This window comes from Neoarius graeffei, chromosome 8 (genome assembly GCF_027579695.1).
Source record: "Neoarius graeffei isolate fNeoGra1 chromosome 8, fNeoGra1.pri, whole genome shotgun sequence".
Lineage (NCBI taxonomy): Eukaryota > Metazoa > Chordata > Actinopteri > Siluriformes > Ariidae > Neoarius > Neoarius graeffei.
The window spans coordinates 84,708,238-84,780,326 of record NC_083576.1 but is presented as its reverse complement, the minus strand read 5'-3'; the positions used below and the strand labels follow the sequence as shown (position 1 = coordinate 84,780,326).

The window sequence follows — 72,089 nt, the reverse complement described above, 5'->3', positions numbered from 1 at the left end:
TTTACACCCCCATTACTCAACACTATGGAGGACACTGGCCTCGGACCGAAAATGACTACGGCACATGAACTGCTGTACTTTCTATTCATCTGTCACTTTGTTTGCTTTTATATGCTTTCTTTCTTTCTTTCTTTCTTTCTTTCTTTCTTTCTTTCTTTCTTTCTTTATTATTATTATTATTATTATTATTATTATTATTATTATTATTATTATTAAGCAATGCAGTGTTAGCATTGGTGCTAAACAGTTTGACTGCGACAGAAATTGGCATCCTGTCCGCATCCTTGTTAGTGTGAAATTACCAAAATATACAGAGGTTAAATATACAGTTGGGTCTGGAATTCTGAATCCGTGAACAAGGACTGTTTTTATTTCATCAGTCATTAAAAAAAAAGAATATAAAATTCCATTCAGTTCGAAGTAACAGAAAGCAAATGTCCTTTAGAAGAAGCTTCTCATTTTGTATAGGTTTTAGACAGTTTTTAACGGTTTTACAAAGTAAAGGGAAAAAAAGGAAACCAAAGAGCCACCAGAGCATTGAGTTAACAGTTAATTAATTACTATATCGGTAGCTCAGTGTATACATTGGATACATATTGCATATATACTATACGCACTGAGTTTATCATATCAGGGTCTACACATCCGTTAGCTGATAATATCCACTCACCGGCCACTTTAATAGGAACTTATTCTTGATTCTAAGATCCCTGTTCTTGGCTGCAGGAGTGGAACCCAACGTATTCTTCTGTTTTCTGTTGCATGCTGAGATGCTTTTCTGCTCACCACGGTTATAAAGAGTGATTATATGAGTTACTATATCCTTCCAATCTGGCCATTTTCCTCTGACCCTCTCTCATCAACAAGGCGTTTGTTTCCATCCGCAGAACTGTCGCTCGTCCACTCACTTGATGTTTTTATCCCCCGCTGGCCGAAAGGCCCAAATGGGGATTATGTTGTGGCGATGTCCATCTGTCCGTCCCGGGAAGAGTACTCACCTTCTGAAACCAACTCCTCTCACAATTTTTGGAGGAATTTCACAAAACTTGGCAGGATTCTTTGTTATATGTTGGTAATACGCAAATTGCAGTTTCATTCAATTCAGTCGCATTTTACCAGAGTTATGGCATAGTTGCCAGCGGGGGATATTGCACTCTCAGAGGACTCTTGTTATTATCCCCCGCTGGCCGAAAGGCCCGAAGAGGGATTATGTCATGGTGATGTCCATCCGTCCATTTGTCCGTCCATCTCGGGAAGGGTACTCACCTTCTGAAATCAACTCCTCTCACAGTTTTTGGAGGAATTTCACAAAACTTGACAGGATTCTTTGTTATATGTCGGTAATACGCATATTGCAATTTCGTTCAATTCGGTCGCATTTGCGGGATATTGCGCTCTCAGAGCACTCTTGTTTGTTTTTCGCATCATTCTGTGTAAACTCTAGAGACTATGTGTGAAAACCCCAGGAGATTAGTAGTTTCTGAAATACTCAAATCAGCAGTCCATCTGGCTCAAACCAACACCCATGCCACAGTGAAATGAAAGTCACACTTTGAGATCACAATTTTTTTCCCATTCTGATGTTTGAACATTGTGAACATTAACTGAAGCTCTTGGTTTGTATCTGTGTGATCTGATGCATTGTGCTGCTGTCGAAGGATCGGCTGATTAGAGAACCGCATCAAACAGGTGCTGGTGGACGTGTGGGTGTTCCTAATAAAGTGGCCGGGGAGTATATTTAAAAAAAAAAAATTTTAAATAAGTGGAAATTGATATGCATGATTATCAGTACCTGCTATGTGACTAGATTTAACCCTTCTACAGCAATTTGGCAACAATTCCAAAGTTTATTCAATAAAGAACCACATTTTTATCCATTTAGAGTTGTGGAGCAGCTAGAAACAGTTGCTCTCCACCTCAATTGTTATTATGTTCTTTATAAGTTCTTAATAAGGCAAAGAAAGTAGACCAGAGGTCTTTAATCTTATCTGCTAAGGCTCCAAGTTGCTGCAGGCTTTCATTACTGCCACATTGGAAGCACACTTGGTAGTTGCTTCCAAGATCAAATCCAAGATGAACTGAGTAAACAAGTGGAATCAGATGTGACTCCTGCTTGGTTGGAATGAAAGCCTGTGGCCTCACCGGCTCTTTGTGGGTCAGACTGAAGACCCCTGAAGTCAACAGTCCTGTCTCAGACACAGTGCTGACACTGGAGACGCCTTCATAAATGTTAAATATTAAAGCAACATCTCCGTACAGAAAATTATACCACACCACTCCATTAAACATTTAACAGTTATTCCACGAAATCGAGTCGTACATGAGCTGATAGCTGACGAGGCGCGTAGCACTGAGTTGTCTATAAACGAGATTGAGCGGAATAACTGTTTTATTCTATCCACGTTGACTGGATTTTGAGAAATGGAGCATTTTTATTTTTTGCAAAGTCAATAAATAAAAACTTTACACAAAACGTCCGAAAAAATCATTTCCGCTTAACAAACCGGCAAAATGACAGGAGCAATTTGTGAAAAATACGATAATAATAATAATAATAATAATAATAATAATTCTTGAAAAATAAAAAAGATACGTGCCCTGCCTCTCGCCCACAGTCAGATGGGATAGGCTCCAGCTTGCCTGTGAACAGGATAAGCGGAGAGATAATGGATGGATGGATGGACGGATGGACAGATGGATGGACGTTCTTACCATCAAATACTTTTATTCCATATTTTGTTGCTTTTTTTGTATTTTAATTAAGACAACTTTTGTTATACATTTAATAATAAAAGCTAGCGATATCATAAACTGACATTTCAACGTCACGGACATCATCATCAGAGTAAAATAAAGTGTTTAAGGTGATTAAGAGTCAGTTCAAGTTTTTATAAAGTCCCAAGAGAGTGAGTGCATCAAGTAAAAACCTTGGCACATACAGAATCTGATTGAATATTTAATTTTGGCTTTTTTGTTTGGATGAGCGACATTTTGGTAAACACCTTAAGACTGAGTATGGCCTCCTTGACGTTCCTGATTTGAGCCATCAATTTATTATTCGATGAAAATGCACTGGGAATCTGGACTATTTGATTTATGCGATGTTGCTCATCCAAGCAAAAAAGCCAAAGTTAAACATTCAATCGGATTCTGTACGTGCCAAGGTTTTTACTTGATGCACTCTCTTGGGACTTTATAAAAACTCGAACTAACTCTTAATCACCTTAAACACTTTATTTAACTCTGATGATGATGTCAAAATGTCAGGTTTTTTGTATTTTTGCGGGGTTTCGTTTTCGAGTCGAATTTTTATTTCGTTCTCGGTTCCTTCAGCAAAATGCTCCACCATCTTGTTTTTCTCTTCTCATGGTATATGAGCTGATAGCCTAGTAGTAGTGTAACCAATCAGAGCACGCGATTGCTCATATCCAGTGAACGTGGATAGAATAAACAGTATTGTATGTTGTTCTTTCTGAAATAAAAACACATTTTTCAATTCGATTTAGTTTTCGTCTCTGATTATGTACAGTGTCTGCCATACAAATCCCTGTAAATGAGCTGTTACTACAGAAACCATAATGTATTACAACACTTTCTGACCATTGAGAATCACTGAGCATTCATCAGCGCTTCAGTATAAATATTTAATAACTGGTGAAATAAAGACAGACTTTTGGACCTGACTGTGTGTCTAATGAATGCCATAGAGATATGTTGTTGTTGTTGTTGTTGATGTTGTTGTTTTCTCTTCTTCTCAGGCATTTAAAATATTGACTGGATTTTGATTTTCAGCGTGTGTTAGTTTTTGGTATTGATCTAAAATGTCTAAATCAATACAAAGTTACAGAACGATATGCTTAAAGGTTGTTGTGTTGAATAAGTTTCATTCTTTCTGTTCTACAAAGTCGTCGAACCGCCTCAATAAGAGATGATCGTTTACAAAGAAAATAAAAACATGGGATAAATAAATTAATAAATAAAGTCAGCGAAATTGGCTGAAGTCAACGAGTTCCCATCTACTGAGGCCAAATAATCTAATGTAAATAGTTAATCAAAAATAATCTTCATATCGTACTTTTACCTCAAAAAACAATATCTTTTTTATAGATAATAGCTTTATTTCTATAGCACTTCATGCATTTTTAATTCAGCGTTCTCATCTTGGTGCTCTCGATGCACCATCAGGAAAACAAAAAGGTTGAATTTGTAATATACACAATAGCAGTGTAAAGCGTATGTTCGTTTAGTAATGTCGGGTTCAGCAATTCTTTTGTAGAAATCTATTTGAAAAAAAAAGCAAGCAGATGCCTTTTTTTTTAGATGCTGGTGTCACTGCTGCTGTACCCAGAATGCATTGCTGATGCCCTGGATAGCAGTCTCATAGTAGTCTCTCGGGATCATGGATTTCATGATGTATGTGATTTAATGTGCGTATGTTTTAAATAAAGTTGATAGACATCTGCTTTTCGATGTTTAGTTGCTCCACCACATCTACAATGAAAAACTTCACGTTGCATGATGTCCCATGTGTGATGTACTTCTGTTTATAGGTATAACTCACAAATCAGCTCTTTAAAATGTATTTCTGAAAAGGCATCAATGTTCTAGGCAGACGTTGATGTTTTTGATCTACGTCAGTGTTTCTTCATCCTGCTCCTGGAGAACCCCAGTCTTGGCCATTTTCATAGTTTCCCTTCCACTAAGTCACTTGATTCAACTCATCAGCTAAGTTGAACTGCGAGTTAACGTTTAAGAGTGCCACTTGTTGGACTGTATGAGAGGATCTGAATAAAATCTCAGCTGAATTCGATACAAGACTGTGTGATAATGTGTTCTTCATTTTAGACTATAATAATGACAATCATCTAACAATAGAGCTGTAATTAAAGAAAATTACTGTGTGCTGTTTACCTAATTGATCTGGAAATTAGCTCTTGCGGAAGGTGAGCTTGAGGTAATTAGGCTTTTTTCTGACCATTAGCATGTTTCATTTAAGGTGGGGTTTACATTAGACCGTATCAGCGGATCATCAGATTAACGTTTTTAAAACGATTAGCGTGCACACAGCAACGCCAATACACGATTCGCGTGCACACAGCAACGCCAATACACGGATACGCTCGGCTCCGCAGGCATCCTGCGCTCCAAATCACTCCGCCCTGAACAGCGAGTGCCCTCTGGAGGGTGCGCACTCCGGCCCTGCGCAGCTCACAGAGCGCGCGAGTGAAGCGCACAAGCAGTGATTGGGGACTGAGCCGCTGTGTGTGTGATCCCAGCGCATATCACTTACCACTTGCAAGTGGAAGGATGGCAAGCCTAAAGACAATCATAACTACACAATGGGCAGTATTTGCATCAGTATTTGCAGTATTTTCATACTTTTATACTCTTTAATGAAAGGTGATACAAGGCGGAAGTCCACGCCGTTTTTCAGCAGTCGCGTCACATGACCAACGCCAGCGAATCAGGAAGGTGGATGTCACAGTGACGTTGTCCAATGACGACGCCAGCTAGAGCTCAGCACAGCGTATCCGCGTATCCGCGTATTCTCAATGTTTACACAGCACCGGACCAGACACGATCTGGATTGAATACGTGGACCCTGGCGGATTCCCGTTTCCCGGCGTTTCCAGGCGTTTTAATGTAAACGGACAGTGCATCCACGAAGAAAACGAGACAGATACGGTCTAATGTAAACTTGGCCTAAGTTACGCCATTGTGAATAGTACCTGTGGCTGTAGAATAAAATAGGCGCCATCCTATCAATGGATTTTAGACGAGGATCCTAGCAACGCTTACACTCAGAGATTTTAAATGCTGCTGATGAGTGTTACAGCATTCATTCACCCAAACGTTCAGGGTTTTGATCCTCCAGGACCAGGATTGAGAAACGCTTCTCTACATGACTGGATATCGCCTGGCGGGGAACCTCAAAACACAGACGCTTCAACTACCTCAAGGAAATTGAATCAAATGCACCTGGACTTGGTTTTAAGTCTTTGAAGCTGTTTCACCTCTCATCCAAGAGACTTCATCAGTTCACTTCATCAACTTGTCTGACTAGACTGGGCTAGTCTGATCAGCTGGTTTGAGTACCCAGTTAATTAACCTCTATGGAGTCGTTACCAAGGCTACTGATGTCATTGTTTCTCTAGTGCTCCAGGGTGTGATAAAATCTTTGGCATCAACTTCATTAGTCCTCCATTCTGTTGTAACAACAATTGTTTGGGGTCGTTAGAGTTGCTGGAGTTATATGAGGCCATTTCTGAACGAACGTTGTTCTTGAAGGCTAAGGTGTGAAATCTTCTGGGTATGGATGAAAGGACAGCATTGTAAGTGGGAGATAGATGGTGTCACAGACCTCCTCTGTTGAGGGATGGTTTTTCCAATTTCACATATGTCCCTTTTCCACCAAAGCAGTTCCAGGGCTGGTTCGGGGCCAGTGCTTAGTTTGGAACCGGGTTTTCTGTTTCCACTGACAAAGAACTGGCTCTGGGGCCAGAAAAAACGGTTCCAGGCTAGCACCAACTCTCTGCTGGGCTAGAGGAAAGAACCGCTTACGTCAGCAGGGGGGCGGAGTTGTTAAGACCGACAACAACAACAAGACCACGAAAGATCGCCATTTTTAAGCGACGAGAAGCAGCAGCTGTACAAACATGAAGTCATCCATTATTATTATTGTTGTTGTTGTTGTTGCTGCTGCTTCTTCCGCGTTGTTTTTGCTTCGATATTTGCGCCAAGGTTTATGCAAACATAGCGACATAACTGACGTATACAGCGACGTAATGACATGTCTTCTCTTAGCACCGCGAGCGATGGAAAAGCAAGCTGGTTCTCAGCTGGCTCGCAAGTTGAACGAGTTGTGAACCAGCACCAGCACTGGCCCCGAACTGGCCTGGAACTGATTTGGTGGAAAAGGGGTAATAGATGGCTTCCTTTATGTCTGTGAAGGTTCTCAGTCATCCAGGCCATTGTAAACTGTAGGCGCTAAAGAAGGCAACTGGACTTGCTTGAAATTCTTGAAGATGTCTTGAAGAGACTCTGCTGTCTATTTACACGTAAAGGAGAAGGCACACTCCTTTGAGGACAGCATTGTACACTTTTTGGACAGGGAAGACAGATGGTTTGAAAGAGGAGTAAAGGAAGCCATCATAGTTGCTAAATAAGGCAACTGGACTTGCTTGAAATTCTTGAAGACATTTCACCTCTCATCCGAAAGGCTTCTTCAGTTATGTCTGTCTAGTAGGGAGTTCCAGGTATTTGTCCTCTAGTGGACCAAAAGCAACCCTAAGGGGAGTCATTGAGGTCACATGGGTCATTGACAAACTGAGGCCCTGTCCACACGGCAATGGATTCAGGTGACTCCGATACAATTGCTTATCGTTTAGGCCTGGCGTCCACACGGCACCGGCGTTTTGGGTGCCCAAAACCCAATCTTTTTGAGAACGGGTTCCAGAGTGGAAAGATCTGGCAACGTTGCCGTTGTGAAGTCATCTGGATGAGTAGAATGGATTTGTTTATGATGACGTCACAACCACATGACTGTGAGTGCTTCACGCCGGGTAGAAGTGTAATGAACTTGATGCGAGTTGTCAACAAATCCTATAACTTGGTTCATGAAACGCGCTTACAAAATATTTTCACTGTGAATATTTATTGTGTAATGGTGCAAAGTGAGAGAGAGAGAGAGAGAGAGAGAGAGAGAGAGAGAGAGAGGCTCTGACCTTAGGGCAGAGTCAATCCCGCCAGCAAAAATAGGGAAAAAAAGGAGCGATCTCACCTCTTCAGATGTTGGTTTAAGTCCTACAATACATTCCTCAAAAAGGGCGTAGAAGAGCAAATTAATCCATCAACGTGTAGCATTCAATTTATTCCAGACCATTAAAGACACCGCCTTCCGCGTAGAATCATACGTCATCCTCACCGCCATATTGGATAGGTCAAAGCGGAGAATAAAGATTCATGTGCTGCGTTTAACTATACCAACAGGTTTACCGTCCAAATGAGATCACATGGGATTACCTTTCACAGGTGAGAAACAACAAATTAATCCATCAACGTGTAGCATTCAGGCAGCACGGTGGTGTAGTGGTTAGTGCTGTCGCCTCACAGCAAGAAGGTCCTGGGTTCAAGCCCCGTGGCCGGCGAGGGCCTTTCTGTGTGGAGTTTGCATGTTCTCCCCGTGTCCGCGTGGGTTTCCTCCGGGTGCTCCGTTTTCCCCCACAGTCCAAAGACATGCAGGTTAGGTTAACTGGTGACTCTAAATTGACCGTAGGTGTGAATGTGAGTGTGAATGGTTGTCTGTGTCTATGTGTCAGCCCTGTGATGACCTGGCGACTTGTCCAGGGTGTACCCCGCCTTTCACCCGTAGTCAGTTGGGATGGGCTCCAGCTTGCCTGCGACCCTGTAGAAGGATAAAGCAGCTAGAGATAATGAGATGAGATGAGACGTGTAGCATTCAATTTATTCATTAAAGACGCCGCCTTCTGCGTAGAATCATACGTCATCCCCATATTGGATAGGTCAAAGCGGATAGGTCAAAGCGGAGAATAAAGATTAGCTGCGTTTAACTGTACCAACAGGTTTGCCGTCCAAACGAGATCACATGGGATTACCTTTCACAGGTGAGACTGGAAAAATACTTTTCATTGTATTTGGTCATTATAATGTAATTTTACGAACAGATTTTCCTGACTTTGTGGCTAATATGAAGTCTCGCGCATAATAGTTTATGCGCATGCATCCTTACTTCTTCTATTGTTCTGGTGTCTCCGAAGGGACTGTCTTATAGCGCCCCTAGAGGTGTGGCATGTGTATTGCATCGTTTTCAGCAAGCGTTGCGTTGCCATATGGACCTGATATTTTACTGATCGTTGTCCATTTGGACGCGATATATTTTTAAATAACATCTCATTGCCATTGTCGTGTGGATGTAGCCTCAGTCATCCTGTAGGTGTTAGGGTCCCTGGAGGCTGGGTGTGAATGGTGTTAACAGCCTAGAGGGTCATTAAGGTGATCTGTCATCCACATCAAGATTCAGCTGACTTCAGTGACTCACACAATGGCAGAGAGAGCCAACAACCCACAGATCACCCTAACAACCTTCTAGGCTGCTAACACTGTTCACATCCAGCCTCTTCAGAAATCTCCTTTGTTCGTGCCATGATACACTTCCACAAACATGTGTTGTGAAGATCAGACTTTGATAGATCCCTGTTCTTTAAATAAAACAGGGTGCCCACTCACACCTGATTGTCATCCCATTGATTGAAAACACCTGACTCTATTTTCACCTTCAAATTAACTGATAATCCTAGAGGTTCACATACTTTTGCCACTCACAGATATGTAATATTGGATCATTTTCCTCAATAAATAAATTACCAAGTATAATATTTTTGTCTCTTTTATTAATTTGCTTTTATTTTTGCACTATATTGCCTTACTTTGTATTACTCCTTCTGCCTATTTATTTATTTGTAATTGGCATTCATGGTGGACAGCAAATTAAGAATTTCATTGTGCAAGTGGACATGTCCTTACTTTGCATGTTATGACAACAAACACTTTGAACTTGAACTTGAAAAAGTGTTGTTGATGCTCATCATGCTGGAAAAGGTTACAAAACCATCTCTAAAGAGTTTGGACTCCACCAATCCACAGTCAGACAGGTTGTGTACAAATGGAGGAAATTCAAGACCATTGTTACCCTCCCCAGGAGTGGTCGACCAACAAAGATCACTCCAAGAGCAAGGCGTGTAATAGTTGGCGAGGTCACAAAGGACCCCAGGGTAACTTCTAAGCAACTGAAGGCCTCTCTCACATTGGCTAATGTTAATGTTCATGAGTCCACCATCAGAACACTGAACAACAATGGTGTGCATGGCAGGGTTGCAAGGAGAAAGCCGCTGCTCTCCAAAAAGAACATTGCTGCTCATCTGCAGTTTGCTAAAGATCATGTGGACAAGCCATAAGACTACTGGAAAAATGTTTTGTGGACGGATGAGACCAAAATAGAACTTTTTGGTTTAAATGAGAAATGTTATGCTTAGAGAAAGGTAGACACTACATTCCAGCATAAGAACCTTATCCCATCTGTGAAACGCGGTGGTGGTAGTATCATGGTTTGGGCCTGTTTTGTTGCATCTGGGCCAGGATGGCTTGCCATCATTGATGGAACAATTAATTCTGAATTATACCAGCGAATTCTAAAGGAAAATGTCAGGACATCTGTCCATGAAATAAATCTCAAGAGAAGGTGGGTCATGCAGCAAGACAATGACCCTAAGCACACAAGTCGTTCGAACAGTCGTTCGTTGCTTAACCTGACTGCTGGATTGATTACACTTAATTAGCGACAATTAACTGGTGACTTACATCAATTATCTAATACAGTATTAAAATGCTAAAGCTAGGTTAAGTAGCATTGCTATTTCACAGCTCCAGAGGTTTGATTATTGCCTAGGCTCAAATTATTACCTGTGTGGAGTTTCATACATTTTCTCCGTGTATATTTGGGGTTCATCCGGGATTGCTGGTTTCCTCCTACCTCCCAAAAACATGCAGGTAGCAGGTAGGTGCACTAACTATGCTGTCACCCCTGTGTGTGCATGGTGCACTAGACAGGCTGTATTCCCATCCTACCATATACAGAGTGGCTTGTCTGAATATAGATTGCTTGCACAGGAAATTTGTGATGATTTTCAAATGGGCCAATCAGATTGACTGGTTTCTTTAGATCTGTTGCATGCAATAGACGTAATCCTGGCAGCTTCAAATTCCAACGTGCTCTGCATTGAGGTGGACCACTGAGTATAGAACACTTACACATATAATGCATCAAGATGGTTCAGGCTTGGGATGGGCTAGAGCAAATCCACACTGGACTGATGATAATATGTGCGACATTGTGCACCAACATTAGGTGCTTTCAGACCAAACAGTTCCAAGGACTTATGGAGAGGAACTGAAAGCTCCCCTGAGAACAACACACCAGTAGGAAGTGATCTGAAATGAGCTGGCTTGCTAACGTGATGTTAGCAGGAAATGCTTGTGAAAATTTCTATATTTCACTGAGATGCATTAAAATGGTGCTATATTTAGTCTGTCGCATATACACCATCAGGGCCTTCTAGGCCTTCAGAGAAGGCCCAACATATCAGCATTTCAAATGTTATATTTAATTTCTTTCTTTCTTTAATTGCTTTCATAATTTCATTATAATTATTCTCTTGTAATTCTAATTCAGCCTCATTTTCTATCAAATTTGCTTCAGAAATGAAATGGTTACTATCCTGAAAACATTAAAATCGAGTTATCCAATGAGATTTGTTTGTTTGTTTGTTTGTTTGTTGTCTCTAGGCTGAGAAGAGTTTAGAGCTGCTCACTCATTGGTTAGAACTTCATTGCTGGGAAAGAAGGTCATAGCAGTGTATGTTTATGTAGGAAGTGACAGATGAATTAACCAATCAGATTTTGATTTATAGTGGGCGGGACCAAAAATGTATCACCTTAGCCCTTCTCGAACCCCAACGTGAGCTTAACCGTGAGTCGGCGCCATCAGCATAACAGTGAAGTCATCTTCCAGCCGGTGTAGCGTCCATCTGTAGTGTTAGCGAATGCTAATAAAGCGGTCAAGCCAATGCTATCTATCAAGAGCAAGTAGCACAGGCTAACGACCGAGAACATAAGATTTCTGTCTCCAGACTCTTCTTCCACGCTGCTAGCTTGCTACAGTATTTTTCACTCAGACTTAAGTATTCATTTCCCTGTGGAATTTACTGAGTTACTTTTAAAATCAACATCGACCGCTACACACAACAGAGCGACCTGGCAGCCTGGCGCTAATCCCTTACAAAATCCTTTACTCTGTTGCTTTTTTGGTGTCTGGCTCAGTTTGGGTTGAGCTCAAGTCCCAGCTCTAATAGTAACGCTCAATAAATCCTGGACCTCTCTGTCAGTCCATTTGTCTTTGTTTTTTCTATTTTTTAATGCTAACATTAAGAGCCGTTGTTTACATGGCTAACATTGTACACCTATCCTTCTTGACCTTGAGAAACAATGTCCTTCCCAAATAGTTCATCAATTCAATAGGTTTATATGGACTACAGGCTCAAACGGCATGAGTAGAACATGCAGTGTGTACTAATGTGTCTTTCACTTCCTCTGTGGTGTTTAAAAATAGTTCCTAAATCGCCCATCTTGTGGTTCCTAGTTTAACCATAAATGCCATCTTCTTCCTTTTGGTTTCCTTCCCAGGTAAAGTAGTTCAGCACTAGCTTTCTTCACATTATCTGGTTTTAAATGTTCTTTTGTTATATAAACAATTTGCATGTTTAAATCCACTCATCCCTGTGTGTGTATGTGTTCACAGAGGGCTGGTGGGTGCTTTCCTGCCTCATGTATTGTGGAATTTACCACAGAATGGGGAAAATAGTGTGTGTGTGTGTGTGTGTGTGTGTGTGTGTGTGTGAGTGAGAGAGAATCAGAGTCAAATCAGGGGAAGATGACATGTGCTCCAAATCTACATGTAAAAATTTGGCAGAATGTAATTATTAATTTAAAAATATTGTATAATGTCAGTGGTATATAATGTGACGAGATTTTATCATCATGCTGTGAGAAGAAAACAATCAACAACAGATTGTGATGAAGCAGAGTTATTGTTAACACCTGGATGTTTCTCATTTTCCCATCACAACATGTCCTGATGTGTTTTACTCCTCTTACACCACAGCAGGTTGCCAAAAATTTGAAAATGGTTTTATTAAAGGACGTCACTTTTTTTATCCATTTATAGTTTCATTTAATGTTTTGGAATGTCCATTACTGAAGTAGGTTTCTGTTCTCGCTTACATCATAGCAACTATAAAGATCCGTTCGCTGAGCAGTCTCTCTTTTCTCTCTTGCAAAAAAAAAAAAAAAATGCACTTGTCATAAAAAAAAGTCGAAACTATTTGGTTGTAAAAATGATGGAAAACGTTAAGCTACAGCTTTACCTTGGAGTGTTAAAGTTTCTGACACTGGAGAGTCTTTCTGTAAAAGTTAAATAATAAACATCTCCTTCGAGAAAATTTTAACATTTCAGTGATCACACACATTTTGTAATGTGTTTATGTTACATGGAATGTTATTACCATGACTAAGTGAATTGTCACTCAATAGTTTTCCAGTTAAAAGGGAAAAAATTATCTGGCTGCTACTAAAAAATCATGTGGGAAAGTTTTGTAATCTCCAGCATCACACACTGGAGCAGCGTTTGGGTTTGGAGCCAACATTTTGAGTCTAACAATTGCGTTAAACTGGAGTTATCTTGGATACGAACACACCTACTGGGTTTAACAAAGAGAGAGAGAGAGATTCAATTTGCGTTCTATTTTTTCCCAAAAGCACAAGAGTGAAAATCGTCTGTCTTTATTAGAGAGTAATTCGACTCAGTCTACTGTTTTTATGACAGTGTTTGCAGGCCGCAAAACCAAATAAAAGTCTGTGCAGAGCCCAGGATAAATTTAATTTAAAAAGGCTTCAAATTTCGCGCAGATTAAAAAATTAAATCCACTATTTAATGGACTGCAAGCTGGCCTAGTGGTTAGAGTGTCCGCCTCTTGGCTGGGAGATCATGAGTTCTACTCACAGTTGGGTCATACCAAAGACCAATGTAAAAATGGTACCTCTTGCCATCTGGCAAGGCATGCTGCAATACAGATGTGAGTATGGAGTCAAACTCTCATGGTTACCAGGTAACCCTAACTGTATAATTGGGCCCCAGGGGGTCCCAAATGTGGAATTTCTGAGTTCTGCCACATTGTGGTTATCTCCTGTACCTACGTGCCAAGTTTAGTGAAGATCTGTCAAGAGTTTGTGTTGAAAAATGTAATGTGAAAGGCATTGAGGGAGGGGGTGAGTGGATGTTGTGCCCCCCAGGGACCTCCCTGGGGCCCGTACATGAATTTTGCTTATATCTGCAAAATTTTGGGTCATCCCCAGACCTACTTGCCAAATTTGGTGAACATCCGTCGAGAAATGGCGACGTTAGCTCAAGACAAACAAACAAACAAACAAACAAACTTTGCTGCTTATTATATTATATTATATTATATTATATTATATTATATTATATTATATTATATTATATTATATTATATTATATTATATTATATTATAATTGTAGGTCGGTGTGTGCATGAGTAAGGAGCCAAACTCACGCTTTCTTAAATTAATTATTAACTATACCATATATAATCTGAGGGCGACATGGCGGTGTAGTGGTTAGCGCTGTCACCTCACAGCAAGAAGGTTCTGGGTTCAAGCCCAGTGGGCGATGGGGGCCTTTCTGTGCGGAGTTTGCATGTTCTCCCCGTGTCCGCGTGGGTTTCCTCCGGGTGCTCCGGTTTCCCCCACAGTCCAAAGACATGCAGGTTAGGTTAACTGGTGACTCTAAATTGACCGTAGGTGTGAATGTGAGTGTGAATGGTTGTCTGTGTCTATGTGTCAGCCCTGTGATGACCTGGCGACTTGTCCAGGGTGTACCCCGCCTTTCGCCCATAGTCAGCTGGGATAGGCTCCAGCTTGCCTGCGACCCTGTAGGACAGGATAAGTGGCTACAGGTAATGGATGGATATATAATCTGCTCCACTACACGTTTTTAATTTCCAAGTACTTTGTGACTTGAACGTGCAGTCGATATTGATTAGCTATGTACAGAATGCTAACTGACAACCCCACGGTACAGTTGTGGTCAGAAGTTTACATACAGTGACATGAATGTCATGGCAATATTTGGGCTTTCAGTCATTTCTTTGAACTGTTCTTTTTCTGTGGCAGAATGATTGTACAGCTTTAATTAAAAACACACTAGAATTTTGTGCACAAGTTTTAATTTTCTTTGGGTTTTCTGAAATTGACACAGGGTCAAAATTATACATACAGCACACCTAATATTTGGGTAAAATGTCTCTTTGCAAGATTCACCTTGACCAAACATTTTTGTTTACCATGAAGAAGCTTCTGGCAGAATTCTGGTTGGATATTTCATGACTCTTCATGGTAGAATTGGTAGAGTTCAATTAAATTTTTTTCTTGGCATGGACTCAACTTCTAAGCACGGTCCATATATCTTCCACAGGGTTGAAGTCAGGACTTGTTTTCAGCTTAATGTTCGCCTGCTTTATCCTCCACAACCAGCTCTGATGCATGTTTGGGTTCATTGTCCTGTTGTAACTTCCAAGTCCCAAGTTGTGTTCAAGTTTCTGATGGTTTATGCTGAAGAATTCTGAGGTCGTCCTCCTTCTTCATTATTCCATCCACTTTGTGCAATGAACCAGTTCCACTGGCAGCAAAACAGCTCCAGAGCATGATGATCCTACCACCACCACCAGTTGCTACAGTGTCCCTCTGTACATGGTGGTCATTGTGCCCAAACAACTCAATCTTTGTCTCATCTGACCATACAGCTTTCCTCCAGAAGGCTTTTTCTTTGTCCGTGTGGTCAGCTTCAAACTTTAGTTAAGATTAAAGTTGTCAGTTTTGGAGCAGGGGGTTATTTCTTGGATAGCAGCCTCTTAGTCTACGGTGATCTGAACTGTAGACAGTGATCCATCAGCTTCCAGTTCATGGCAGAGCTGTCTATGTGTTATTGTCCCAGATGTTTACTTTGAAATCAGTCTTGATGTTGGGAAGATGTGTAATGTTTTATGTTATGGCCGGGTTCTTGCCCGAACTGATAATCGTGTCGTCAGTTTTGCTTTGGCTAATCAGACATAAAGTACACCACCACTCTTATAGGAGCAGTTGGGATTTAGGTGCCTTGCTCAAGGCCACTTTAGCCAGTCCTGCTGGTCCAGGGAATCGAACCAATGACCTTTTGGTCCCCAAGCTGTTTTTCTAACCATTTGGCCAAGGCTTCCCCAAGATGTGCAATAATACAAAATTTAAAAAAAGGACAATTCCCCTCAAATGCATTAAAACTAAAGTCATGAGCCTGATTTGAAAATATAAGGAGTTGAAAGGACAGATATTTGTGTTAAACTGTAAGGAGTAAAATAAAAAGTTGTCAGAAAAATAAATACTCAGACAAAGGATAGATACCTGAAACTATCAAAGTATTTGCACTTTGTGACTTCCCACCTCTGGAATAGTTTACTAAATTTACAGAAGTATTTTACTACTAAGTGTATGTCAGTATCAGTACCTCAGAAGTTTTTGTCTGAATTTTAGCAATGGCCTCATAAGAAATCCTCTCACGTAAAGTACATTTAAAGCTTTTTAAGGTGACGCAAAGTTTTTTTTTCCCCCTTCTTATACCACAGCAATTGTCCAGTATTGCAGTATATTATTGAATAAAGAATGACATCTCATACTTTTTACCCTCTTAGGGTTAGAGCTCATGTTGTGGAATGTCCATGAAACAACTTCCTGTTCCACTTACATTATAGAAGCTATAAACACCTCACCAGCATCTCTTATTTGTCCCCTTGAAGAAAAAAGAAACAATGTAGCTTGTCATGTTAACAAGAAAACACAAAAAAAAGCGTAAGTCTTGAAGATATCAGAAAATGCAAAGTTTTACATTTACTTCTTTACTTCTGACGTTTAGAAAGCACTGACACTGGAGAATCCATCTATAAATATCTCCTGACAGAAAACATCACCGCATTAACAATTACACACGTTTTTTTATCTGTTTATTTTGGAGCGTCTGCCATTCACATGCCTACGACTGAGCTGTTATTATAGAAATGATAATGTATTTAAGAATGAGCACATTAATGTATATAAAACTGTGATTAATGACTGCACTACTGTCAGAGCTGCGGTTAGAGAAAATTAATAACTAATCTTCTGATCAGAAATAGCAATATAACAATGTCCAAAAAGACTGGCAGTGTACACACACACACACACACACACACGCACACAAGTTTATCAAGTATACCAATCAATATAACTAATAGACTGGCAACTGAGTGTTAATGTTTCCTTAAATTGAATCAGGTTAATTTTTCAAACAGTAAATCAGTGCTCGATGCTAATTTTCCAGAAGGTGCTTTTGGATCATGGATGACATTTTTAAAGGGTGGATTTTTTTTTTAAATTTCGCTGTTGCTGTTTCTTCCACAGAAACAACCGAAACCGCTTGGGGAAAAAACTCTAAACCCCTTTGCTATTCTACACGTCTGCTTTTGTCTCAGCTTGCACTACTAAAAGAGGATCTGAGACTAATGGGGTGTTTCTTTTACCAAAATAAATGTTCAGTCGAAAAAAAAAAGTCATGATGGTGAATCATACACCTTTTACTAATGACATATATCATAAACCTTATATATTGATTAATGTTATATAAATATAATCAAATATCTGCAGTCTTTTTTCAGTAATAAATACACTATATAGCTAAAGGGATAAGATAAGATAAGATAAGATAAGATAAGATAAGATAAGATAAGATAAGATAAGATAAGATAAGATAAGATAAGAGAGCCTTTTATTATCCCACAAGGGGAAAATTACACTCTTACAGCAGCAAAATATATAAAGAGAAAAAGATCAGGCAGTGAAGGAGTAGTGCAAAAGTACTAAGTATACAAAAAATGATATATATAAAAAAGAAATAAACTACAAATTTAGAGATTAAAAAAATGAACAAATTTGCATAAATTAACAGATTTGCAGATATATATAGTTAACATAAGTGTATTACAAAGGTGGTATTGCATGTGTAAGTATTGCACAGGTATTATTACCAGTATTACCCAGGTAGTATTGCATAAGTAAGTCGGTATATTGCACAAGAGCCATTTTAACCATGTGTAGCTAGCTGTATGTGGACATTGTGGGCATTAATGTGGACTTATACCTCATTTGCTCTTATAATAATTATGCTCCACTCTTCTGGGAAGGAGTTCTACTAGATTTTGGAGTGTGGCTGTGGGGATTTGTGTTCGTTCGGCTACAAGAGCATTAGTGAGGTCGGGCGGTTAGTGTTCCACTTCATCCAAAAGGTGTTCAATGGGGTTGAAGTCAGGACTCTGTGCAGGACACTCAAGTTCTTCTACTACAACTTTGGATTGAAAAGCTAGGTTTTTATGGCACTTGCTTTCCACACAGAACATGTTTGAGATGCTTCCAAGTTGGTGGCAGGAGTTCAGGGAAGAAACACATCCACATAGTAGAAAAATAAACCAATTTGTTCTTGCCAGAAAGTTGAATTTTAACCTGATGTAAGTATTGAGGCTTTTGTTGTTGTTGTTTTACAATTTTACTCTCAATGTATTGGAGAGAACTGTTATAATACCACAATCACCAATAATAATAATAATAATAATAATAATAAGAAGAAGAAGAAGAATACATTTCCAGTTTATAAAGCCATATTTTATATGCATCACTGAACGAGAGAAAATCATTGAGCATGGTATGATTAAATTAGTGAAATCATTGAATAAGTGAATGACTAAGAAAACAGCAGGTGACTAGCAGATGAAATGCTAATATATGGTTTTGCTTTCAGTAGCTGGTATGTGAGGATAGAGTGTACAGTCATTATATTACCATAATTTCAAAAACCAGATAAATGACTCTAATGGGCGTTATTTTTCGCCTCAGTACATGCTGTAGACTGAAGCTGGAGAAACTCAGGATCAGAGTAACTTCAGCAATGTTTGTCATAATGTTTTCTGACGAAAGCTTAATTTTTTCATTTGTGCATCATGTCAGATGACTAACACATAGATTATCATGCCTATGATAAATAGGTAGAGTGCAAGATTTTTTAAAAATATTATACACTTATGTACACTCAGGGGTGTAGTATAGTGGTGCTTGAAAGTTTGTGAACCCTTTAGAATTTTCTCTATTTCTGCATAAATATGACCAAAAACATCATCAGATTTTCACACAAGTCCTAAAAGTAGATAAAGAGAACCCAGTTAAACAAATGAGACAAAAATATTATACTTGGTCATTTATTTATTGAGGAAAATGATCCAATATTACATATCTGTGAGTGGCAAAAGTATGTGAACCTCTAGGATTAGCAGTTAATTTGAAGGTGAAATTAGAGTCAGGTGTTTTCAATCAATGGGATGACAATCAGGTGTGAGTGGGCACCCTGTTTTATTTAAAGAACAGGGATCTATCAAAGTCTGATCTTCACAGCACATGTTTGTGGAAGTGTATCATGGCACGAACAAAGGAGATTTCTGAAGAACTCAGAAAAAGCGTTGTTGATGCTCATCAGGCTGGAAAAGGTTACAAAACCATCTCTAAAGAGTTTGGACTCCACCAATCCACAGTCAGACAGATTGTGTACAAATGGAGGAAATTCAAGACCATTGTTACCCTCCCCAGGAGTGGCCAACCAACAAAGATCACTCCAAAAGCAAGGCGTGTAATAGTCGGCAAGGTCACAAAGGACCCCAGAGTAACTTCTAAGCAACTGAAGGCCTCTCTCACATTGGCTAATATTAATGTTCATGAGTCCACCATCAGGAGAACACTGAACAACAATGGTGTGCATGACAGGGTTGCAAGGAGAAAGCCACTACTCTCCAAAAAGAACATTGCTGCTCATCTGCAGTTTGCTAAAGATCACATGGACAAGCCAGAAGGCTATTGGCAAAATGTTTTGTGAACAGATGAGACCAAAATAGAACTTTTTGGTTTAAATGAGAAACGTTATGTTTGGAGAAAGGAAAACACTGCATTCCAGCATAAGAACCTTATCCCATCTGTGAAACATGGTGATGGTATTATTATGGTTTGGGCCTGTTTTGCTGCATCTGAGCCAGGACGGCTTGCCATCATTGATGGAACAATGAATTCTGAATTATACCAGCAAATTCTCAAGGAAAATGTCAGGACATCTGTCCATGAACTGATTCTCAAGAGAAGATGGGTCACGCAGCAAGACAATGACCCTAAGCACACAAGTCGTTCTACCAAAGAATGGTTAAAGAAGAATAAAGTTAATGTTTTGGAATGGCCAAGTCAAAGTCCTGACCTTAATCCAATGGAAATGTTGTGGAAGGACCTTAAGCGAGCAGTTCATGTGAGGAAACCCACCAACATCCCAGAGTTGAAGCTGTTCCGCACGGAGGAATGGGCTAAAATTCCTCCAAGCCGGTGTGCAGGACTGATCAACAGTTACCGCAAATGTTTAGTTGCAGTTATTGCTACACAACGAGGTCACACCAGATACTGAAAGCAAAGGTTCACATACTTTTGCCACTCACAGATATGTAATATTGGATCATTTTCCTCAATAAATAAATGACCAAGTATAATATTTTTGTCTCATTTGTTTAACTGGGTTCTCTTTATCTACTTTTAGGACTTGTGTGAAAATCTGATGATGTTTTAAGTCATATTTATGCAGAAATATAGAAAATTCTAAAGGGTTCACAAACTTTCAAGCACCACTGTATATGGTCAAAGGTATGTGGTTCTTCCCCAAACTGCCACAAAGGTGGAAGCACAGAATTGTCTATAAAGTCTTTGTTTGTTGTTGTATTAAGATTTCCCTTCACTGGAACTATAGGGTCTATCCCAAACATGACAACGCACCTGCGCACAAAGCAAAGTTTATAAAGTTGTGAACTTAAAAATGCTTTGAATTGAATGGTTGATTATATATATATATATATTTTTTTTTCTGTCATTATCATGTGAAATGTTCAAATGCCAAGCAATGCAATAAAAACAATCGTATGTTTGTGAAAGAGAGCATTACAGTCAGAACCAGAATCATGTGTGTTTATGAGAAAGAGAAATAGAATCAGAACCAGAAGGAAGATATAGCAAAAAAAAAATGATTTTGACCTCTTTGGTGACCTTGTCCTTGACCAGATGACCCTCAAAATGTTGGAGGTTCTATTTGAGACCAGTGCCCATCTATCCTGAAAATTTAATGAAGATTGGTCCAACTGTTTTACCGTAATGTTACTAACAAAAAACAAACAAACAAACAAACAAACAAACAAACCCTACCGATAACAATACCTCACCCCCCTGGTGGACTCCATCCTGGGCGAAGTAATAACTGACTGAACATAAAATATCAAAATAAGTATTGTATTGAACATGAGATTCAAGCAATGTGAGACTGAAACATAGAACCCTGTGAACATAGAGCCCAAGATACCAAGGACTGTTTTGTTTTGTTTTTTTAATGTGATGGGTAAACAGAAGACCCTGCAAAAATGATCATCCTCAAAGCATAGCACCAGAAGCATAGGTCTCTGAAAACACAGCACCAAAGAAATATAGGGCCCAAGAAACATACAGTAGGTCACGGGAAATATAGCACCATAGTAACTGTGACAACGGTGCACAACACAGCAAGTGCTCCTCACCCCGCTTCCGCAGTGGTGCTGAAGGAACAGCGCCCCACTTCCCTGATATTGGCAGTGCTGAAGAGACATCACTGCCACGGCACCACTGTTTATCAACTACACACACACGGCCGAGGTGATATATACACAACATAGAACCCGAGAACCACTGTTCCCTGAAACATCAGACCCTAGATTTTATAGGATTGTTTTCTAAAGCTATAAAGAGAAAACATCTACATTACAAATATAACACCATAGAAACAGAGTTCTGGGAGCAGGGAATTGGATGTTTCAATTGAAAATCTCAAGGACACTGAGAAAATTAGGCCCTGTGATAAAGAAACTGAGAAAACACTGGACCCTGAAGATCTGGTTGAACTTATGATACATAATGAAGTAACACACACACACTTTTACACACAATATTTTTATCTTTTCTACAAATAATTTTCCACTATCTTTTTCATTTTTGATTGTACTTCCACTTTCCCTTTTTCCCCATTTTAATTTTTTTTCAGAGAATGCCAAAGACAGGAAGTTTTTTCCCCTCTCATGCAAAGACTGCAATCGGAGGCCATCCACATCAGATCTGCCTTAATATAAGCAGACCGTCGATTAAGGTACGTAAATCCATTCATCATGGCACACATTAAGCTTGTTCAGTGCGCTGAGTGCAGAATGTTTAGTCATTCTTCCTCCATCAGTTTTATCATTCTTCCTCCATCACCAATATCAAACCTCCCCTTTATCTTCAAGATCCTAGAAAAAGCTGTGGCACAGCATGTATATGCTCATATCTACACAGGAATAACATCCATGAAATGTATCAGTCAGGATTTAGACCTTATCATAGCACAGAGACAGCACTGGTTAAAGTAGTAAATGACTTACTGTTGGCATTTGATCAGGGCTGTGTCTCCCTGCTTGTGTTGCTTGACCTTAGTGCAGCCTTTGACACCACTGATTATTCTATTCTCCTGGATAGACTAAAAAATATTGTGGAAGTTAAGAGAACAGCCCTGTCTTGGCTCAGCTCTTATTTAACTGATCCCTATCAATTTGTTGATGTAAATGGTGATTTTTTTAAAATGCATAGTAAGGTAAAGTTTGGTGTTCCATAAGGTTCTGTCTTAGGCCCATTGCTTTTTTTCCCTTTATATATATGTTACCTCTGGGTGATATTCTTAAGCATGTTATGAGTTTTCAGTTATGCTGATGACATACAACTGTATATTTCTGCAAAGCCAGATGAGAGACACCAGCTTAAAAGAACTGAGGAATATGTAAAGGATATTAGACACGGGATGCTTATTAACTTCCTTCTGCTTAACTCCGACAAGACAGAAGTACTTGGACTAGGACCACATGCAGCTAGAAGTAAGTTTTCCTTATTACACAGTAACTCTGGATGGCCTTTCTGTTTCTTCACGTGCAGCAGTAAAAGACCTCGGTGTAATCATTGACTCCAGTCTTTCATTTGAAACTCATATTGATAACATTACCCGAATAGCTTTTTCATCTCAGAAATATTGCTAAGATAAATAATTTGATGTCACTACATGATGCAGAAAACTAGTTCATGCTTTTGTCACTGCTAGATTGGTGTATTGTAATGCTTTACTGTCTGGATGTTCCAATAAGTGCATAAACAAGCTCCAGGTAGTTCAAAATGCAGTAACAAGAGTCCTTACTAGAACTAGAAAATATGACCTCATCACCCCTGTCTTATCCACACTGCATTGGCTCTCAATCAAATTTCACACTGATTATAAAATATGACTATTGACCTTTAAAGCACTGAATGGTCTTGCACCACAGTACCTGAGTGAACTTCTGGCCTTTTCTGATCCGCCACGCCTGCTTGGATCAAAAGGTGCAGGCTATCTGTTGGTAATTCATATAGTGAAGGCTACATCAGGGGGCAGAGCCTTTTCGTACAAAGCCCCAGAGTTATGGAACAGCCTTCCAAGTAGTGTTTGAGACTCAGACACAGTCTCAGTGTTTAAAGCTAGGCTGAAAACATATCTGTTTAGTCAAGCCTTTTGTTAATAGTTTTTTATTAGGTCAAGGAGTAGATCTGGAGGATCCTCAGGCATAGAGTTTTCTGGTAAACAGGGATGTATGGATGCTGTCTCACACACACACACACACACACACACACTCTCACATGTTCACTTGGGTTTGTTGATGGTGTAGTGGCTGGCTGCTTTATGTCTCGGGGTTCCTTCATGACTGTGTTACCTTCTGGCTCACCCTTTTAATTATGCTGTCATAGTTAGTCTTGCGGGCGGCACGGTGGTGTAGTGGTTAGCGCTGTCGCCTCACAGCAAGAAGGTCCTGGGTTCGAGCCCCGGGGCCGGCGAGGGCCTTTCTGTGCGGAGTTTGCATGTTCTCCCCGTGTCCGCGTGGGTTTCCTCCGGGTGCTCCGGTTTCCCCCACAGTCCAAAGTCCCCCACATGCAGATTAGGTTAACTGGTGACTCTAAATTGACCGTAGGTGTGAATGTGAGTGTGAATGGTTGTCTGTGTCTATGTGTTAGCCCTGTGATGACCTGGCGACTTGTCCAGGGTGTACCCCGCCTTTCGCCCGTAGTCAGCTGGGATAAGCTCCAGCTTGCCTGCGACCCTGTAGAAGGATAAAGCGGCTAGAGATAATGAGATGAGTTAGTCTTGCCAGAGTCCCTGCTTGTACTCAGTGCAGAATGTATACCGTTTGTACTCATTACATGTCGATCCTGAGACACCAGTAAGATCCTGATTCTTCTGCTCCTCAGACCCACCTGATCCATCCTGATGCCCTACATCTGGCTGGAGTCTCATCACATTGCTCCTGTGGAAGACGGCCCCATACGAACAGTCGAAAGTCGCTCTGGACACTTACAGATTTGCACTTATTCCTGAGGACTATAATCACCATGATAACTTTAGGACGGCAGTTGTCATGAACAGGTTTGCACTCAGGTCTCCATCAATGAACAGTTTATAACTTCAACAAAACAGACTTCATGTTAAAACTAGAATTAATTTCTTGGTTACACAGTTGAACTTTGTGACTAACAGTTATAGAAGCAAATTATGTCTCATCATGCTATCTGTTATCACCCAGATGAGGATGGGTTCCCTTCTGAGTCTGGTTCCTCTCAAGGTTTCTTCCTCATGTCACCTGAGGGAGTTTTTCCTTGACACCATCACCTCAGGCTTGCTCATTGGGGATAAATTAGGGATAAAATTTAGTCATGTTTAAAGCATTTAATTTTCTGTAAAGTCGCTTTGCGACAATGTCTGTGGTTAAAAGTCCTATACAAATAATGTGACTAGGGTATACATGCCTTATTGTCATGATGTTATGACTTGCTATTGTTCCTCTTTATTTGTGATTGAATCTTGATAATTATTCACCTCCTATGACAGTTCTGCGGCTCAAACGCAAACATTTCCAGCGACTGGCTAGCACATTGTATGACTAATACCTGCCACCCAGGCTCAAACACCCCCCCCCCCCCCCCCCGCCACTTTATAGATCTACCCTGTTCTTTAGCTATGATAGTTAATTGAATGTATTTGCTTAAAACCAATATAATAATGATCAAAAAATAATATTAAAGACTTGGTATTTTGGAACCACGTGTCGTGTGACTTTCCCTGCCTCCACCTCCGTTCACTGTTTTTTTTTTTTTTTTAGAGTCACAACATGTTGACTCTGGCAAAAAAAGAGAAGTAAAAAAAAACTCCGTTCATAGTAGATGTCATCCAGTGGGGGAATAAGCCTGTAAACATTTTTCAGCACTTCCTTTGCCTGGGGCTTTCCCTTGAAGGTCTGATGTGTATAAAAGGACATCAGACTCTCTAATGGACCACAAGGCAGTGAGATCTCAGGTGTTCATCTTCTTTAATCCTTTGGGTTTGATTCAGCCGAAGAGCTCGAGCAAGAAAGCAAGATGTCGGCCTGCCGTTTGATCCTCCTGTCCGCCGTGGTGGTGGTGCTACTGAGTGCAATCACACTCACTGAAGGTGAACTATTTGACTTTATTACACCAGGGTTTAAATATGAGTCGGTGTGTTATATAAGCCTGGCACATCGACAGTCAGTAGAATTAATTATTAGCAATTAACTTTGTGTAGAATTGTGTGAAGTGTTTGGGCTCAACTGTGGTATTGTGTGGTATTTCACAGGGCTACGTTACAACCCTACGGCAACAGCCTGCTGCTACTCCTACAACCAACGTCCACTGAAAGCTAAAATGGTGGTTAGCTACAGCCTGACCAGCCCGCAGTGCACTAAACAGGCCGTGCTGTAAGTGTGATTATTATTATTATTATTATTATTATTATTGACATTTTCTGTGATAGAAAAAGAAAGATAAAGAGTGATAGAGAGATAGACAAAGAAAAAGAGAGACAGAGAGAGGCAGACAGAGATGAGAAAGAGACTGTGAGTGATGGGCCGAGAGAGAGAGAGAGAGAGAGAGAGAGAGAGAGAGAGCAACAGAAAATTGAATTATGGGGAAAATAATGCAATCTCAGATTTGTTGGTTTATTTTGTTTGGTTTTGTTGTTTTTTTTTTTTTTTTTGGGGGGGGGGGGGGGGGTTTGTTTTGTTTTTTTATTGTGAGAAGAAATGGCCGGTCGTGTGTACATTCTGACTGAAAGAAGATGCTGAATGTGTAAAAAGTGCAAAATAGCCTCACAGAGTTATACAGAGAACTCAGACTCCCCCTGCCATGTGATATTAGTTAAAACATATAAAATCCATTATTAATATTAATTTCATGATTTATTTTACAGTAATCATTGGTGAATTAATATGGCATATGAGAAATAAAACACTTTGGGTTACAATGTGATGTTATAGCAGTAACTCCGTAATCAATCACGCCACCCTATAGTTGATTATTTTCCTCTAACTGCACAAGACAGAGTGCTTTATTACTTACAACAGTGCCACTTTATTGCATTTCCTTTTCCTGATCCATCAGCACACCTCTAGTTTGGTGTTGATTCGTTTAGAAAACCCTAATTAAGTTTGGACTTATGTTTTAGCAGGTTATTACAGTATGTCTTTAACTGGTTCATTACTATCCGGAATTGTCACTTTACTCGTCACACAGAGCTCGACATAAATCTTTGATCACATGCTTGAGAGAGTTTGGCATATAATTATCAGTTTTGTTGATAATGATGTTTTTTTCACTACAGGTTCAAAACCAAGAAGGGAAAGGATGTGTGTGCCAAGCCCACTGACCAGTGGGTGAAGACGCTCATCAAGATCCTGGACAACAAGTCAGGAAGCCAGGGACCCATCTAATCATGTTGACCTTCATTGTCATTGTCATCATTGTCATCTTCATGATGACTGAATTCTGTGATGGGTTTCGAGCAGATTTGCACAAAGTTTAATGATGTCCAAGTCTCTGAAAGGCCACTAACCATTCACCACATTAAAGCTACCTATTATGCACTGAATGTTTTCTTTATGAATGTGATACTTTTTGTTTCCTATTTTTGGGTTTGATCTTTATTCTATTTGTCAAATTAATGTTCAGTTTATTATATATTAACATGCATTTGTGAATAAAGTAAAATGGCTAAAAAAATAAAATGAAGCTATTCGAAAATTATTTTGTCTTTGTCATTGGTTTATGTGAAATAGTTTTTAAACTATTTAAGTTGGAATAATCTTGTTTTTATATTTGCATAATTCCACTGAAAGTGACGAGATGTGCCATGGGCAGGGTTCATTGTAACAGACAAATAACTGATGCAGTGAGTAGCTTCTCATTTCTTAAACAGCCATCTCGGAAGATGTATTCCATGGCCACAGAAAAGATGCTACTGTGTTTCAGAAGATCAAATTATTGGCCTGGATCAAGCAAAGAAAACAACTAAGGAGATTTCTGAAATAATTGGAATTGGGTTAAGAACTGTCCACCGCATTATTAAAACCTGGAAAGATAGTGATGCACCATCAACTTTGCAGAAGAAATGCGATTTGGAAAAAAATTCCTGACAGACCGTGATCAGAAATCACTAAAACACTTGGTGAAGTCGAGTCATAAAAAAACTCGACAGTAGAACTCATGGCTATGTTTAATAGTGAAATTAAGAGCATTTCCACACTCACACTGTGATGAACTCACAGGATTGGGACTAAACAGCTGTGTGTTCATAAGAAAACCATTTGTTAGTGAGGATAAATGGAAGAAAAGGCTAGGCAGAATAAAGATTGGACTCTGGAGCAATGGAACAATGTCATGTGGTCTGATGAGTCCAGATTGACCCTAATCCTGACTGATGGGCGTGTCAGGGTAAGAAGGGAAGCTCATGAAGTGATGCGCTTTTCATGCATAGAGTCCACTGTACAAGCCTGTGGAGGCGGTGTGAAGATCTGGGGTTGATTCAGTCGGTCAGTTTGAGGCTCTGCAATGTTATGGGGCAATAAAATGAAGTCAGCTGATGACCTGAATGTGCTGAATGACCAGGTTATTATCACATCAATGGATTTTTTCTCTCCCAATGGCACAGGCTCAAATAGTGAAAGAGTGGTTCAGGGAGCATGAGGAATCATTTTCACTCACCACAGAGTCCTGACCTTAACCCCGGTCTTTGAAAGTCTTTGGGAAGTTGGAGACGACTTTATGGAGTGGTTCGAATACAAGAGCTCGTTATTACGTTCACTTGTATTTAGTGGGTGGAAAGTTCAGGTATTAAAAAAAAAAAACCCTCCATGAGTCCAATAAGTAGCCTGTAATATTGTACACCGTTACAAAATAAATATCATATTTACTTAGTTAGATTGTGTTCCAAGAATAAATAAATATTCTGAGGAGGTTTGTGGAATGTATACAGTGAAAGAAAGAAAGAAAGAAAGAAAGAAAGAAAGAAAGAAAGAAAGAAAGAAAGAAGAGGAGGAGGAGTTTGAGAAGTCCTGATTGATTCACTTAATGTAATTTTATTGTGCCATTAATTGAAAAGAAACACAAGGTGGGGGTGTTACATAAAGGCTGAGAGCTGAGCACAAATCACAGGAATCTATGTTGCTGATTGTATGAGTCCATAATTACAAAGGGCTTCTTTAAAAAATAAATAATTTTAATTTAAGAAATTTAAATAGTAATACAGGTGGCACGGTGGTTTAGTGGTTAGCACTGTCGCCTCACAGCAAGAAGGTCCTGGGTTCGAGCCCAGCGGCTGACGAGGGCCTTTCTGTGTGGAGTTTGCATGTTGTCGGCGTGGGTTTCTTCCGGGTGCTCCAGTTCCTCCCAAAGGCATGCAGGTTAGGCTAATTGGTGGCTCTAAATTGACTGTAGGTGTGAATAGTTGTCTATGTGTCAGCCCTGTGATGACCTGGCGACTTGTCCAGGGTGTACCCTGCCACTCTTCCATAGTCAGCTGGGATAGGCTCCAGCTTGCCTGCGACCCTGTAGAACAGGATAAAGCGGCTACAGATAATGGATGGATAAATAATAATACACAATTTTGACAATGTATTAAAGGTGCTGACTGCAAAGTCATTTGAATTTTTTTTTTAATTGTGCATGGCATTTTCCTCTGTCTCACAAGAACAATATCATTAGGACAAGATGTGATGTGATTATTTTGATGCCCTGAGGGTCACGTTTCTCCATTTTGGGACCATTTTCCTCCCTCCTGAGATAAACAGTACAACCCTATGGAAACAGGAAACAGCCGAACATGAGGGAAGAGCTTTAACTAATTAGCATAACTATGGAACTGCGTCACACCAAGATGGGGACGTGCGGAAAACATTGTGACTCTGCATCGACCTCAGAGAGTTTTGAGTCACAGGAATGTAATTTGTGGTCGACATTCGCGAGTAGATCTGTGAAACAAAAGACAAATATTTATATCTTTTCTTGGTTGCTGCTTTTGTTCTATCGTTTGTTTCTCTGTAAGATCAAAACATTCGGTGTGTAACTCCACACTTGCTAACGTGGAGTCCAGCCCATACATTCTAAGCACGGGCGATTGCTCTAAGACAACGAGGGAGGCTCAGCCTCCTCTAAAAATTCTGGATCTGAAATAGCAATGTTATAAGTTATAACATTGCTATTTCAGATCCAGAATCATAGAAATATATGTGCTCAACCCAACTACAGTGCGAAATCATTCCGTTATAACTTTCCCCAGTTCGCCTAATGTGTGCGTGAGTTTTTCCCCCTCGTGACAGCGCGATGCAGCCCAGCCTCAGTGCACTTCAATGGCATTTGGGAGCTATGCGCTTTCAATATCAAAATGCAAGACGATTATTGGACAAATACTGTGAAACCGCCCGCCCACGGAGTCTCACGGACTCCCAGCCTCAGTGGACTTCAATGGCATTTGGGAGCTCTGCGCTTTTCAATCTCAAAATGCAAGACGGTTATTGGACAAATACTGCGAAAATGCCCACCCACGGACTCCGAGCCTCACAGTGGGAGGGACATGGCAGTTTCCGCGAGGAGACTGGTGATTGGTGAAAGCGGCCGGATATTTTCTTTGATTGACAGCTCATTTCAACTATAGACAGGCAGCGGTGAATCTCAGTTCAGTCCCATGCGGATTCGCAAGTGCTGTGGTGTATTGTAAGAGATCAGCTTACATTTCGATTTCATTCATTACATACGGTTTCTACCAGCTTTTTTAGTTTGTATATATTTTCATTGTAAATAAAATGTAAATATAGTGTTGTCAAGTTTGCTATCTTAGTTCCAGAAATGTCGTTTATTTGAGTGACTGAACTTGAACTTGAGGGGGCTAGTCAGCTAGCAAGAAAGCTGCGCACGGATGCCAAGCATTGCTGATTTAATTTTGGGGAAGCCATTTGCCAGTCTTCCTTTCAAGGAAAAAAATTAAAATTAAAGAGCAGGGTAGACCAACGCCTCAAATTGACTTGCTGAAAAAGGTAAGGAATAATACTCGTTCCTTTCAGCTCTCCTGGTACGAGAAAGTGAATTGGCTAACAGCAAGTGACCCACATCAACAACAGTAAATAGGCTACTTTAGTAATATGTCATGGATGGACCAAAAATATAGAATCTATTTAAAATGTTTATGCTGAGTATATTATATTGGAATATATATTTTTCTGGATATGAATTAAACACAGCTACAATTTGGAAAACATTTTTAAACAAAAACACAGCCGAGAACATTTCACACTACAGACCTGGATTAAAAGTGAAGGGTTATCAAAATTGTCAATAAAACATTTCTCAGTCAAAATAAATAAAATATAGGGAAAGTGTCATTGAATGAAATGTGTGGCACCCAGCTCTATGTTTGGCTCCCCAAGGTCAGTGCTTGTGCCTATTCCAGAACACTCTGCTGTTACTACTGAGGTTCCTGACAAAGAGCTGCTTTCAATAATGATCAATTTTTAAACAACATGCCACAATTTTAAAATATAAAATGTTAAAATATACCCCCCCAACATCACCATCATGTATATTGGACAGTAGGCTAATGGGCCAAAAGAACCTGTTATTTCACAGTTTGTGACCCTGCCAACAATCAGCCAGATCAGAGGCAAGAGTATGGGCAAAATTGATGTTTTTTCTTTTTTCTTTTAAAATCTGGAAATATCGTAACCAACCAGCCTCCCCTGTTTGAAAGACTACCAGCCGCCACTGATTCTAAGGCTACGATAGCTAAGCGCTAGCTAGAATGATTTGGTTATCTGTCCAGAAAAATGACACATCACAGCAATAACCTCGCCCTATCTTGCAATCGCACTCACTAAGCAGGTTTTCCTTTTCTTTTCCGCTGGCAGGAGACCTGAGTATGCCATGTTTGCCCACGCCAACTAGTTTTGGTTAAAAGTAAGGTCAAACACGACCCATGGTGGTCACATTTTTTGTATATTGTTGCTCGCTTACTTCAGTAATCTCCGGAATTGTAAACCATGGGATGCTTTTTATCTCAACAAAACATTCACACACAGGATACACGTTGTGGATTAATCCCAGAGAATCAAAAAGCAAAATTTAAAAAGTATATAAATCTGTTTCCTACATGGTCAAATCAATAAAACATTTATAACATAACCTTAATGGTTTTCTCTGTAATAATGTCTTCAATAAAATTCTTGCAGGCTGCTTGAGTCAATTCATCAAAATTTGAATAATTTGGTTCCCAATCAAATTTCACACTGATTAAAAAATATGACTATTGACCTTTAAAGCACTGACTGGTCTTGCACCACAGTACCTTAGCGAACTTCTGGCCTTTTCTGACCCGCCACGCCTACTTGAATCAAAAGGTGCAGGCTATCTGTTGGTACCTCGTATAGTGAAGGCTACATCGGGGGCAGAGCCTTTTCGTACAAAGCCCCAGAGTTATGGAACAGCCTTCCAAGTAGTGTTCGAGACTCAGACACAGTCTCAGCATTTAAAGCTAGGCTGAAAACATATCTGTTTAGTCAAGCCTTTTGTTAATAGTTTTTTTTTATTAGGTCAAGGAGTAGATCTGGAGGATCCTTAGGCATACAGTTTTCTGGTAAACTGGGATGTATGGATGCTGTCCGCCTACACACACACACACACACACACACACACACTCACATGTTCACTTGGGTTTGTTGACGGTGTAGTGGCTGGCTGCTTTATGTCTCGGGGTTCCTTCATGACTTTAATTATGCTGTCATAGTTAGTCTTGCCAGAGTCCCTGCTTGTACTCAGTGCAGAATGTATACCGTTCTTACTCATTAGTTGACACCAGGCGTATCTAATAATCTGCCCCCCTCTCCCATCTCCTCCCTCTGTCTGTCCCTCTCTGGTGAGTTACATGTCGATCCTGAGACACCAGTAAGATGCTGATTCTTCTGCTCCTTGGACCCACCTGATCCATCCTGATGCCCTACATCTGGCTGGAGTCTCATCATATTGCTCCTGTGGAGGACGGCCCCATACGGACAGTCGAAAGTCACACTTGGAAGATAGCTCTGGACATTTACAGATTTGCTATTATGGCTGAGGACTATAATCACCATGACAACTTTAGGACTGCAGTTGCCATGAACAGTTTTACACTCAAGTCAAATCAAGTTTATTTCTATAGCGCTTTTAACAATAAGCATTGTCGCAAAGCAGGTTTCCAGAATTTGAACGACTTAAAACATGAGCTAATTTTATCCCTAATCTATCCCCAATGAGCAAGCCTGTCTCCATCAATGAACAGTTTATAACTTCAACAAAACAGACTTCATGTTAAAACTAGAATAAATTTCTTGGTTACACCGTTGAACTTTGTGACTATATAGGACACAGTTATAGAAGCAAATTATTTCTCATCATGCTATCTGTTATCACCCAGATGAGGATGGATTCCCTTCTGAGTCTGGTTCCTCTCAAGGTTTCTTCCTCATGTCACCTGAGGGAGTTTTTCCTTGCCACCATCGCCTCAGGCTTGCTCATTGGGGATAAATTAGGGATAAAATTTGGTCATGTTTAAAGCCTTTAATTTTCTGTAAAGTCGCTTTGCGACAATGTCTGTGGTTAAAAGTCCTATATAAATAATGTGACTAGGGTATACATGCCTTATTGTCATGAAGTTATGACTTGCTATTGTTCCTCTTTATTGGTGATTGAACCTTGATAATTATTCACCTCCTATGACGGTTCTGCGGCTCAAACGCAAACATTTCCAGCGACTGGCTAGCACATTGTACCTGCCACCCAGGCTCAACCCCCCCCCCCCCCCCCCCCCCGCCACTTTATAGATCTACCCTGTTCTTTAGCTATGATAGTTAATTGAATGTATTTGCTTAAAACCAATATAATAATGATCAAAAAATAATATTAAAGACTTGGTATTTTGGAACCACGTGTCGTGTGACTTTCCCTGCTTCCGCCTCCGTTCACTGTTTTTTTTTTTTAGAGTCACAACATGTTGACTCTGGCAAAAAAAGAGAAGTAAAAAAACCTCCGTTCATAGTTGATGTCATCCAGTGGGTGAACACCAAAAAGCCTTCCTTTGCCTGGGGCTTTCCCTTGAAGGTCTGATGTGTATAAAAGGACATCAGACTCTCTAATGGCCCACAAGGCAGTGAGATCTCAGGTGTTCATCTTCTTTAATCCTTTGGGTTTGATTCAGCCGAAGAGCTCGAGCAAGAAAGCAAGATGTCGGCCTGCCGTTTGATCCTCCTGTCCGCCGTGGTGGTGGTGCTACTGAGTGCAATCACACTCACTGAAGGTGAACTATTTGACTTTATTACACCAGGGTTTAAATATGAGTCGGTGTGTTATATAAGCCTGGCACATCGACAGTCAGTAGAATTAATTATTAGAAATTAACTTTGTGTAGAATTGTGTGAAGTGTTTGGGCTCAACTGTGGTATTGTGTGGTATTTCACAGGGCTACGTTACAACCCTACGGCAACAGCCTGCTGCTACTCCTACAACCAACGTCCACTGAAAGCTAAAATGGTGGTTAGCTACAGCCTGACCAGCCCGCAGTGCACTAAACAGGCCGTGCTGTAAGTGTGATTATTATTATTATTATTACTATTATTATTACTATTATTATTATTATTATTATTGACATTTTCTGTGATAGAAAAAGAAAGATACAGAGTGATAGAGAGACAGACAAAGAAAAAGAGAGACAGAGAGAGGCAGACAGAGATGAGAAAGAGACTGTGAGAGATGGGTTGAGAGAGAGAGAGAGAGAGAGAGAGAGAGAGAGAGCAACAGAAAATTGAATTATGGGAAAAATAATGCAATCTCAGAGTTGTTGGTTTATTTTGTTTGGTTTTGTTGTTTTTTTTTTTGGGGGGGGGGTTGTTTTGTTTTTTTATTGTGAGAAGAAATGGCCGGTCGTGTGTACATTCCGACTGAAAGAAGATGCGGAATGTGTAAAAAGTACAAAATAACCTCACAGAGTTATACAGAGAACTCAGACTCCCCCTGCCATGTGATATTAGTTAAAACATGTAAAATCCATTATTAATATTAATTTCATGATTTATTTTACAGTAATCATTGGTGAATTAATATGGCATAAGAGAAATAAAACACTTTGGGTTACAACGTGATGTTATAACAGTAACTCCGTAATCAATCACGCCACCCTATAGTTGATTATTTTCCTCTAACTGCACAAGACAGAGTGCTTTATTACTTCCAACAGTGCCACTTTATTGCATTTCCTTTTCCTGATCCATCAGCACACCTCTAGTTTGGTGTTGATACCTTTAGAAAGCCCTAATTAAGTTTGGATTTATGTTTTAGCAGGTTATTGCAGTATGTCTTTAACTGGTTCATGACGATCCGGAATTGTCACTTTACTCGTCACACAGAGCTCGACATAAATCTTTGATCACATGCTTGAGAGAGTTTGGCGTATAATTATCAGTTTTGTTGATACTGATTTTTTTTTTTTTGACTACAGGTTCAAAACCAAGAAGGGAAAGAATGTGTGTGCCAAGCCCACTGACCAGTGGGTGAAGACGCTCATCAAGATCCTGGACAACAAGTCAGGAAGCCAGGGACCCATCTAATCATGTTGACCTTCATTGTCATTGTCATCATTGTCATCTTCATGATGACTGAATTCTGTGATGGGTTTCGAGCAGATTTGCACAAAGTTTAATGATGTCCAAGTCTCTGAAAGGCCACTAACCATTCACCACATTAAAGCTACCTATTATGCACTGAATGTTTTCTTTATGAATGTGATACTTTTTGTTTTCTATTTTTGGGTTTGATCTTTATTCTATTTGTGAAATTAATGTTCGGTTTATTATATATTAACATGTATTTGTGAATGAAGTAAAATGGCTAAAAAATAAAATGAAGCTATTCGAAAATTATTTTGTCTTTGTCATTGGTTTCTGTGAAATAGTTTTTAAACTATTTAAATTGGAATAATCTTGTTTTTATATTTGCATAATTCCACTGAAAGTGACGAGATGGGCCATGGGCAGGCTTCATTGTAACAGACAAATAACTGATGCAGTGAGTAGCTTCTCATTTCTTAAACAGCCATCTCGGAAGATGTATTCCATGGACACAGAAAAGATGCTACTGTGTTTCAGAAGATCAAATTATTGGCCTGGATCAAGCAAAGAAAACAACTAAGGAGATTTCTGAAATAATTGGAATTGGGTTAAGAACTGTCCACCGCATTATTAAAACCTGGAAAGATAGTGATGCACCATCAACTTTGCACACTGTAAAAAAAGAATAGTCGAGAATACTTGAAATTTCAAGGCAACAGTCTGCATTAATAATTTTATGTTTTGCCAACGATGTATGCCGATGATAATCCAAACTATGATAACACTGTTATCTTTATTAAGAATTCTTAATTAAGTCAATTTTCAATTCCTCATTCTGCCAACATAGATTTCTCTTTTTGCTGAACAGTGGCATTCACAGTAGTACAAAAAGGCAATTGAGGTTCTCACAATTTTTGGGGGGGCTTTTTTTTTTACCTTTATTTGGATAGGACAGTGTAGAGACAGGAAATGAGCGGGAGAGAGAGACATCAGGAAATGACCTCAGGTCGGAATCGAACCCGGGTCCCTGGACTTATGGTATGGCGCCTTATCCACCTGAGCCACGACAACATGGTCTTCAACTGGAGAGAGAATCACATTGCCCAGCCCTTGCATTTGGGAGAGGAAACCCCGTGTCTTGGTCATTAAGAGCATGTGCTGATTAAACACCTGTGGCAATTATGTATTTTCAATTCAGATTATTCACTATTGCATATTTACACATCATTGAGGTGCACCCTATCAGTTTGATGTGGATTTTTCTGTTCGTTAATAATTATTCATATTTTCTTGTCCATTCAATTGTGAATATGGAATTACTTGAACAAAGGATAATTCTATTTTTTAGAATTATCCACATCAAGAAAAATCCACATCAAACTGATAGGGTGCACCTCAATGATGTGTAAATATACAATAGTGAATAATCTGAATTGAAAATACATAATTGTCACAGGTGTTTATTCAGCGCATGCTCTGAATGACCAAGACACGTGGTTTCCTCTCCCAAATGCAAGGGCTGGGCAATGTGGTTCTCTCTCCGGTTGAAGCTCATGTTGTCGTGGCTCAGGTGGATAAGGTGCCATACCATAAATCCGGGGGCCTGGGTTTGATTCTGACCTGAGGTCATTTCCTGATCTCTCTCCTGCTCATTTCCTGTCTCTACACTGTCCTATCCAAATAAAGGTGAAAAAAGCCCCCCAAAAAATTGTGATAACCTCAATTGCCTTTTTGTACTACTGTGAATGCCACTGTTCAGCAAAAAGAGAAATCTATGTTGGCAGAATGAGGAATTGAAAATTGACTTAATTAAGAATTCTTAATAAAGATAACAGTGTTATCATAGTTTGGATTATCATGGGCACATCGTTGGCAAAACATAAAATTATTAATGCAGACTGTTGCCTTGAAATTTCAAGTATTCTCAACTATTCTTTTTTACAGTGCAGAAGAAATGTCTCGTCTCGTCTCGTCTTCTTCCGCTTATCCGGGACCGGGTCGCAGAGGCAGCAGTCTAATCATGGAAGCCCAAACTTCCCTTTCCCCAGAGACCTCAGCCAGCACCTCAGGAAGAACACCGAGAACCCCTCCTAGAACTGCCACCTTATTGTGGTGGAGGGGATTGTGTTCTTGAATGATCCTAGGAGCTATGTTGTCAGGGGCATTATGCCCCTGTCAGGGTTTCCCAAGGCAGACAGGTCCTAGGTGACAGGCCAGACCAAGAGCAGTTCACCAAAAACCCCTATGGAGAAAAAATCAAGGACTGTGGCATCGCCCAGTATGACGCAGCCGGGGCCCCACCCTGGAGCCAGGCCCGGGGTTGGGGCTCGTATGCGAGCGCTTGGTGGCCAGGCCTTTACCCATGGGGCCCGGCCGGGCTTAGCCCGAAGAGGTGACGTGGGCCCGACCTCCTGTGGGTTCACCACCCACAGAAGTAGCAGTAGGGGATTGGTGCAGTGTGGATTGGGTGGCAGTCGAAGGCAGGGGCCTCGATGACCTGATCCCCGGACACAGCGGCTGGCTGTTGGGACATGGAATGTCAGAAGAAATGTGATTTGGAAAAAAAATCCTGACTGACCGTGATCAGAAATCACTAAAACACTTGGTGAAGTCGAGTCATAAAAAAAACTCGACAGTAGAACTCATGGCTATGTTTAATAGTGAAATTAAGAGCATTTCCACACTCACAATGTGGTGAACTCACAGGATTGGGACTAAACAGCTGTGTGTTCATAAGAAAACCATTTGTTAGTGAGGATAAATGGAAGAAAAGGTTAGGCAGAATAAAGATTGGACTCTGGAGCAATGGAACAATGTCATGTGGTCTGATGAGTCCAGATTGACCCTAATCCTGACCGATGGGCGTGTCAGGGTAAGAAGGGAAGCTCATGAAGTGATGCGCTTTTCATGCATAGAGTCCACTGTACAAGCCTGTGGAGGCGGTGTGAAGATCTGGGGTTGAATCAGTCGGTCAGTTTGAGGCTCTGCAATGTTATGGGGCAATAAAATGAAGTCAGCTGATGACCTGAATGTGCTGAATGACCAGGTTATTATCACATCAATGGATTTTTTCTCTCCCAATGGCACAGGCTCAAATAGTGAAAGAGTGGTTCAGGGAGCATGAGGAATCATTTTCACTCACCACAGAGTCCTGACCTTAACCCCGGTCTTTGAAAGTCTTTGGGACGTTGGAGACGACTTTATGGAGTGGTTCGAATACAAGAGCTCATTATTACCTTCACTTGTATTTAGTGGGTGGAAAGTTCAGGTATTAAAAAAAAAAAAACTCCATGAGTCCAATAAGTAGCCTGTAATATTGTACACCGTTACAAAATAAATATCATATTTACTTAGTTAGATTGTGTTCCAAGAATAAATAAATGTGCTGAGGAGGTTTGTGGAATGTATACAGTGAAAGAAAGAAAGAAAGAAAGAAAGAAAGAAAGAAAGAAAGAAAGAAGAGGAGGAGTTTGAGAAGTCCTGATTGATTCACTTAATGTAATTTTATTGTGCCATTAATTGAAAAGAAACACAAGGTGGGGGTGTTACATAAAGGCTGAGAGCTGAGCACAAATCACAGGAATCTATGTTGCTGATTGTATGAGTCCATAATTACAAAGGGCTTCTTTAAAAAATAAATAATTTTAATTTAAGAAATTTAAATAGTAATAAAGGTGGCATGGTGGTTTAGTGGTTAGCACTGTCGCCTCACAGCAAGAAGGTCCTGGGTTCGAGCCCAGCGGCTGACGAGGGCCTTTCTGTGTGGAGTTTGCATGTTGTTGGCGTGGGTTTCTTCCGGGTGCTCCGGTTCCTCCCAAAGGCATGCAGGTTAGGCTAATTGGTGGCTCTAAATTGACTGTAGGTGTGAATAGTTGTCTATGTGTTAGCCCTGTGATGACCTGGCGACTTGTCCAGGGTGTACCCTGCCACTCTCCCATAGTCAACTGGGATAGGCTCCAGCTTGCCTGCGACCCTGTAGGACAGGATAAAGCGGCTACAGATAATGGATGGATAAATAATAATACACACTTGACACTGTATTAAAGGTGCTGACTGCAAAGTCATTTGAATTTTTTTTTTAATTGTGCATGGCATTTTCCTCTGTCTCACAAGAACAATATCATTAGGACAAGATGTGATGTGATGATTTTGATGCCCTGAGGGTCACGTTTCTCCATTTTGGGACCGTTTTCCTCCCTCCTGAGATAAACAGTACAACCCTATGGAAACAGGAAACAGCCGAACATGAGGGAAGAGCTTTAACTAATTAGCATAACTATGGAACTGCGTCACACCAAGATGGGGACGTGCGGAAAACATTGTGACTCTGCATCGACCTCAGAGAGTTTTGAGTCACAGGAATGTAATTTGTGGTTGACATTCGCGAGTAGATCTGTGAAACAAAAGACAAATATTTATATCTTTTCTTGGTTGCTGCTTTTGTTCAATCGTTTGTTTCTCTGTAAGATCAAAACATTCGGTGTGTAACTCCACACTTGCTACCGTGGAGTCCAGCCATTCTAAGCACGCGCGATTGCTCTAAGACAACGAGGGAGGCTCAGCCTCCTCTAAAAATTCTGGATCTGAAATAGCAATGTTATAAGTTATAACATTGCTATTTCAGATCCAGAATCATAGAAATATATGTGCTCAACCCAACTACAGTGCGAAATCTTTTCGTTATAACTTTCCCCAGTTCACCTAATGTGTGCGTGAGTTTCTCCCCCTCGCGACAGCGCGATGCAGCCCAGCCTCAGTGCACTTCAATGGCATTTGGGAGCTATGCGCCTTTCAATATCAAAATGCAAGACGATTATTGGACAAATACTGCGAAACCGCCCTCCCATGGAGTCTCACGGACTCCCAGCCTCAGTGCACTTCAATGGCATTTGGGAGCTATGTGCTTTTCAATCTCAAAATGTAAGACGGTTATTGGACAAATACTGCGAAAATGCCCGCCTACGGACTCCGAGCCTCACAGTGGGAGGGACATGGCAGTTTCCGCGAGGAGACTGGTGATTGGTGAAAGCGGCCGGATATTTTCTTTGATTGACAGCTCGTTTCAAATATAGACAGGCAGCGGTGAATCTCAGTTCAGTCCCATGCGGATTCGCAAGTGCTGTGGTGTATTGTAAGAGATCAGCTTACATTTCGATTTCATTCATTACATACAGTTTCTACCAGCTTTTTTAGTTTGTATATATTTTCATTGTAAATAAAGTGTAAATATAGTGTTGTCAAGTTTGCTATCTTAGTTCCAGAAATTTCGTTTATTTGAGTGACTGAACTTGAACTTGAGGGGGCTAGTCAGCTAGCAAGAAAGCTGCGCACGGATGCCAAGTAGACCAACGCCTCAAATTGACTTGGTGAAAAAGGTAGGGAATAATACTCGTTCCTTTCAGCTCTCCTGGTACGAGAAAGTGAATTGGCTAACAGCAAGTGACCCACATCAACAACAGTAAATAGGCTACTTTAATAATATGTCATGGATGGACCAAAAATATAGAATCTATTTAAAATGTTTATGCTGAGTATATTATATTGGAATATATATTTCTCTGGATATGAATTAAACACAGCTACAATTTGGAAAACATTTTTAAACAAAAACACAGCCGAGAACATTTCACACTCCAGACCTGGATTAAAAGTGAAGGGTTATCAAAATTGTCAATAAAACATTTCTCAGTCAAAATAAGTAAAATATAGGGAAAGCGTCATTGAATGAAATGTGTGGCACCCAGCTCTATGTTTGGCTCCCCAAGGTCAGTGCTTGTGCCTATTCCAGAACACTCTGCTGTTACTGCTGAGGTTCCTGACAAAGAGCTGCTTTCAATAATGATCAATTTTTAAACAACATGCCACAATTTTAAAATATAAAATGTTAAAATATACCCCCCCCCCAACACCACCATCATGTATATTGGACAGTAGGCTAATGGGCCAAAAGAACCTGTTATTTCGCAGTTTGTGACCCTGCCAACAATCAGCCAGATCAGAGGCAAGAGTATGGGCAAAATTGATATGTTTTTTCTTTTTTCTTTTAAAATCTGGAAATATCGTAACCGACCAGCCTCCCCTGTTTGAAAGACTACCAGCCGCCACTGATTCTAAGGCTATGATAGCTAAGCGCCAGCTAGAATGATTTGGTTATCTGTCCAGAAAAATGACACATCACAGCAATAACCTCACCCTATCTTGCAGTCGTACTCACTAAGCAGGTTTTCCTTTTCTTTTCCGCTGGCGGGAGACCTGAGTCTGCCATGTTTGCCCACGCCAACTAGTTTTGGTTAAAAGTAAGGTCAAACACGACCCATGGTGGTCACATTTTTTGTATATTGTTGCTCGCTTACTTCAGTAATCTCCGGAATTGTAAACCATGGGATGCTTTTTATCTCAACAAAACATTCACACACAGGATACACGGTGTGGATTAATCCCGGAGAATCAAAAAGCAAAATTTAAAAAGTATATAAATCTGTTTCCTACATGGTCAAATCAATAAAACATTTATAACATAACCTTAATGGTTTTCTCTGTAATAATGTCTTCAATAAAATTCTTGCAGGCTGCTTGAGTCAATTCATCAAAATTTGAATAATTTGGTTCCCAATCAAATTTCACATTGATTAAAAAATATGACTATTGACCTTTAAAGCACTGAATGGTCTTGCACCACAGTACCTTAGCGAACTTCTGGCCTTTTCTGACCCGCCACGCCTACTTGAATCAAAAGGTGCAGGCTATCTGTTGGTACCTCGTATAGTGAAGGCTACATCAGGGGGCAGAGCCTTTTCGTACAAAGCCCCAGAGTTATGGAACAGCCTTTCAAGTCGTGTTCGAGACTCAGACACAGTCTCAGCATTTAAAGCTAGGCTGAAAACATATCTGTTTAGTCAAGCCTTTTGTTAATAGTTTTTTTTTTATTAGGTCAAAGAGTAGATCTGGAGGATCCTTAGGCATAGAGTTTTCTGGTAAACTGGGATGTATGGATGCTGTCCGCCTACACACACAAACATACACACAAACACACTCACATGTTCACTTGGGTTTGTTGACGGTGTAGTGGCTGGCTGCTTTATGTCTCGGGGTTCCTTCATGACTTTAATTATGCTGTCATAGTTAGTCTTGCCAGAGTCCCTGCTTGTACTCAGTGCAGAATGTATACCGTTCTTACTCATTAGTTGACACCAGGCATATCTAATAATCTGCCTCCCTCTCCCATCTCCTCCCTCTGTCTGTCCCTCTCTGGTGAGTTACATGTCGATCCTGAGACACCAGCAAGATGCTGATTCTTCTGCTCCTTGGACCCACCTGATCCATCCTGATGCCCTACATCTGGCTGGAGTCTCATCATATTGCTCCTGTGGAGGACGGCCCCATACGGACAGTCGAAAGTCACACTTGGAAGATAGCTCTGGACACTTACAGATTTGCTATTATGGCTGAGGACTATAATCACCATGACAACTTTAGGACTGCAGTTGCCATGAACAGTTTTACACTCAAGTCAAGTCAAGTTTATTTCTATAGCGCTTTTAACAATAAGTGTTGTCGCAAAGCAGGTTTCCAGAATTTGAACGACTTAAAACATGAGCTAATTTTATCCCTAATCTATCCCCAATGAGCAAGCCTGTCTCCATAAATGAACAGTTTATAACTTCAACAAAACAGACTTCATGTTAAAACTAGAATAAATTTCTTGGTTACACCGTTGAACTTTGTGACTATATAGGACACAGTTATAGAAGCAAATTATTTCTCATCATGCTATCTGTTATCACCCAGATGAGGATGGATTCCCTTCTGAGTCTGGTTCCTCTCGAGGTTTCTTCCTCATGTCACCTGAGGGAGTTTTTCCTAGCCACCATCGCCTCAGGCTTGCTCATTGGGGATAAATTAGGGATAAAATTTGGTCATGTTTAAAGCCTTTAATTTTCTGTAAAGTCGCTTTGCGACAATGTCTGTGGTTAAAAGTCCTATATAAATAATGTGACTAGGGTATACATGCCTTATTGTCATGATGTTATGACTTGCTATTGTTCCTCTTTATTGGTGATTGAACCTTGATAATTATTCACCTCCTATGACGGTTCTGCGGCTCAAACGCAAACATTTCCAGCGACTGGCTAGCACATTGTACCTGCCACCCAGGCTCAACCCCCCCCCCCACCACCACCACCACCACTTTATAGATCTACCCTGTTCTTTAGCTATGATAGTTAATTGAATGTATTTGCTTAAAACCAATATAATAATGATCAAAAAATAATATTAAAGACTTGGTATTTTGGAACCACGTGTCGTGTGACTTTCCCTGCCTCCGCCTCCGTTCACTGTTTTTTTTTTTAGAGTCACAACATGTTGACTCTGGCAAAAAAAGAGAAGTAAAAAAACCTCCGTTCATAGTTGATGTCATCCAGTGGGTGAACACCAAAAAGCCTTCCTTTGCCTGGGGCTTTCCCTTGAAGGTCTGATGTGTATAAAAGGACATCAGACTCTCTAATGGCCCACAAGGCAGTGAGATCTCAGGTGTTCATCTTCTTTAATCCTTTGGGTTTGATTCAGCCGAAGAGCTCGAGCAAGAAAGCAAGATGTCGGCCTGCCGTTTGATCCTCCTGTCCGCCGTGGTGGTGGTGCTACTGAGTGCAATCACACTCACTGAAGGTGAACTATTTGACTTTATTACACCAGGGTTTGAGTCGGTGTGTTATATAAGCCTGGCACATCGACAGTCAGTAAAATTAATTATTAGCAATTAACTTTGTGTAGAATTGTGTGAAGTGTTTGGGCTCAACTGTGGTATTGTGTGGTATTTCACAGGGCTACGTTACAACCCTACGGCAACAGCCTGCTGCTACTCCTACAACCAACGTCCACTGAAAGCTAAAATGGTGGTTAGCTACAGCCTGACCAGCCCGCAGTGCACTAAACAGGCCGTGCTGTAAGTGTGATTATTATTATTATTATTATTATTATTATTATTATTATTGACATTTTCTGTGATAGAAAAAGAAAGATACAGAGTGATAGAGAGACAGACAAAGAAAAAGAGAGAGAGAGAGGCAGACAGAGATGAGAAAGAGACTGTGAGAGATGGGTTGAGAGAGAGAGAGAGAGAGAGAGAGAGCAACAGAAAATTGAATTATGGGAAAAATAATGCAGTCTCAGATTTGTTGGTTTATTTTGTTTGGTTTTGTTGTTTTTTTTTGAGGGGGTGTGTTTGTTTGTTTTTTTTTTTATTGTGAGAAGAAATGGCCGGTCGTGTGTACATTCCGACTGAAAGAAGATGCTGAATGTGTAAAAAGTACAAAATAACCTCACAGAGTTATACAGAGAACTCAGACTCCCCCTGCCATGTGATATTAGTTAAAACATATAAAATCCATTATTAATATTAATTTCATGATTTATTTTACAGTAATCATTGGTGAATTAATATGGCATAAGAGAAATAAAACACTTTGGGTTACAACGTGATGTTATAACAGTAACTCCGTAATCAATCACGCCACCCTATAGTTGATTATTTTCCTCTAACTGCACAAGACAGAGTGCTTTATTACTTACAACAGTGCCACTTTATTGCATTTCCTTTTCCTGATCTATCAGCACACCTCTAGTTTGGTGTTGATACCTTTAGAAAACCCTAATTAAGTTTGGATTTATGTTTTAGCAGGTTATTACAGTATGTCTTTAACTGGTTCATTACTATCCAGAATCGTCACTTTACTCGTTACACAGAGCTCGACATAAATCTTTGATCACATGCTTGAGAGAGTTTGGCGTATAATTATCAGTTTTGTTGATACTGATTTTTTTTTTTTCACTACAGGTTCAAAACCAAGAAGGGAAAGAATGTGTGTGCCAAGCCCACTGACCAGTGGGTGAAGACGCTCATCAAGATCCTGGACAACAAGTCAGGAAGCCAGGGACCCATCTAATCATGTTGACCTTCATTGTCATTGTCATCAATGTCATCATCATCATCTTCATGATGACTGAATTCCGTGACGGGTTTCGAGCAGATTTGCACAAAGTTTAATGATGTCCAAGTCTCTGAAAGGCCACTAACCATTCACCACATTAAAGCTACCTATTATGCACTGAATGTTTTCTTTATGAATGTGATACTTTTTGTTTTCTATTTTTGGGTTTGATCTTTATTCTATTTGTGATATTAATGTTCGGTTTATTATATATTAACATGTATTTGTGAATGAAGTAAAATGGCTAAAAAATAAAATGAAGCTATTTGAAAATTATTTTGTCTTTGTCATTGGTTTCTGTGAAATAGTTTTTAAACTATTTAAGTTGGAATAATCTTGTTTTTATATTTGCATAATTCCACTGAAAGTGACGAGATGTGCCATGGGCAGGGTTCATTGTAACAGACAAAGGGTTAGTTGGAATACTTGTTAGAAAACACTTGATATACACACACCTCAAATTATATTATTATTATTATTATTATATACATTATAGGCATTTAGCAAATGCTGTTAACCAGACCAGTGTACAACATCCCCAGAGCAGCGTGGAGAGCAGTTGGGGGTTACTGTAGGTGCCTTGCTCAAGGGCACTTCAGCTATTCCTGCTGGTCCAGGGAATCGAACTGGTGACCTTTGGTCCTAAAGCTGCTTCTCTAACCATTAGGCCATGGCTTCCCCCATAGCCTAATGATTAAAGTATGAATATATGAATACTGACATGAGACTTGGGTGGGATGGTGATATAGTGGTTAGTACTGTCGCCTCACAGCAAGAAAGTTCTGGGTTCGAGCCCAGTGGGCGGCAGGGGCCTTTCTGTGTGGAGTTTGCATGTTCTCCCCGTGTCTGCATGAGTTTCCTCTGGGTGCTCCGGTTTGCCCCACAGTCCAAAGACATGCATATGGAACAATGTTTCCAAATACCTAAAGCTTCATTCATTCATTTTCTATAGGCACTAGTTGCAATGCCATGTAACAACTAACCTCACAGTATGGAAACTCTACTTATACTGTATATACTGTATAAAATTCACTGCCCTTCCAAAAAAAGTCACCATTTGGATTTAAATAAACAAATACATAAGACCCTGTGATTGGATAATTACTCCATTGATTAATTCCTGCATTGATTAAAACAATTTTTTTACCCAAACTGATGCAGTGAGTAGGCTCTCATTTCTTAAACAACCATCTCGGAAGATGTATTCCATGGCCATGGAAAAGATATTAAAAAAAACCCTCCATGAGTCCAATAAGTAGCCTGTAATATTGTACACATTGACAAAATAAATATCATATTTACTTAGTTAGATTGTGTTCCAAGAATAAATAAATGTGCTGAGGAGGTTTGTGGAATGTATACAGTTAAAGGAATAGTGAAAGAAAGAAAGAAAGAAAGAAAGAAAGAAAGAAAGAAAGAAAGAAAGAAAGAAGAGGAGGAGGAGTTTGAGAAGTCCTGATTGATTTACTTAATGTAATTTTATTGTGCCATTAATTGAAAAGAAACACAAGGTGGGGGTGTTACATAAAGGCTGAGAGCTGAGCACAAATCACAGGAATCTATGTTGCTGATTGTATGAGTCCATAATTACAAAGGGCTTCTTTAAAAAATAAAGAATTTTAATTCAAGAAATTTAAATAGTAATACACATTTTTGACAATGTATTAAAGGTGCTGACTGCAAGGTCGGGGTGGCACGGTGGTGTAGTGGTTAGCTCTGTCGCCTCACAGCAAGAAGGTCCGGGTTCGAGTCCTGTGGCCGGCAAGAGCCTTTCTGTGTGGAGTTGCATGTTGTCCGCATGGGTTTTCTCCGGGTGCTCTGGTTTCCACCACAGTCCAAAGACATGCAGGTTAGGTTAACTGGTGACTCTAAATTAACCGTAGGTGTGAATGCGAGTGTGAATGGTTGTCTGTGTCTATGTGTCAGCCCTGTGATGACCTGGCGACTTGTCCAGGGTGTACCCTGCCTTTCGCCCGTAGTCAGCTGGGATAGGCTCCAGCTTGCCTGCGACCCTGTAGAACAGGATAAAGCGGCTAGAGATAATGAGATGAGAGACTGCAAAGTCATCTGAATTTTTTTTTTTAATTGTGCATGGCATTTTCCTCTGTCTCACAAGAAAAATGTCATTAGGACAAGATGTGATTATTTTGATGCCCTGAGAGTCACGTTTCTCCATGTTTGGACCATTTTCCTCCCTCCTGAGATAAACAATACAGCCCTATGGAAACAGGAAACAGCCGAACATGAGGGAAGAGCTTTAACTAATTAGCATAACTATGGAACTGCGTCACACCAAGATGGGGACGTGCGGAAAACATTGTGACTCTGCATCGACCTCAGAGAGTTTTGAGTCATAGGGATGTAATTTGTGGTCGACATTCGTGAATAGATCCGTGAAACAAAAGACAAATATTTATATCTTTTCTCGGTTACTGCTCTTGTGTTATCGTTTGTTTCTCTGTAAGATTAAAACATTTGGTGTGTAACTCCATACTTGCTACCATGGAGTCCAGCCCATACATTCTAAGGCTACGATAGCTAAACGCTAGCTAGAATAATTATCTGTCCAGAAAAATGACACATCACAGCAATAACCTCGCCCTATCTTGCAGTCGCACTCACTAAGCAGGCTTTCTTTTTCTTTTCCGCTGGCGGGAGACCTGAGTCCGCCATGTTTGCCCATGCGAACTTGTTTTGGTTAAAAGTAGGTCAAACACGACCCACGGTGGTCACATTTTTTGTATATTGTTGCTCGCTTGCTTCGGTAATCTATGGAACTGTAAAACGCGGGACGCTTTTTATCTCAACAAAACATTCACACACAGGATACACGGTGTGGATTAATCCCGGAGAATCAAAAAGCAAAATTTAAAAAGTATATAAATCTGTTTCATGGTGGCACGGTGGTGTAGTGGTTAGCGCTGTCGCCTCACAGCAAGAAGGTCCGGGTTCAAGCCCCGTGACCGGCAAGGGCCTTTCTGTGCGGAGTTTGCATGTTCTCCCCGTGTCCGCGTGGGTTTCCTCCGGGTGCTCCGGTTTCCCCCACAGTCCAAAGACATGCAGGTTAGGTTAACTGGTGACTCTAAATTGACCGTAGGTGTGAATGTGAGTGTGAATGGTTGTCTGTGCCTATGTGTCAGCCCTGTGATGACCTGGCGACTTGTCCAGGGTGTACCCCGCCTTTCGCCCGTAGTCAGCTGGGATAGGCTCCAGCTCGCCTGCGACCCTGTAGAACAGGATAAAGTGGCTGGAGATAATGAGATGAGACAATTAACACATTCTCAGTGTGACAGCGCCACCTGGTGTTTTTAAGTCTTCAGTATCACTGTCTGTTCCATCTTCATGTTTAGTCTCAGTTAATGACTCAGTAATTAAATGAAGTGGTTTGATGCACATGTAACATTTAACTGTCCTCTAATAAATACTTACACTATGTAGTATTTCTTGTGGTTTCCTGTGAGTCATTGCTTTATAATTGTAATTAATGAGACAATTCCAGTCAGAGCATTTCAGAGGACGATTGAGACATTATTACTCATTTTTATCATATACATGCTAGTTTTTGGACACGTTATCAATAGGCACGGTCTTTCATTGGAATTATGATATTCGTCTGTGTCTGAAAGAGATTTCAGCTTTTGATTTTTGAAAACTTTGAATGTTGTGAGTAGATTGATGGCCAGAAATGTCCATTTAAACCATTTTAAATAAAATCTATCACACAATAAATTGTGTAAAAGACAAAGGAGTTTGTATACGTTCCCCAGGAACCCACTGAAAAATATATCTACTATAATAAAGTTTACAGTTTTAACATAAAGGAGAGATTGAGTAGATCTAACCACAGCTGATGTGTTAGACGATGTGTATATACGAGTATAACAAGACTGGAGAATAAAAGTTGGAGAATGAACGTGTATAAAACATTCACATGCTTTGCTTAATGCATTTTACTCCTCAGTAAATCATCACTTTTTGAACTCTCCAAACACTTTATTAGGAACACTGTGCTAATTCTGCGTAGGACCTCCCTTTGCTCTGAAAACATCTTCATTTCTTCATGGCATGGATTCCACAAGAAGTTGGAAATATTCCTTTGAAATTCTGGTCCATGTGGATATGACTACATCACGCTATTCCTGCAGATTTCCAGATTCATTTTCATGCTGTGAATCTCCCGTTTTACCGCGTCCCAAAAGTGTTCTACTGGATTCAGATCCATGACTGGGAAGGCGACTGAAGAACACTGAACTCATTATGTTCATGAAACCAGTATGAAAGGAATTTTGCTTTGTGACATGGCGTATTATTATGCTGGATGTACGTAGTCATTAGAAGATGGTAAATTGTAGCCATAGTAACATAGCAACAATACTCAAACAGGCTATGGCATTCAAGTCATGATTGATTGGTGGTAATCTGTTTTCTACATGGTAAAAACATTCATAACATAACCTTAATGGTTTTCTCTGTAATAATGTCTTCAATAAAATTCTTGCAGGCTGCTTGAGTCAATTCAACATACTCTAATTCCGTCACTTGGTGGCTAGCGTTGCACCATCCAGCATTTTTTTTTTAAATCTGTTGATATGATAACCAATCCGTTGTAATGGAAATTTCTAATAAACACTTCAGAACGCTTAGCAGTCGTCTTTTCAGTTATTTATTATAGTAGATCATATAAAGATATATAAAATAGGAAAGGAAAGAGAATAGAAGAAGAGTAGAAGACACCACTTCAGTGATGCTGAGAGTACACGCACTCTGAGTTGCGTTTTTTTGGCTGTATCTATTATACTTCTAAAGGCATTTGCTCACTGCTTGTGTCTTCACGTGATTGGCTCAAGATTTTCTATGAAGCTTTGCTAATGAGTGCACCTGGCATGCTTTGGTACGTGGATGCAAGTTAGGGAGAGCTCAAGCTCCCTGCTTATCATCACCGAGGTCAGGAAAGGTGGTTACATCATGAGAAGATGCGTAGTTAGGACGAACTCACGCACCCTGCTCATTACCACCAAGGCCACAGAAAAGCGATTACAACATTGGAAAAAACATCTTTCTCAGTATATTAGGCCACTTGAGCTCAACACAGAAACACAGAGAATAGGAATGTTCATCCACTAAATTTCCCTCACATTCTCCCCCCTTTTTATCCTATAGGATAATAATTGCTAAAAGAAAAGAACTGTACACAGTTTCAGTGACGAGTTCTCAGAGAGATTCGACTTAACACGTCATTGAGTGTACAGAGATAATGCTAAGGCTATTTTGTAAGACGTAGATGTCTTAAATAAATGCTAGCAAGCCATATACATAGATCAGGAATAATAGAACAGGAAACAATCATAATGAAAGTGTTTTAAGTCAGGACTAGTTTCATGTCAACTGTGCTGATGTCATCGAACAGTGGGTTGTGGTCTTCGTGTGGGTTTTGGAGGCCAGTCAGGTAAGTCGTCTGAGTCTATTTTCCCATCTGGTAACCAATATTTGTCAGCTGCCTCTGAAACACAGACATACAACATTGACAGAAAACAGGGAGCAAACATAGCATCACAATCACTAAGCCCAGGACCAGTATGGTGGATAGAATCAGAGTCTTCCATCTACTGAACCAACGCCACCAGCTGTCTTTGTCTCCTCCATGTTCGTCTGCTCATAATTGTTCAGCAACCTTGCGCATCTTGTTCAGTGCCTCAGTGATGTTACCAAGTTAACCCTTGCCCTTCTTGACGTGTATTGGTGCTCAGAGGGCGGGCATGCCCTATCAGCCCTCGTCCCACCTCACCGGGACTTGAAGGCAACTCGAAACCCTAAGACTTATCTATAGGCTAGACACTGAAATACTCTTCCCTATTGAGGGTGCGTGCATAATTGATGTGATACTCGCACTGTTCCATGCAGTGATGCCTTTCTTCCTCACGCGCTTTACCAGCGTCTGGTCACTTGGGCCTTCCTCTTCCTCCTGCTCAGCCGGTTCAGGAACCCTCCTGCAGTGGCTAGCGTGGATCCACGTCACTCTGCCTGTGACCTTCACTGCCACTGGGGTCGTGAGCAGGACCTGGAATGGGCCATTCCACCATGGCTTGTTCCACTTGGTTCGTTGGAAATCCTTCACTACTATCCAATCCCCGGCTGTAGATCGTGCAGAGGTCCCTCAGCGGGTTTGGGAAGTGCTTCTTTTACCTGTTTGTGGATAGATTTCAAAGCAGAGGACAACGTTGCACAGTAATTCAACATTGCATCATCACACAGTGTGGTGTCCAGCAGTGTTCCTTGAACTGGCCCTATCCCCATGTTGGGTACTCGTCCAAACAGAATTTCGAATGGGCTTAACCCATGTTTAGGCCTAGTTTGCATCCTCATTTGTGTGAGTACTACAGGGAGGACCTTTTGTCCATCCTAGCCCTGTTTCTGCACAAGCTTTGCTTAGTTTATTTTTAAGGGACCCATTTTCCCTCTCTACTGCTCCTGCACTGGCAGGATGGTAGGCACAATGTTGTTTCAGGTCTATCCCTAGGAATGCTCCTATTTTCTTTAGGGCTGCATTAACAAAGGGTGTTCCATTGTCACTTGAGATTTTGCTAGGTAGGGGAGAGTGGGGTAAGATGAGCCACTTTTTACATTTTTCATCATAACTACATGTTAAAGCCATTTTTGCTTCCAGTCTACACACCATACCAAATTTCAAAGTGTACTATTACTATCTGAGCAAAACATAATTGATAAGCTCTTATGGTTAGAGTGATATTACCTCTTGAAAAAAAAATGTCAAGTGGCTCAACTTACCCCATGCACGGGGTAAGATGAGCCACTGTGTGGGGTAAATTGAGCCAACACAAAACATGTTAGGTTAACAAAGTAAACAACTTTTATTATTAGAAATGCAATCAATGAATCAAGTCAAGTCAATCAAGTGGGGGATAGGGCCGTTGCATAGAGAAGGGGAGATGAAGAGAGAGGTGATAGAACGAGATGGGATAGGGAGGGATAGATAGATGGATAGAGAGATATGCGTAGATAGATAGAAAGAGCGATGGTTAGAGAGGGAATGAGAGATATACTATATTATAGAAATTACTAAAACAGTAGAACAGTGCCAAAAGAATCTTATTTCTTTCAGTAGGTTAAAACATTGCTAAAACATGCAGCAATCATTCCATCAATCATTCAATCATTTCATCATTATTCAATGTTCCAAGCGTTCAAATTGCAAGGGAACACCATTTGCCTCTCCCTCCGTGCTGTCCCCCCAACAGTAAAGGGGCGGGGCAATTTTTTCACAATATCCTGTCTTGACAGGACAGCCTCATCTTTCTCTTTGAAGACAAAGGTTGGCTTTCTTGCAGAGCCATGGCATGACCGGCTTCTTTTGAGAAATCTTGCCTCTATTTCGAAGACATCCAATTTGATTATCTGGCCAATGAAGAAATGCACTTTCTTCTTCCCCGTGTATTTTGCCACAACATAATCCCCCACATCTAACAACTGGTCTTCCTCATCTGATGTCATATATATATATATATATATATATATATATATATATATATATATATATATATATATATGTTGTTGTCATATATGACCAGTAAATGTGAAAACTTAAGTGTCATCCATATTGGGTAAGCTCAGCCACCAATGGGGTAAGTTGAGCCAGTGGCTCAACTTGCCCCACATCTAATGGCTCATCTTACCCCATGGCCACCATTTTGTAGAAAAATGCTAATAAAGGGGATTAGGCTAATCAAAATTATTTTTATTAGCATTCATATCATAGCTTAGAAAGCCACTAACTTAACCCTAATGTGTCTAAATATTATTCTACTTTTGTCTTCTCTAAATCATCTTCACTGTGGACAAACATGGAATTGACTTAGAAAGCACAAAAACACATTTTTATAAATATGTCCCTCACCTAGTTTGACATGTGGTGCTCCTCTCCACAAGTGTAAGTAAATGGTCCCGGCCCCCTTTGAATGTGGTCACATGGTCACATTTGTTTACTGTTTCTTAGAAACAGGGGGTGGCTCATCTTACCCCCTGGCTCATCTTACCCCGCTCTCCCCTATACCCCACCTAGGAATTATATCTCTCAGGAATGCTTTGACTACTGCCTCTGAGTCTTGTTTAGCTGTGGGAAATACTTCAACCCATTTTGAAAACATGTCAATTATTACCAGGCAGTACCTTTTCCCTTCACTAGGTGTCAATTCAATGAAGTCCATTTGGAGATGATGTCAAGTCAAGTCAAGTTAAGTCAACTTTATTGTCAAATATGCTATACATGCTCAACATACAGCACAGATGAAATTTCAGTCCTCTCTGACCCACGATGCAAACAGGCAATGCAATAAATAAAAATAGAATAATTAAAAAATATATAAACAGTATAAACACTCTACAGTGGGGCAAAAAAGTATTTAGTCAGCCACCAATTGTGCAAGTTCTCCCACTTAAAAAGATGAGAGAGGCCTGTAATTTTCATCATAGGTACACTTCAACTATGAGAGACAGAATGGGGGGAAAGAATCCAGGAAATCACATTGTAGGATTTTTAATGAATTAATTGGTAAATTCCTCGGTAAAATAAGTATTTGGTCACCTACAAACAAGCAAGATTTCTGACTCTCACCGACCTGTAACTTCTTCTTTAAGAGGCTCCTCTGTCCTCCACTTGTTACCTGTATTAATGACACCTGTTTGAACTCGTTATCAGTATAAAAGACACCTGTCCACAACCTCAAACAGTCACACTCCAAACTCCACTATGGCCAAGACCAAAGAGCTGTCAAAGGACACCAGAAACAAAACTGTAGACCTACACCAGGCTGGGAAGACTGAATCTGCAAAAGGTAAGCAGCTTGGTGTGAAGAAATCAACTGTGGGAGCAATTAGAAAATGGAAGACATACAAGACCACTGATAATCTCCCTCAATCTGGGGCTCCACGCAAGATCTCACCCCGTGGGGTCAAAATGATCACAAGAACGGTGAGCAAAAATCCCAGAACCGCACGGGGGGACCTAGTGAATGACCTGCAGAGAGCTGGGACCAAAGTAACAAAGGCTACCATCAGTAACACACTACGCCGCCAGGGACTCAAATCCTGCAGTGCCAGACGTGTCCCCCTGCTTAAGCCAGTACATGTCCAGGCCCATCTGAAGTTTGCTAGAGAGCATTTGGATGATCCAGAAGAGGATTGGGAGAATGTCATATGGTCAGATGAAACCAAAATAGAACTTTTTGGTAAAAACTCAACTTGTCGTGTTTGGAGGAGAAAGAATGCTGAGTTGCATCCAAAGAACACCATACCTACTGTGAAGCATGGGGGTGGAAACATCATGCTTTGGGGCTGTTTTTCTGCAAAGGGACCAGGATGACTGATCCGTGTAAAGGAAAGAATGAATGGGACCATGTATCATGAGATTTTGAGTGAAAACCTCCTTCCATCAGCAAGGGCATTGAAGATGAAACGTGGCTGGGTCTTTCAGCATGACAATGATCCCAAACACACCACCTGGGCAACAAAGGAGTGGCTTCGTAAGAAGCAGTTCAAGGTCCTGGAGTGACCTAGCCAGTCTCCAGATCTCAACCCCATAGAAAATCTTTGGAGGTAGTTGAAAGTCCGTGTTGCCCAGCGACAGCCCCAAAACATCACTGCTCTAGAGGAGATCTGCATGGAGGAATGGGCCAAAATACCAGCAACAGTGTGTGAAAACCTTGTGAAGACTTTCAGAAAACGTTTGACCTCCGTCATTGCCAACAAAGGGTATATAACAAAGTATTGAGATGAACTTTTTTTATTGACCAAATACTTATTTTCCACCAAAGTTTGCAAATAAATTCTTTAAAAATCAGACAATGTGATTTTCTGGATTTTTTTTTTTCTCATTTTGTCTCTCATAGTTGAGGTATACCTATGATGGAAATTACAGGCCTCTCTCATCTTTTTAAGTGGGAGAACTTGCACAATTGGTGACTGACTAAATACTTTTTTGCTCCACTGTAGATAGGAACTAGACATAAACTAAACACTCAGACAAACAATATAAACAGTATAAACACTAGATGAGAACAAGACATAGACTAAACACAGACAATATAAACAGTGTAAACACTAGATAAGAACTACACAAAGACTAAACACTCAAACAGACAATATAAACAGTATAAACACTCTAGATATGAACTAGACGTAGACTAAACACTCATATATATACATACATATATATACACACACTGGTTCAAATAAACAAAACAATCAAGGGCACTTGAGGTATAGCAGGTAAACATGATCAAATGGTTTGTCTGGTATTGGGTGTGCTGCTTGTGTTAGTTTGATGCCTTGACCTGCATTATGTTGTGCACATATCAAGCATTGCTTGCAAAATTTCACAGCATAATTTGAAAACCCCTTTGTGAACCATCTCTTTGTTACTTCTGTGACCATCCCCCCTTTTGACACATGGGTGAGCCCATGTGCCAATTTTGCATAGAAAGGGAACATGTGTTTGGTAGACAGGGACAGCCCAAGGGACAAACCTAGACCAAGTTTGCAAAGATACAGCTGGCCCGTTTCCAGACTCGTCTCTCGTCCTGAGTGGCAGTGCTCTGAAGGTCCGCTAGCTGTAAATGGGGTAGAAACCTGAGGAAAGGCAAGGTTAGAGGGTGAACTGGAAGTTGAGGCTGCACACTTAGTTGCCGTGTCCGCCCTGTCATTTCCTTGAGACACAAGATCAGTATTGTTAGTATGGGCAGCACACTTACACACAGCAATGGCTCTAGGGAGTAGAATAGCATCCAACAACTCAGAGACCAGTTTATGATGTGCAATGGGAGAGCCTGTGCTAGTGAGAACATTTCTGTTTCCAAATGGTGCCAAAATCGTGCACAACGCCAAACGTGTACCTACTGTCCGTAAAAATATTGACAGATTGCCCTGCAGCCAATTTGCATGCCTCAATGAGGGCACAGAGCTCTGCGGCCTGCGCCAACAGGTTCGAGGGCAGACACGACGCCTTGAGGACCTCGTGGTCTGAGACTACGGCAAAACCTACTTTGTTCTTTCCCGTCTCTGGGTCTCTGGAGGCTGAACCATCCACATAGAGGATCATGTCTGGATTTTCCAAAGGGTCGCTCTTTAAGTCTGCCCTGGGGGAACAAAAATCGTTAGTGAGAGCAACACAGTCATGTGGCTCTCCATCGTCCTCTGTAGGGAGAAGAGAGGCAGAATTCAGAATAGAACAATGTTTCACAATGATGTTAGGCATATCAAGTATGACCATTGTAATGATATCATATGACCACTGGGTGACAGTGTGGGGTTGCTGCATTGGAGGGAGCTAGGCTCAAGACACCAGAACAAGTGTAACGGGCAAACCATGTAGCCAAGTAAATAAAGACTCCGACTGAGAACCCGGTTTCCCTCTTTATTAAGGAACACCTAACATTACATGGTACCAGGAATGGATGCAATAAAGCCACCAGGGGCTCTTAAGCTTACCGGGAACCTCGATGCCAACTGGAGGACGTTTAAACAGCAGTTTGAGCTGTACCTCGCAGCGATCGATGTGGAGGAGTCCACTCACAAGAGGAAAGTAGCACTGTTGCTAACTGTTGCAGGGACTGAAGCAATAGAGGTATACAACACTTTTACTTTTAACGGCAGGGAAGACAAGAACAAGCTAGACGTAGTACTCAAGAAGTTTGATGATCACTGTCTTGCTAAAAAGAATGAGACCTACGAAAGGTACGTCTTTAGATCACGAATGCAACGTGAGGGGGAGACGTTCGACAATTTCCTCATGGACCTCAAGCTAAAAGCTAGAACATGTAATTTCGGTGCATTGAAGGACTCATTGATACATGATCAGATTGTGTTTGGAGTACGTGACAAGAAAGTCAGGGAAAAGCTGCTGAGTGAGGCCGACCTAAAACTGGAGAATGCTGTGCAAATATGCCAGGCAAGGGAGTTAGCTAAGCAGCAAGCCGAAACATTTGATGCTAAAGACAAAGAACTAGCTCAGCAGCCCGCTCAAATGCAGGGAGACGTGGACGTCATTTCGTTGAAAGGACGGTGGCACGGGAATGACCGATACAGAGACACTAGGAGCAAAGAAAGAGCAGTGAGGAGCAGCGACAGAGAAGGCAGAGACAGAGAACCTACCTGCACACGATGTGGAGGCCAGCACAAGGCCAGACAGTGCCCAGCATTTGGGAAAACATGCTCCAAATGTCATGGACAAAACCACTATGCCAGAATGTGTCTGTCAAGGGAGAAGGGCCGCAAAGTCCATGTAGTGAATGAAACAAATGAGGACAGTGGGCCGTGTGACTCAGAGTTTGTGTACATGGTCCATGATGGGGCAAAGGAAATACAGTCTGACAATGGAGATGAGAGAGGGTTGGCAGTCAATGCGGTGCAGTCAGATAAATGGGTTGCACCTCTGTTAGTCAATGGGACAGTAGTAGTGTTCAGACTGGATACAGGGGCAAAAGCCAACCTGATAAGTGCAAAAGACCTTAAAGCACTTACAGAGAAGCCAAAAATACAGACGCGCGCGGTTCCACTGAAAACATATAATGGACAGCCGATTGAAACCAAGGGGGGTGTCGGCTGAAAATACAGGTGAAAGGCAAGACACAAACACCTCATATTTGTTGTGGTTACCGAAGATCACGAATCATTGCTTGGAGACAGAGCATGTGAGGACCTGGGGCTGGTCAAGAGGGTCTACCAGCTCAACAGTGAAAATGAGCCAGACATGAACACAGGAAATGACTCGGCAAAGGATATAGTGCACCAGTTTCCAGAGATGTTTAAAGGCCAAGGAACACTGCCCTTCACATACAAGATCCAGCTAAAAAGTGATGCCAAGCCAGTCATACATGTGCCACGGAGAGTACCAGCACCGCTCCGTGACAGCCTGAAAAAGGAGCTGGACAGAATGGTGGATCTGGGAGTAATTCAGCCCATCGAGGAGCCGACAGACTGGGTGAACTCCATCACATGCGTGAAGAAACCCAGCGGTGAGTTAAGAGTGTGCTTAGACCCCAAAGATCTCAATGAGAACATCAAAAGAGAACATTACCAGATACCAACAAGGGAAGAGATCATAAGTGAGATGGCAGGGGCAAGATACTTTATGGCCCTTTTCCACTACCCTTTTTCAGCTCACTTCAGCTCGCTTCAGCTCACTTCAGCCCGACACGGCTCGCGTTTCGACTACCAAAAACCAGCACGACTCAGCTCGTTTCAGCCCTGCTTAGCCCCTAAAACTCGCACCGTTTTGGAGTGGGGCTGAAGCGAGCCAAACCGTGCTGACTGAGGTTGGGGGCGTGAGCAGACACTCCCCTGTGCACTGATTGGTGAGGAGGAGTGTCCTCACATGCCCACACACGCCCCGCGAGCGCGCTGGGATCTGTAAACACCGCAAACCCGGAAGAAGAATAATTATGAATTACGAGAATTTCTGAAGCCTTATGCGCCTCGCCTCATCTATACGCTCTTGCCAGTATCTGTTGGCGTTGTAGGTGACAACAAGCCACAGCACCAAGACCAGCAATACTAACGACTCCATGTCCTCCATGTTTATTGTTTACTATTCGGGTCGTGAGACTACCGCTTAAAAGCTCACTGAATCAGTGACATACAGAGCATCGTGGACGAGTTCGCGGAGCGCAAGGCTCGTCGTATGCCCTTCAAATAATGCGCGCAGTAGGCTATTGATGTTTTATTATGAGCCATGTACAGTATGTCGCCGAATGTTTTTTTTTGTTTGAGTTACATGTTCGTTTGAAGGACTTAATGTACAAAATAACATAGTTGCACCCCGTAGTGTTGAAATTGGTAAACACAGTGCATTCAGTGAGGTTTGCACCGCCCTCCTTTTATTTCTGACTCTTCCTGTCACCACTCTGAGCGCTCATTCGTATGCCCTTCAAATAATGTGCGCAGTATAGGCTATTGATGTTTTATTATGAGCCATGTACAGTATCCTAATGTTTTTTGTTTCTGAGTTACATGTTCGTTTGAAGGACTTGATGTACTAAATAACATAGTTGCACCCGGTAGTGTTGAAATTGGTAAACACCGCAGTTGCGGACATTTTGTAGCCTAAAATGATGTTATGATAAGCTTTAATAAAATGCCCGGTCATTTGCCCCGCCCCCGGCCCGGCTCTGACTTGTTCCGCCACTGTCACTGATGTCACTGTTTGCGCTGCTTAACGACATCACGTGACGTCCACCCACTTTCGCTAACTCCACCCAATGTGTCCACCCACTTCCAGCCAGCACGGTTCAGCGCGGTTGTAGTCGAAATGCAACTCCAACAGCCCCGCTCAGCTCGACTCAGCTCGACTCGGCACGGCACGGCTCAGCCGCGTTTGTAGTGGAAAAGCGGCATTAGTAAACTAGACGCATCACATGGCTTCTGGCAACTGAAACTGGACCCTGAGAGTAGCAAGTACTGCACATTCAACACACCATTTGGCAGATACTGCTTTCTTAGACTGCCATTTGGAATAAAGTCAGCCCCAGAAATTTTCCATAGGGCGATGGAGACAATCATTGAGGGGCTAGAGGGTACCCGGGTCTTCATTGATGATGTAATTGTATGGGGCTCAACACTACAGCAGCATAATGAAAGGCTGCTGACTCTCCTGAGAAGAATTCAGTCCAGTGGGCTAAAATTGAACGAAAGCAAATGCCAGTTTGGGGTCAGAGAGATAACTTTCTTGGGTGACAATCTATCTGGAGAAGGCGTAGAGCCAGATCACACCAAAGTCCAGGCTATTCTCGACATTCCTGCCCCCTGCGAGCTATGGGAATGGTCAACTTCCTAGGAAAGTTTATTCCAAATCTGTCAGCAAAAACAGTAGCCATCCGTGGTCTGCTGCAAAAAGACAGAGGGTTTCAGTGGACAGACAGACATAGCAAAGAGTGGGAGGAGCTTAAAGAGACACTTACCAGAGAACCAGTGCTTACCTTCTTTGATCCCTCTCGTAAAACCAAACTCTCCACAGACACATCCAAAGACGGATTCGGAGCTGTGCTGCTCCAGGCTGATGATGCTGGCCACTGGAGACCAGTGGCGTATGCATCAAGATCAATGACCGAGACAGAAATGAGGTATGCCCAAATTGAAAAAGAGACACTAGGATTAGTGTTTGGGTGTGACAAATTTCATGGATACATATACGGGCTGCCTACGTTCACATGTGAAACAGATCATCAACCACTCATCTCCATCTACAAAAAGAACCTGAATGACATGTCTCCCAGGATTCAACGTATGATGATGAGGTTACAAAGATATGACATGGATTTAGTCTACACACCGGGGAAATACATAGTCTTGGCCGACGCACTGTCCCGAGCACCCGCACCGTCACAAGCAGCCACACCAGAGAGAAAGGCTGAAACAAAATCATCACAAGAGCTTGAAAGGCATATTAACTTAATTGTCTCCTCCCTCCCAGTGTCAGACATGGTGCTCGAGAAGATTGCAAAAGAAACGGAGCAAGATGAAACACTGCAGGCAGTGGCAGAAAAACTCCAAAAAGGTTGGACAAAAGGGACACTCCCACAATACTATTCCGTCAGGGCAGAACTGAGTGTGACAAACGGCCTACTGCTGAGACAGAACAAGATCGTCATCCCAGCATCGATGAGGCAAGACATGCTTAACAGAATCCATGAGGGGCATCTTGGCATAGAAAAATGCAGAGCAAGAGCAAGGGAAGCGGTCTATTGGCCAGGTATAAACAGAGACATTGAGACGATGATCAGTAAGTGTGATACATGCCAAAGACACAGATACAAGCAAGCCAAAGAGCCCATGTTGATCCCCGAAATGCCGACAGAGCCATGGCAAAAAGTTGGAACAGATCTCTTTCAGGTAAATGGAAAAGACTTTCTTTTAGTGATTGATTATCACTCGAATTATCCAGAAGTCATGCAACTAAGCAGCACATCTGCCAGTGCTGTTATCACTCGAATGAAAAGCATATTTGGCAGACATGGCATTCCATAGGTCGTCCAAAGTGACAACGGCCCACAGTACAGCAGCCAAGAGTTTCAAAGATTTGCAGAGGAGTATGGGTTTCAGCACACTACGTCAAGCCCCCTCTATCCAAAAGCAAATGGAAAGGCAGAGAAAGGAGTGGAGATCGTAAAGGAGACTTCTAAAGAAGGCTGCAGAGACAAAATCAGACCCGTACCTTGCACTGTTGACTTATCGGTCTTCTCCTCTGGGATGTGGAGCATCGCCCTCAGAACTTCTCATGAACCGCAAACTGCGCAACACGCTATCTCAAATGCCAAGAAAGAAAAAAAACACTGTACCCAAACAAAAGCACATGCAGCTGAAGTGGGCACAGAAAAAGCATCACGACAAGACAGCCAGAATTCTCAAACCTCTCTCGGAACACGACGTGGTCAGAATCGAGGAGCCCCACTCATGGAGCAGAAAAGCAGTGGTGCTCAAAGAGGTGTGCCCGAGGTCATACACAGTGAAAACGGAGGACGGGCAGATACTCCGGAGGAATCGCAGGTGCCTGCTAAGAACACAAGAGACATTGGAGAACACTCCTGACACACACCAGCTCGCAGAGCAGCAGACACCTACACCAGAGACAGATGCACCTGTCTGCCGCAAGTCCAACAGATCTAGAAGATCAAGAGTGATGATGGACTTGTGAAAGGACATGAATCAAGATGATATCCTTTTTTATTGCTACTGTTTCCTAATGATAACTTACTTTTAGTGTTTACTTGCTGCTATTGCATATCTATAACTTACCTTTGTTGCTACTGTTACAGATCAGTTTATTATTAGCTAACATTACTTACCGTCCATACCTGAAAGAGACACAGTACAGTCAATTAAGATTACTTTCTCTAACCTATTATCTGAAAGAAGACATGAACTTTTAATGCATTGTTAAATATATATATATATATATATATATATATATATATATATATATATATATATATATATATATATATATATATATATATATATATTCTGAATATGTTTCATGTATTGCTGTTTAACTTACAGGTCCAGTCCGGATGTGGCCAATGGGCTCACTTCTATTTTACTGTTGATTAACCTCTGAGAGAGGAGGATGTAATGATATGCTTAATGGATTTATGTTAAGCATCCATGTCTAGTTTTGATATGGCCATTGGCCCATTTTATCCATTTTTCATGATATGTGGAATGGATTTATGTTAAGCATCCATGTCTAGTTTTGATATGGCCGTTGGCCCATTTTATTAACCTGTTGAATAACCTCAGAGAAAGGAGGATGTAATGATATCATATGACCACTGGGTGGCAGTGTGGGGTTGCTGCATTAGAGGGAGCTAGGCTCAAGACACCAGAACAAGTGTAACGGGCAAACCATGTAGCCAAGTAAATAAAGACTCCGACTGAGAACCCGGTTTACCTCTTTATTAAGGAACACCTAACATTACAACCGTGTTATACTTCAACCATCTCTGTGCTGACAAATGTGACGTCTTTTTATCCAACAGAAGCAGGGAGGCAGCATGTGGGATCAAAAGGGGTGAGGTTAGAGTACCCCACAATATTTCTGGAAGCAGTTACCGCCTTTTCAGCTGCAGCAACTGCATGCAGGCAAACAGGAAGTCCAGCCGCCACTGGATCCAGCCTGCTGGAGAAGTAGGCTACAGGTCTCAATCTATCCCCGTGTTTCTGCAAAAGAACAGAGGTCATAAAAACCCTTCTTTTCATCTACACTTTGAACAAAATGGTTTATTGGGGTCAGGCAGTCCCAGAGTGGGTGTGGTTTGCAGAGCGCTTTTTAGGGACGTCAGGCGCGCGTGGGACAGCCGCAGCATTGACTGCTTGCAGATCTTGGACAAACCTCCACTCATCGGGCTGGGACAGTTTTCTTGCCTTCTTAACTGGAAAAAATAGGAGTGCGCACTGGAGAGTCCTGGCAAGGGACAATTGCATCTGCCTTCAGCAACGAATCAAAGACCGGTCTTATACTTGTGATTGCTTCTGGTTTGAGTGGGTACTGGGACTGTCTAGGCCTGAAATCTGATTTGGGGGTAATCACCACTGGTTCAGCATTCTTTATTAGGCCTACATCATGTTTACCCTTTGCCCAAACGGAATTTGGAACTCCCGCCAATTTGGGGTGCACCTCTGCTGGAGTTATGCCTGTGGAAACAGAGACAAACAGGCCACTATGGCCGGGGTCCCCAGGACCCTGGTCATCAGTGGCTAATATTACGCTGCACTTAACATACACACACATAGCATGACTTTGTTTGTAGACCCCAAGCTTTTGGCAAAACAACACACTAGGGTCCTCTGTTTGGGACCATTCATTGCCATTGGCTGTGCACTTCTTGACCCACTCCCCCACGTCTTTCCAATGGGCGGCTCGTGGCTTTGCTAATGAGACATGGGGTATAGAATTAAGAATGTTAAAGAAATCATGCTGGCAGCAGTTGACCTCAGAGTCCTCTGACACGAGGCCGCGTATAACATGTTTAAGAACACTGCGATGAACATTGATGCAGCTGTTCGGACAACGAGTAAAATGGACCTGCACAGCACAATAATGTTTAGACCAATATGTAGTTTTGAGGGTCAATCTTTCACGTGTGTGGGGGTCTGCAAACCAAGTCTTTTCAAACTCCACATCTTGCCCTTGGTGAACATGTGCTGTACAATGCAAATCTTCCTTTTTCATATAGTCTGTGTCAACTGATGAGGTGTTCAAGTGTGCGAGCTATACAAGGTGTTTGGGAGTTTGTGTGAGTTGATCTGAGCAGAGCCGCCAGACATACACATACAGAGGGCTTCCAAACCCATACTGCACACCGCACATTTCACTTACTTCAATAGTTAGTCCATCTGGAGTGGACGTGAGATTTACTCCTAATTTGCACATTAAATCACATGCTAACAAATTTACTGGACATGTATGTGAGATGAGAAATGAGTGGGACATAACTATTCCTCCCTCGCTTTTACACGGGAGGTTGACTGAGAAAGTTTCAGTTACAGGTCGTCCTGAGATGCCCATTGTCTGAATAGAATTTGAGCGGAGCGGTGGGTCTACTGGAAGTACCCCATGTTGTATCACTGAGTGTCCTGCTCCAGAATCTACTAAAAAGGTTAACACATGCCCACATACAGTGAGGGGCATACAAGGGAGTTTAGAGAAGGGAGTAGTTGTGTATTTTAACAAACTTAATGCACCTTCAGGTGTATCTATCTGGACTGGTGTATCGGGCGTTTCTGTGTAGTCTTGCTGTTGCATGCAGGTGCTGCTACTAATGTGTTTAACATTATGGGAATGCTCCTGCCTATGTGTATGTGTATGTGACTTTAGGTTACTGCTTTGTGGACCCACTGGTGAGCACGTGGTCAGGTCCAGGAGGGTGTCTCTTCTGTCGCCATATGCAAGACCGGATCTTGTGTGTGATGGAGAAGTACTGAGAGGCGCTGATGCTGGAGGCGGCTGGTAGGCTGGGAGAGATTCCAGAGGCTCAGGGGTTTTTTTTCTTTGTCTTGACTTCTCCCCTTCTCTGTGGGTGAGGCGCTTGTGGGAGTGATGCTCCGCCTTGCTGAGGAGGCAGTGTGTGTCGGGGTGGTGGGGCAGACTCCAGGTCAGGGTCCATCTGAAATTTCAAACACTGAGAAGAGGGTGAGAGCCCTGCCTGTCGTTTCTCTCTTTTGTACTCTCTCTTAAGTGTTTCTTTTTTCCATGCAGAAAACACCCTCCAGTCCCCTAAGAACTTAACATTATCTGCAGACTCTTCTTTTTCCTTCCGTTTCAATTTTTCTTCTAACCGTTCTATCTGCCTGGGACTAAAACTGCCCTTTTCAGGGAATTCTAAGTCCTTTATCCATATATCAAACTGTGCTAAGCAATCCTCACCATACGAGGTTTTCATAAACTGGATGTTTGGGCAGTCATAGAAACATCCAATTCTTATTATACAACCCAGATTCCAAAAAAGTTGGGACAAAGTACAAATTGTAAATAAAAATGGAATGCAATGATATGGAAGTTTCAAAATTCCATATTTTATTCAGAATAGAACATAGATGACATATCAAATGTTTAAACTGAGAAAATGTATCATTTAAAGAGAAAAATTATGTAATTTTAAATTTCATGACAACAACACCTCAAAAAAGTTGGGACAGGGCCATGTTTACCACTGTGAGACATCCCCTTTTCTCTTTACAACAGTCTGTAAATGTCTGGGGACTGAGGAGATAAGTTGCTCAGGTTTAGGGATAGGAATGTTAACCCATTCTTGTCTAATGTACAGTAGGATTCTAGTTGCTCAACTGTCTTAGGTCTTTTTTGTCGTATCTTCCATTTTATGATGCGCCAAATGTTTTCTATGGGTGAAAGATCTGGACTGCAGGCTGGCCAGTTCAGTACCCGGACCCTTCTTCTACGCAGCCATGATGCTGTAATTGATGCAGTATGTGGTTTGGCATTGTCATGTTGGAAAATGCAAGGTCTTCCCTGAAAGAGACATCGTCTGGATGGGAGCATATGTTGCTCTAGAACCTGGATATACCTTTCAGCATTGATGGTGTCTTTCCAGATGTGTAAGCTGCCCATGCCACATGCACTAATGCAACCCCATACCATCAGAGGTGCAGGCTTCTGAACTGAGTGCTGATAACAACTTGGGTCGTCCTTCTCCTCTTTAGTCCGAATGACACGGCGTCCCTGATTTCCATAAAGAACTTCACATTTTGATTCGTCTGACCACAGAACAGTTTTCCACTTTGCCACAGTACATTTTAAATGAGCTTTGGCCCAGGGAAGACGTCTGCGCTTCTGGATCATGTTTAGATATGGCTTCTTCTTTGAACTATAGAGTTTTAGCTGGCAACAGCGGATGGCATGGTAAATTGTGTTCACAGATAATGTTCTCTGGAAATATTCCTGAGCCCATTTTGTGATTTCCAATACAGAAGCATGCCTGTATGTGATGCAGTGCTGTCTAAGGGCCCGAAGATCACAGGCACCCAGTATGGTTTTCCGGCCTTGACCCTTACGCACAGAGATTCTTCCAGATTCTCTGAATCTTTTGATGATATTATGCACTGTAGATGATGATATGTTCAAACTCTTTGCAGGTTTACACTGTCGAACTCCTTTCTGATATTGCTCCACTATTTGTTGGCGCAGAATTAGGGGGATTGGTGATCCTCTTCCCATCTTTACTTCTGAGAGCCGCTGCCACTCCAAGATGCTCTTTTTATACCCAGTCATGTTAATGACCTATTGCCAATTGACCTAATGAGTTGCAATGTGGTCCTCCAGCTGTTCTTTTTTTGTACCTTTAACTTTTCCAGCCTCTTATTGCCCCTGTCCCAACTTTTTTGAGATGTGTTGCTGTCATTAAATTTCAAATGAGCCTATATTTGGCATGAAATTTCAAAATATCTCACTTTCGACATTTGATATGTTGTCTATGTTCTATTGTGAATACAATATCAGTTTTTGAGATTTGTAAATTATTGCATTCCGTTTTTATTTACAATTGGTACTTTGTCCCAACTTTTTTGGAATCGGGGTTGTAGCACATGTAGCCTCACACTTACTTGCTTTTTCTTTTCTTTCCCTAACTTACCATTTCTGTTCCTCATTATACACTGTTATATCAATAGGTTATGACAACAATGGCTGAGTTTTTATTTGGATCACAAGAAGAACAAGTTGGACTATGTCCAAAAATGCAACACAATCCTTTAAGTGTGTTCTTATTAGTAAACAATTTATCTGACATTTGCCTTAAACTAAAGTAGGTATCATTTAGCACAACAACCTCAAAGACAACTCACGCACTTGTACAAAATCTGTTTCTCTGTTTCAGAATTTGGAGGAGGACAGTACTCTGTTAATTCATCAATATTTTGCGTGCACACCGGTGTGTCTTTGCGACTTCGTGATCGAACCTCTCTATCCCGTTCCTCCAACGGGCCAGTTGTTCACACAGAACAAAGGGAGCAAGATTCAATTCTTTCCAGTTACGATTTGCTGAATGTGAGTCCGTCTAGACACGCACCCATACTTCCCTCGCTCAAGTAGGTGAGCCGTTACCCAGTCGTCACTTGGGCGGATAATTCTCTTACACAACCCAATAAACTACTCGTGGTTTATTGTCTCAAAATTGTGTTTTGTCCGTTTCGGCAAACATATTGATGGTACCATAGCTTAGCAGTCCTCCTGGGCTCGGACAAACTTCTGTCCATCTCTTATATCAGTCTTCCTTGACTGGGACAATCTCTGTCCATCTCTTATATCATTCTTTAAATACTAGGACAAATCTCTGTTCATTTCTTGTATCATTCTTTAAATATTGTTTCCACTAATTTCTTTACACAAGAATGCAAAGTTATCACTTACTGGTTCGGTGAGCCCTGATGGCCTGGTCTCTCGTCCGAGTTCTCAGCTCCGCACCGTAGCCTTGGGAGTGTTCTGTCGTCCGAGGATCAGACGCATAGGGCCCACCCAGGGACGCCAAATATAATGGAAATTTCTAATAAACACTTCAGAACGCTTAGCAGTCATCTTTTCAGTTATTTATTATAGTAGATCATATAAAGATATATAAAATAGGAAAGGAAAGAGAAGAATAGAAGAAGAGTAGAAGACACCACTTCAGTGATGCTGAGAGTACACGCACTCTGAGTTGCGTTTTTTTGGCTGTATCTATTATACTTCTAAAGGCATTCGCTCACTGCTTGTGTCTTCACGTGATTGGCTCAAGATTTTCTATGAAGCTTTGCTAATGAGTGCACCTGGCATGCTTTGGTACGTGGATGCAAGTTAGGGAGAGCACAAGCTCCCTGCTTATCACCACCGAGGTCAGGAAAGGTGGTTACATCATGAGAAGATGCATAGTTAGGACAAACTCAAGCACCCTGCTCATTACCACCAAGGCCACAAAAAAGCGATTACAACATTGGAAAAAACATCTTTCTCAGTATATTAGGCCACTTGAGCTCAACACACAGAAACACAGAGAAAAGGAATGTTCATCCACTAAATTTCCCTCACAACATACAGCCTCCAGCTTACTTGCTCAACACAAATTAAATAACACACAAATCAGTGTGAAAATCGGTTGTTTGATTTAGGTATCATGTGTTCAGTTTAATGCTAGCTTCTTTCTCAGATTAGATTAACAAAGCAAGCTAACTGTACTAGCTATATAGATTCTTCAGAGGCACCAATGATCTCTGCTACTTTAATCAAAGCTTTATTTATTTTATATATAATGTCTCACGGTTCAATGGTATGTTTATTCTCTGTCTGCACACATTTAATGAGAGGTTGTACTGTATGTATATGGCAGGATGAGATAAAACTCAGTTTATGTTAACTAATTAACCTAACCTGCATGTCTTTGGACTGTGGGGGAAACCGGAGCACCTGGAGGAAACCCACACAGACATGGGGAGAACATGCAAACTCCACACAGAAGGCCCCCCTCGGAGACTGGGCTCAAACCCAGAACCTTCTTGTTGTGAGGCGATAATGCTAACTACTACGTCACCGTGCCACCCTGTTTAAAGTAAAATTTTTATACATGATGAATAACAGCAGCCCTGCGATGACCTGGCGACTTGTCCAGGGTGTATCCCATCTCTCATCCATAGTCAGCTGGGATAGGCTCCAGCTTGCCTGCAACCCTGTACAGTATAAGCAGCTACAGATAATGGATGGATGGATGGATGGATGGATGGATAACAGTGGTGTCGTTGGGCCCTATCACCTGGGGCTATAGACCAGGGTATTTATGCCCTCAAAAAAGTAAGAGATTAATAGAAAACAACTGACTGAAACAGATTAGAACTTGACTTGCAGCATCCAAAGACAGAAGGGTGGGGGACATGGGGAAAGCAGTGATTTAGGGACATAATTAAACGTTGCACATTGCACATACAAAATTTTGGTCACCACCAACAGAAGAATAACTTTCAGACCTGGTTAGAAGGCGACTTCAAACAACCCAATCCACTATTGTCAGATTTTTCAAGATGAAAACTGAAATCACCTGAAGCTCAACCCAGGCAAGACAGAGGTAATATACATTCCTGCTCCATCCTCTCCACCTCTGGATATTGTCATCTCTCTGGGGGACATCTCTAGGTCACCTTCACCCAATGCGAAGAACCTTGGGGTCGTGTTCGACGACAAACTCTCCTCCTCAGCAAACATTGCTGCAGTGATCTGGATGTGTAGATTCCTCCTCTAAAATATCCAAAGGATCTACCCTTTTCTTACCACCTACTCTACTCAGCTCCTGGTCCAAGCACTGATCCTCTCCCGCTTGGACTACTGCAAATCTCTCCTTGCTGACCTTCCAGCTCTGTCATCGGACCCCTGCAGCTCATCCAGAATGCTACAGCTCACCTGGTCTACAACCTCCCTCATTCTTCCCATGTCACCCCTCTGCTTGCCAACCTGCACTGGCTACCTATTGCAGCTCACATCAAATTTAAGACATTGGTGCTAGCTTACCAGGCTCTCAAGGGGTCAGGTCCAGCATACCTCCAGAATCTGTTCTACCCCAACACACCAGCCATATCCCTACGCTCCACTACTACTGGTCGTCTGGCCCCTCCTCCTCTCTTATCCTGCCCAGTCCACTCAAGACTGCTGTCTGTCCTGGCTCCCCGTTGCTGGAATGACCTTCCCATTGAGATCAGAACTGCCGACTCCCTGACCACCTTCAAGCGCAGACTGAAGACTTACCTCTTCAGGCTGCACCTTTCCCTTTCTTCCCTGCCCACTGTGTAACTGCATTTCAGTCTCAACCAACCAGGCTGTGTTCTGTCTTGCCTGGGGTTAGCTGTTTGAGTTCTCTATTTAGCTGTACTTTGTATGGTTGGTTTGTTTCCTTGGCTGTTTGAGTGTTGGTACTTCAACAGAATATTACACTTGGTATTGCTGTCACTTGTTCAGTTGGCACTAGAACTTTCTTGTCTAGAAGTTCAGCACTTTGTGTACCTGACTTTTGCACTCGTTGTACGTCGCTCTGGATTAGAGTGTCTGCTAAATGCCATGGAATGGAATGGAATGGAATGGAATGGAATGGAAACAGCTGGTAAGTCATTGACCATGGGTGTGTATATAGAATATATCAACAATGTAACTTATAGAATTATGTTGATGCACAAAAACCACTCTGGTTATGTTGAGTTTACAGCGTAGGGTCTGTATGATTAGTGAGCCAGGCGAACTCAAAAGTTCAAGAGAATATGAATGAATATCTACAGTGGTGGTCTATTAACTCCCACTAAGTTTATTGAATGGGTCACCAACAATTTGTGTTCATGTACAGTACCCTCCACAATTATTGGCACCCCTCATTAAGATATGTTCTTAGGCTTCTAATAAATTCATTTTTTTAAATAATATAGGGCAACAATACAAAAAAAGAGAAAAATCCAATCTTTAATTCAAGTGCATTTATTCAGTGGGAAAAAATCCCACATTAAGAAATAATTATTTTACATGAAATCATGTGCGCCACAATTATTGGCACCCCTGATGTTAATACTTTGTACAACTCCCTTTTGCCAACAAGACAACACTTAATCTTCTCCTATAACATTTCACAAGATGGGAGAATACAAAGAGAGGGATCTTCGACCATTCCTCTTTGCACAATCTCTCTAAATCATCCAGAGTCCTGGGTCCTCTCCTATGCACTTTCCTCTTCAGCTCACCCCACAGGTTTTCAATTGGGTTGAGGTCTGGGGACTGAGATGGCCATGGGAGGAGCTTGATTTTGTGTCTGGTGAACCATTTTTGTGTAGATTTGGCCACATGTTTAGGGTCATTATCTTGCTGAAAGACCCAGTGACAACCCATCTTCAGCTTTCGGGCAGAGGCCACCAGATTTTGATTTAAAATGTCCTGGTATTTCAAAGAGTTCATGATGCCATGCACCCTAACAAGGTTCCCGGGGCCTTTGGAAGAGAAACAGGCCCACAGCATCACCGATCCTCCCCCATACTTCACAGTGGGCATGAGGTGCATTTCCACATACTCATCTTTTGTGATGTATTAGAGTGTTTGTTGCCAAAAAGCTCTATCTTGGTCTCATCTGACCAAAGCACATGGTCCCAGTTGAAGTCCCAGTACCGCTTAGCAAACTCCAGACATTTACGTTTATGCTTGTAAGTGAGAAAAGGCTTTTTCAGTGCATACAGTGGTGCTTGAAAGTTTGTGAACCCTTTAGAATTTTCTATATTTCCACATAAATATGACTTAAAACATTATCAGATTTTCACACAAGTCCTAACAGTAGATAAAGAGAACCCAGTTAAACAACTGAGACAAAAATATTATACTTGGTCATTTATTTATTGAGGAAAATGATCCAATATTACATATCTGTGAGTGGCAAAAGTATGTGAACCTCTAGGATTAGCAGTTAATTTGAAGGTGAAATTCGAGTCAGGTGTTTTCAGTCAATGGGATGACAATCAGGTGTGAGTGGGCACCCTGTTTTATTTAAAGAACAGGGATCTATCAAAGTCTGATCTTCACAACACATGTTTGTAGAAGTGTATCATGGCACAAACAAAGGAGATTTCTGAGAACCTCAGAAAAAGTGTTGTTGATGCTCATCAGGCTGGAAAAGGTTACAGAACCATCTCTAAAGAGTTTGGACTCCACCAATCCACAGTCAGACAGATTGTATACAAATGGAGGAAATTCAAGACCATTGTTACCCTCCCCAGGATTGGTTGACCAACAAAGATCATCCCAAGAGCAAGGCGTGTAATAGTTGGTGAGGTCACAAAGGACCCCAGGGTAACTTCTAAGCAACTGAAGGCCTCTCTCACATTGGCTAATGTTAATGTTCATGAGTCCACCATCAGGAGAACACTGAACAACAATGGTGTGCATGGCAGGGTTGCAAAGAGTAAGCCACTGCTCTCCAAAAAGAACATTGCTGCTCGTCTGCAGTTTGCTAAAGATCATGTGGACAAGCCAGAAGGCTATTGGAAAAATGTTTTGTGATGCATGAGACCAAAATAGACCTTTTTGGTTTAAATGAGAAGCGTTATGTTTGGAGAAAGGAAAACACTGCATTCCAGCTTAAGAACCTTATCCCATCTGTGAAACATGGTGGTGGTAGTATCATGGTTTGGGCCTGTTTTGCTGCATCTGGACCAGGATGACTTGCCATCATTGATGGAACAATGAATTGTGAATTATACCAGCAAATTC

The 72,089-nt window shown here is 41.3% G+C and overlaps 3 protein-coding genes across 3 annotated transcripts; all 3 read left to right on the top strand.

The window, feature by feature from the left end:
* The first annotated feature begins 25,143 nt into the window (after window positions 1-25,143).
* On the top strand, window positions 25,144-26,949 carry LOC132890276 (C-C motif chemokine 3-like). The gene is made up of 3 exons (XM_060927089.1): window positions 25,144-25,342; window positions 25,505-25,625; window positions 26,528-26,949. Exons 1-3 carry the CDS (start codon window positions 25,270-25,272, stop codon window positions 26,634-26,636), a joined length of 303 nt encoding a protein of 100 aa, XP_060783072.1. The 5' UTR covers window positions 25,144-25,269; the 3' UTR covers window positions 26,637-26,949.
* Window positions 26,950-33,373: 6,424 nt separating this feature from the next.
* Window positions 33,374-34,984, top strand: LOC132890275 (C-C motif chemokine 3-like). The gene is made up of 3 exons (XM_060927087.1): window positions 33,374-33,520; window positions 33,683-33,803; window positions 34,718-34,984. Exons 1-3 carry the CDS (start codon window positions 33,448-33,450, stop codon window positions 34,824-34,826), a joined length of 303 nt encoding a protein of 100 aa, XP_060783070.1. The 5' UTR covers window positions 33,374-33,447; the 3' UTR covers window positions 34,827-34,984.
* Window positions 34,985-43,346: 8,362 nt separating this feature from the next.
* LOC132890274 (C-C motif chemokine 3-like) lies at window positions 43,347-45,091 on the top strand. Its single transcript, XM_060927086.1, has 3 exons — window positions 43,347-43,493; window positions 43,650-43,770; window positions 44,662-45,091. The coding sequence occupies exons 1-3, from the start codon at window positions 43,421-43,423 to the stop codon at window positions 44,768-44,770; spliced, it is 303 nt and encodes a 100-aa protein (XP_060783069.1). The 5' UTR covers window positions 43,347-43,420; the 3' UTR covers window positions 44,771-45,091.
* Window positions 45,092-72,089: the final 26,998 nt, after the last annotated feature.

What these genes read in the sequence shown, in the direction of transcription:
- LOC132890275 (XM_060927087.1), top strand. Translation starts at nt 33,448, where the DNA reads ATGTCGGCCTGCCGTTTGATCCTCCTGTCCGCCGTGGTGGTGGTGCTA. An exon ending in TGCAATCACACTCACTGAAG is followed by an intron (nt 33,521 to 33,682) that starts GTGAACTATTTG and finishes GGTATTTCACAG; the next exon opens with GGCTACGTTACAACCCTACG. An exon ending in TGCACTAAACAGGCCGTGCT is followed by an intron (nt 33,804 to 34,717) that starts GTAAGTGTGATT and finishes TTTTGACTACAG; the next exon opens with GTTCAAAACCAAGAAGGGAA.
- LOC132890276 (XM_060927089.1), top strand. Translation starts at nt 25,270, where the DNA reads ATGTCGGCCTGCCGTTTGATCCTCCTGTCCGCCGTGGTGGTGGTGCTA. An exon ending in TGCAATCACACTCACTGAAG is followed by an intron (nt 25,343 to 25,504) that starts GTGAACTATTTG and finishes GGTATTTCACAG; the next exon opens with GGCTACGTTACAACCCTACG. An exon ending in TGCACTAAACAGGCCGTGCT is followed by an intron (nt 25,626 to 26,527) that starts GTAAGTGTGATT and finishes TTTTCACTACAG; the next exon opens with GTTCAAAACCAAGAAGGGAA.
- LOC132890274 (XM_060927086.1), top strand. Translation starts at nt 43,421, where the DNA reads ATGTCGGCCTGCCGTTTGATCCTCCTGTCCGCCGTGGTGGTGGTGCTA. An exon ending in TGCAATCACACTCACTGAAG is followed by an intron (nt 43,494 to 43,649) that starts GTGAACTATTTG and finishes GGTATTTCACAG; the next exon opens with GGCTACGTTACAACCCTACG. An exon ending in TGCACTAAACAGGCCGTGCT is followed by an intron (nt 43,771 to 44,661) that starts GTAAGTGTGATT and finishes TTTTCACTACAG; the next exon opens with GTTCAAAACCAAGAAGGGAA.